At 36.7% G+C, this 60948-nt stretch overlaps 1 protein-coding gene across 1 annotated transcript; it reads left to right on the top strand.

Annotated features, from left to right (window-relative positions):
* The first annotated feature begins 14926 nt into the window (after positions 1 to 14926).
* LOC145680576 (uncharacterized) lies at positions 14927 to 39658 on the top strand. Its single transcript, XM_081751221.1, has 2 exons — positions 14927 to 15037; positions 32907 to 39658. Exon 2 carries the CDS (start codon positions 33111 to 33113, stop codon positions 33606 to 33608), a length of 498 nt encoding a protein of 165 aa, XP_081607347.1. The 5' UTR covers positions 14927 to 15037; positions 32907 to 33110; the 3' UTR covers positions 33609 to 39658.
* Positions 39659 to 60948: the final 21290 nt, after the last annotated feature.

Genomic DNA, 60948 nt, shown 5'->3' with positions numbered 1-60948 from the left:
TCAGTTGTTCAAGGGTTCATTATATCGTCGCTAGCCCTAGTGTCAAAAGTCAGTACTAACCGCCATTCTTCTGTCGAGGTGCTTAGTGATTTAGTTTCCGTGAAATTGACCTTTCTTTTCGAAATAAAACCTAGAAGGTATAATTCACAGCCCATATGAATGTACAGTTAGGTCAAGTGACCCAAAATTAATATATTCTGAAAGTTTCAACATTCTGCATAGTCTAGAAATCGAGATATTTAAATAAATAAACAATACGTAAATTTTTAACAGAAGTCGGGCGATATGATGCTAGTTCTTCGCTTTGAAAATATATTAGATGTTCATTTTTCTTCGTGGCTGCAGAAGTCAATTGTTGCTGCAGAAATTTCGTAAACATTAAACATTATCGCAGATAATTCTATTTTCAGTGAACATACGTAGGATTTTTTTTTTCTCGTTTTTAATAAAGCTACCAGGTATTACATAGTATTGTGTGTGGGATGAAAGAGTCTTGGGTTCGAGTGAGGTTGTCGTGCGGTGATCGGAGCGGGAAATGTTTGTAGTGATTATAGATTTTAAAGTATTATGATGAAATGTGTAAATAGGCTGGGCGTAGATAGAGGAAACAGGGTGTTTGTAGAATATAGCGTCGTGGCAAATGAATATTAATGTGAATATGAATATTAATAAGTATATGAATATTGTAGTAAATGAATATAGAATATAGGACACCCATATAGTTAAATATATAGTAGCCCAGTGAATACTTCGCCGCGTGTTGATATATAGATATTGAATAGATACGTGTAACTACAAACATCTCAGGTTCTGACCCCTGCACCATAATATCACGCGGACCGGAGGGCGATATATAGTCGGACTACGGTAATACTTTGTAGTTTATGTGTCATAATAGTAATCAACCATAGTAATACCATCTGATAGAATGGGTAGCATCATATAATCGCTGACTAGACATATTGAATAATAAATTATGAAAAGACAATAGTAGTTAGACAACAGGGCTGTAGTGAATCATATCTTCTGGTCGGTTTTAAAAATAGAATGTACCACTCCGTGAGATTTTTTTTTCTTCACGTTACCTACTCAGGCTAGCTTACAATGTTCATGGAGGCGACAGCTCTGACTGGGTACAGAATCAAAACAATTAGTTATTGAAATTTATTTTCGCGTACCCGGATGTCGACCCCTAGTCCCTTTAAGTATTTTCATTTCTTTTCTTAGTTTAATTAGACGAGGGAAATTAACGACGTCCCAGACTGTGGCATGTCTGCGCGGGGTAGCCATCGGTGATGTTTGGGTTATTGAAATCACCGATCCAAAATTCAGTTTATTTATTTTTTTTTTTTATTTTGGCAAATTCTAATTAGGGATATCTTAGCTATTACTCTAATTTCATTACTATTCTGGAATCTTCTAGTTTCCAAGAGGTCGGATGATTTTTTTTTCTTTTGAAATTCTAAATTAACGCCGTCTCTAACCTTCCGGAGGATTTTCGGGACCCTGCTGGTTTGGGCCGGATACGGGGATCGGATTTCAATCTTACAACCAAACTCTTGTGGGATTGGGATCTGATGGACACAGAACTTGCATCCTTGGCAGCAGGACGCCCCTTGAGTCTACGTATTTGAGTAGACCACCCTTTCTGGCATGTTAAGAATATTTTGGCTATGGATTTTGTTGAGAGCGAAATTCGACTTCTAACTTTGTAGCGTTAGTTATTTCTCACTTAAGTCTTTGGCGCCCCTATTCTTCGTCTTCCTTCTTCTCTATCTCTCTCTCTGTCTTCATTTCTTCAAGTTTTTTTAATTTTTTCAACCTTCCCCCCCCCCGATTTTGAACTTGTTGCTTACAATTTATTTAACTTACAACTCTGATCTGAAATTACCAGCTGAGACGTTGCAAGACACGATTCATAGATAAAGTAGATAATAATTGGGTCCTCCGTCACATTTTGACCTATCGCTGAAATGAACAAAGACTTAGTATTTGACGACACTTCGATTACGTTCTTTCACCGTCGTTCCTCTTAAGTTTCTTTTTAATCCATTGGTCACTTTCCTTTCTGTTTTGGTTTTCAATTACCTTGTAGTTAACCTGGGCCCAGAAATTGTATTTTGATTTACCTAGTTATATCTAGAAATGCTCTGTGTTACGTGCCTGCCTCACAAAGTTTTTTTTTCTCCTTCATGATTTAAACACGAATTGATTATATAAAAGTTAAAAATTTATAGACGCGCGGTATCAGATAAAATTTAATTTGTTTCCAAATGTAATGTTGGAAGTCATTTGTTTTCTTGGACAATGTTGCAACCTTGTAAAATTTTATTGTTGGGGATGATTAATTTAAATGTGTGCGCATTTATTATAAATATATATATATAGAGAGAGAAATAAATACTTCGAAATATATGTGTAATTAGTATGTGAATATGATGTTAAAGTAAAAGTATGATATTAAATGTATTATGAATATATGTAAGAGCGCTCGTGTCTGTCCCCCTAGACGTGTATTGGTTGCTATAGTTTACCAGAAGTCTTCCGACGAATTTAAGAATGTAGATTTTGTTAAGAATACCGCCGTGCACTTAAGTAATTTTCCTTTTCCTCTGAATCAATGTAAGTGATAACCTCTGTAATTATATAATGGCATGCATTGAAAAAATATCGGCAGGTCTAAACGTAACCCACATCATAACAAATATTATCCCTGGACAATTAACCTAAAACCATTGTGGAAAGTGCACCTTGAATCCTTCTCACCTACATGTGTATCCTGTGACTTGACCAGTTTTTTTTTTTATCCTCAATTTGAACCATCATACTCCGTACACCTGTGGAAGATCATTTTTTTTTAATCCGAACCATGTATAAACATATACGAAAGTGATCCTAATGAAAGGTCTCGTGAAGTGTCCCAGTGTTGGATAAATAACTTGAAATTATTCGATTAATAAATTTGGAAATAGACCGTCTAAGAGGAGAAACCTCCTCTAGTGAAAGTTATTTTCTCGAAATCCCTAGATGGGTATAGACGTAGCAGTGTGCGATTGCAGATATAAACTGTTACCAGTTACAAACCAAATATAGACGACGAATGGTTTTGTAAACCAATAGATATATATATATATATATACATATAGAGATATATATAAATGACCACAAACTAAGTTAAATGGAGCGAAACGTTTTGGACACTACGACTAGTGCGTGAGTTGTGATTTGGACGCTCGAAATTATTAATATTTTAATATCTCGACGTGAGGTAGAGACTCATATAAGTTCTAATACACCAAAAAGTTTTTTTTTTCTTTCCTCTTTGTCCAATTTTTTTTAAGTGAAATAAGTTTTTTTTTTCTTTTGCGTATGTCGCAAATCATCATTTTGCTTTAGCATGCCTAAGATATGATACATGTAACTATTTTTTTTTCCATTTGTCAATATGATTGAATATATAAAAAATTACTAAAATATAACACTATGTACTCTATTAATATATAACCAAGAACTTGTGCTTTTAATATTTTCTTCATAATTATTTGTTTTGTCCTTTTTTTTTCACTATGAATGTAATAAACTATTTGTACCTTTGTAGTTAGTTGGTTTCCTTTAAACATATATACACTGTCCTGAGTGAGTGAGCGTGTGAATGCATGATAGATTTAATATAAGTAATTTTAGTGATATCATTTGTCATATTAACATCTGTAATATATGTGTCATGTTTTAATATATGTGTTAAGGTAAATAACCTAGGTCATGAAGGACCGTCACTAATGGTTTAAATCGGCTCGAGGAGTGAAGCAAAAATAGCAGGATAAGCCTAAATACGACATCTTTCTTCCAGGAAGTTGAAATTCTTATTGATACGATACATAAATTTATATTGAGTTTATAAGTTTGATTTTTTTTTTTCTTTCCTTGGCTAATTCATATGTGTGGTCGATCCTAGAGGACAGAGTTCAGATGCTGGATAGTTATCAGTCACCGGTCGGAATAACTTTACAAAGAATTAAATTTCACTTTTCTCATTTCCAGGTCTAGGTCTGGGCAACCCCATGATCGTGGTGCCTGGAGCTAGGTCTGGGTGGTATGAGGGAACATGTGTCTATTCCGAAGCATTCCAAAATTGATTAGTTGTTAATAACATTTAGAATGATTCATCTTTCAACGACTTTCCCGACCTTTTACTATATTTCCGGAATTATCCAGTAATCTGTTTCTCATTAAAATACCCTATTTCTTTTCTTTCTTCTTTACCTACCTCCTTCTTTTACCCTTCTACTTTCTTCTCTTTCTTTCCTATTTCTGAATGAAAGAAAACGGAGTCATGATTGAGAGTAGTCGCTATTGGCACGGTCAATAAGTTGTTTCGATGAGTTTCTTCGGGAGTCCGATATGGAATAATTAACAATAACAAAAGGTTTATTGGAAGTTACTCTATTGGGAAATAATCTGGATTTCAATCAGTAAGTGATCTTTCGTAATCGTCCTCGTTAAAGAAAATTAATTTCAGCGACTCCTCTCCAACTCTACATTAGCTCTTTTATCTTCGTTAAATTTTTACGTCTTCTTTCAATTTTGGCTAACCGTGACAGGATCCGTTGCCCTAGAAACTGCAGTTTCTATGGCAACGGACAAAAGTTTTCTTTCATATTTGTATCTGATAGGTAAATTTTTCTTCTATACAATGCATTATTTACTTTTCAACTTGTGCCAATGCGTGACTAAAGAAGAATTTTGATGGCTATTGCCCACAGTAGCATTGAATAATAGCTTCTACCTCGTTGTCAGAAAGAAAGGGATGCTATTTTATCTTTGGGAAAAGATTAGAGTCGCAAGGTGCAAGTGGATCGAGACAGTACGGCAAGTGCCGTGAAACATTTATGAATTGCAGTCATTGCAACCCTTCTTGCAGTCGTGTGCTGGAAGGCGTTATCCTGCTGAAGAATAGGGTCCAAACACTTCCGGGCGCAGCACAACCTTGCGTGGAGCTTCTCCAATGTTTCGAGTTAGCGTTGAGAGTTTATTGTGGTTCCCTGTTCCAAGAAGCTAATGAGTAGGATCATTTTCAAATCCCAAGGTACCCATGACTTTCTCCACAGATTGTAAAACCTTGAACTTCCTAGTACTTAAAGTTATGCTATGACATTACTAAAACGATGGTCTTTTGTTCTTGGAATCAAAATAATGTGCCCACGATTCTTCCCCGAATGCACTAGAGGAAAATCCTTATCCTAAGGTTCGCACCAGGCCAACAAACTCTGGCACACTTGCTTCTTCTACACCTTGTACTGAAGCGTCAGCATTTGTGGAACCCCACGAGCACACACCTTGTCATACCACAGCACCTCGGTTACGAGAAAGTGCACTTTTTCTCGGAAAACGTTGCGTTCTGTGGCGACCTGTTACCTGTTACTATTTGATTCGACACTTACCGGGAATTATTTTATCGATACGATTTCGAAGCTGCTCATCTGATGCGGTGAGGAATCGTCCACTGAAAGGTTGATCAAGTATACTAGATGTAAATCGGATTTGCTTTTCAGCTTCCTAGTTTACCGTCTCACTACATTGACGTCAACAATAGGGTCCCCCTAAACAGCTGTCATTCGGCGATAATTTGGATGCGCTTGCGACCCTCAGCAGTCAGGAATTCAATGATGACTCGCTGTTTCAACCTCATTTCCATGTTGATGGCCATCTTCTTCAGTTAGCAGTACACTAGTGACACCTGGGAACAACATAGAGTAAACATGTGAAAAACATAGAGGACAGGTATAGCTATCAGATACAAAAAGAATTTTGAAAACCGGTCCATTGAAAGATATGTCTCATGTTTGTGATCGCATCAGGGAAAACGGCAGATCAGTTGGAAACAAATTTTTGAACATAAATAGCACCTGTCTCAAGGTAGGTTTTTATCATGTCATTTTGATTCGAGGCTGTATCATGAGGAAGATATGTGGGAGTCAAAATGTTTGCGGAAAATATACTATCTCACGAGTTCCTCAAGCTAGAAACTTGAAACTCTGCATATAAATTCCTCATTAAAAATATGTGCACAAATGGGTTCATTCATTCGCGGTAGTCTAAAAGGTATTGAACCATTTCTTACGAGATGATGTTAGTGAATGAAATCTTAGGATACGAGTAACAGCGGGTCAGGTGAAACGCTAGTCCACAGCTGACAGTTGAAGCTAGTACATATGCAAAACATGTTGGAATTCTTATAACCAGACGTAAGGTATTGCACCATGAAAATATGTGAACTTTCCGCAAAATGCCCAACGTTTTACAATTTAATTCCGATAAAGATGCAAATGCTGTACAGGCCCATGAAGAAATTTCGCGTGTTTATGGGAAAGATACGTTATCAAAAAGTTGTTTATGGGAAATATGTGCTAATTATAATATGATCAATGTAAATATTTCTTCATTTATTTCTTAAAAAAACTTATGTTTTTGTCATAACAAAACGTATGACAAGAAACAAATGAACTATTCTATAAAGGTAACCAAGAAAGTTTTGTCGTTATTTGTGGAGGTCTGTGTTCAATTGGACCTCACATCGTGAGTTCAATGCGAACTGAGATAAGACGAAGGTCAGTTGTTGGTGTGGGTATATCCAACAAACTACCTGCTTGTGGCAGTCCAGTAAAACCGTGAATTTGCGTAAGGACAGAGTGGACATGGGATTTTCACAGAGAGTCATAAGGGCGTGTATGCTTTACGAGTTCAAACTGGGGTCAAACGCCGCTGTGGCAAGGCGGAAGATACACCAGGCCTTTGGTGAGGATGCCCGACTACGCGGACAGTGCAGTGGTGGTTTAACAGTTTAAAGACGGTGACGAATCACCCGAATACACACCACTTGCCGGAAGACCAACACACGCACAAAATGAAGATCTTCAGGCAGTAATTGAGGCGAACAGTGACCAGACATGTGAGAAACTGGGACTACAATTCAGGGTGAGTGGAGAAACTATTCGGTAGCACCTTCGTCAACTTGGAAATCACTACAAGTTGGGTCGATGGGTCCTACATGATTTGACTCCGGGCTAGAAGGCAACGCGAGCAGACACCTGTGTTTCTTTGCTGTCTCGTCTGAGGAAGGAACCATTCCTGAACAGGGTTTGAAATGTGATGAGAAGTGGGTCCTGTATGAAGCTCCACGGCGTCGTTGTCATTGGTTAGCATCACATGAACCAGTTCCAAAACAGCTGAAACCCACACTGCACCGGAAGAAGGTCCTCCTGTGTGTTTGGTGGACTGCTCGTAGCATCCTTGCATCGGGAACTGTTACCAGCTGGTCAGAGCATCAATGCAACTGTGTAGTGTCGGCAGTGAGCCATGTTCAAGAAAAACTAAAAATTCTGGAGCCAGCACTTCTGAATCGCAAAGCGGTCCTCCTGTTACAGAAAAACGCTAAGCTCCACGTGGCTAGGATGAGCGGGACACTATTCTACGCCTTGGATGGGAAACACTATTGCATCCACCGTACTCTCCGGACATTGTACCGTACGATTATCGCCTATTCCATTCCTTGGACAATCACCTTAGAGGATTCCAGTTGAAATCCCTAGTAGAGGTGCAAAATGCACTTGATAACTTCTTCGCTTCACGGGGCACCACGTTCTACCCCGATGGAATCCATGGTCTTCCAGAACGTTGGTAGAAGATCGTCGATGCTGATGGGAGCTATTTTTGATCTTCCAGATACATCTTAGGTGACATATCAATATTCGAAGGTGGCGGGTGACAGAGCGACAGAACTTTCTTGGTTACCTTTATAATTAACACGATTTAATAAATGCAATAAAAATAAACTATAAGTGCTCTATTTAATGGAAAATATATTTTTCATGATCATTGAGACTTGTATTAATTACTCTTAAGTGGTTTTGGAATGTCTTTTTTTTTTTTTTTTTTTTTTTACGCTCCAAGGAAAACAGGATGACAGATATTATTGTGGAAGTGAATAAACCGCCGAGCTTAATTTTAATTATTGTGGGTTTTCTAAGGGAAACGTACTTCCGCTAAGACAAACCACATGATTTTTGTCATCACCGATAGAGGGAAATCGAAAAAAAAAGGTCAAAAAAGTAATGAAATCCGGAGAACGAATATTGTTCCTACCTCTATATGCCACACCAGTTATGCTCTGATACTTTAGTTCCTAACCAATCACCATTGAACATGTCAAAAGAAACACCGTAAACTCCGTCTAATTATACTATTCGACCCCCTTTGTTACCATTTACATCAAATAACATTGTGTGATTGTATGTTCCACTCAACACCTTGTTTTCTTCATATAAAATCATATCAGAGTGTCGCCAAGGCATCCTTTTGGAATCCTAAATTCTACGTTGCAGGAGGTAACTATGATTTTTATTATTTCAATCATTATCATTGCTAAGAGACTTAAAATTCAATTTCCCTAGAGATACCATTAACGACAGATCAAAATTTTAAATATTGAGTCAAGAATTCCTTCTTATTGCTTTCGAAACATGAACTATAATATTTCTCGATGCAAACTAGAACACACTCGCTTGAACAATGTACTGTATTTCATACTTAAATTTCATTTTGCAAAAACGATTTTTTTTATTCAAATATTTTTTAAAAATATTTAGGTCTACCTTCAAATTGTAATTCATAGAAACAATGACATGAAAAATGTAAGAATGAGTGTTCTATTTCAATATACTTGGATACAGTGGCGTAACTAGTTTTACTGTGCCCTGGATCGATCGATAATCGATTCACTCATTTCCGCCCCCAGCCCCACACATTTCAGCTGCTGCGTTATAAACAGTATATTGTTATGTATACTAACAGTATACAAAGTTATTTTTATTAAGAAACCTAAAATTCCAGATCCAGGATTTAGAAAGGGGGCACGGGGCTCGCGCGCCCCTCCATGTAGAGTAAAATATATAAATTAGTCCCAAATAAAGCGCTTGTTCAAAGGCTGTGTGTGTGTGGGAAGGGGGGGGAGTGTTAAAATTTATCTCGAAAGGAAGTTTCTGAGTGCGTTCTCCACTCATTGCAGATAATGTATGTGTTTCCAGTTCATGGTAAACCTGAATTCTCTCGTATTGAACAACATGGCTTTCCTCAATGCCGGCTTCAGAAGGGCGGAGATAAATACGCATTATGAAGCACTGTAGCTCTTATTTTTAGTTAGCGAACCAAATATCGAAAAATGTCTCAAGTTTATTTTTCAGACTTGCGCCCCTACCTCTCAAAAATTCCTGGACCCGCCCCCGGTATCGGCTGTTGCCAATTAACTGCTAATAGTCATAGCGTATCTTTTAAAATGTTTTCAAACGTTCTTTGCATAAGGAACAGTTTTCCGTACTCTTCTTTTTCGCCCTTGCGCCTTGGAGCAACTGCTCCACTCGCTCCATTGTAGTTACGCCACTGCTTGGATATTTTGAATAGCTGTATGTAGTGTTCCCTTATTGTTATCATTTTACTTTCTAAATTCATGTAATAAATCTTATATTTGTATCTCAAACTGCCTCTTAGTATAATTCTAACAGTCAGAGCTTCTTTTCTCTGAGGTAATTGACTCTTTAGATAAAAATATTCCGAGCTGGTTTCTTTTGAGAGAGGGCCTAGATTCGTGACGAAACTGTGATACGGGTTGCCTTGTATAATTCACTTTTGTAGAGAAAGATTTTGTTTCACTGCCGAGAATCGATCCCTAGTTCCTTGCGCTCGAGAGGATTATAATAGAATAGAGATTATACATATAGTTAATAAACTATTAACACATGATTAACAAACTATTCACCCAAACCCTTCAATTATTTCGTATGCCATTTCAAATTTATTTTTTCAATCTGGGTTTCTGTTAGGCTTTCGTTATAATCAGATACGACTGAGCATGCGTCAAATACTTGGAAATTATATCTGTTGCAATGCATAAACGAATTTTTCGCACAAGTCATATCTTCTTTTACGTCATAATAACTTAAGTAAAACAGGTTGAATCTGTGAAATGATAGGGTTTTGCAATGATCGTTAATAATAATAAAACAATAATAGAATTGCGATAGCATATACGAAATTATAAAATTTGACTAGGAAAATTAATTCTAATAATAATAATCTCTTCATAGGGCCTTAGTGGCTCGCCTTGACTAGGGATGCGCACGAGACGAGTCGAGACAGGATTTTCCTGGCAAAATTCGAGTCGAGACACGGCTCTTCCAATAGAGGAATATACATTTTTCGAGTCGGGAAATCACTTTTACAGCACATTTTCGAGACGAGACAGCCACAAATCTTGTCTCTTGCGCATCCCTAGCCTTGATTAGTATGAAAGGATTTTAATTGTCTTAGAGTTTTTGTGTAAACTCAAGAAACTAGCGTAGGTGAATAGTTAACGTATTGGATTTGTAAACAGGAGAATTGGGTTCGAAACCAGGAAGTCCAAACTTTTTAACATTCTTTAATTTTTCATTTCAATTCGTAGTCAGTTCGATAAGCAACATGGAGGAGGAAAGAGATGTTGGAATGACGAAAATGATGGGAAATTAAAGTAGGACTATGCATGGAGGGAAATATCTACAAACTTTTTTCAGTTGTTCCAGATTTAATATTTTCAGTTAATTTCAATCATTTTCTAACTCATGTATGATGAGTGTTTTTTCTTTCTTCTCACATAAGAATGTAGTGAAATAATACATTATGCACACAACGAATGTTAATGACATTGATATATGGCACTCATTGAACAATAGACCCTACTCTCCAAACAATAGAGATTAATCTTAAAGTGTAGATTTTTTCGTGCATCAGTTGCACAGCAGAAGCCTGTTTCACTGTTCCACAAGCTTACTAACTGCTAGAATAAATACGTGTAAGTTAGGTTGCATTTATCCAGCCGTTTGTGATACCAGCAAAAGTGCTAGACACGACCTAATGGAATTATAGCAGTCAGGGTTCAAATACTTTCGTGGTTGACTGAACGTGCTAAAATGCCACAAGCTGAAGTCATCGTGTATCCTTAATGGTCAAAGATAGCATTTTGCAATCGTAGCTCATCGGGCTCGCGCGGATATAGGCTTGCTATACTGCAAAAGGCTCGCGCTCACTGGTATGTTTTATCTTATCACTCATGACTCAACTAGAATCTTATTATCAATGAATATTGATGCTAAACTACAACAGAATTCAGAATTCTAATATTCTTTTGCTTCTAGTGAACCCATCTCACCACCAGCAGTAGAGTATCTGGTTTCTACCTATCGTTGTTCGGCCTCTACTAAGCTCAGTAGTTACAAGATGTTACATTCTAGACATAGAATAGTTTTCTCTGGTTGCTGGGTTTTATCCATCAACATTATCCCAAATTACTAACGCTATTGGTCGACGTTTCTTTATCTTTTGCTTTTAACCCCCCGATAAATAGCCTCTCGCCAAGCGGAAACTTACAATCCTGTCACTTTTGCATGTTCCTCGTAGAAAAATTACAATGGAACCTGGCATATATACGTAGATTGAGATATGTGACCAGGACCAAGTGCTTCGAAATTTGCGAGACAGTGCCCAAACAATGTCGTTTCTAATTTCAATGAATCCCACGTGGTCTCAGACTTACACTCGTTCGATCTTAGGCTCACTATCCTCAATGATACAGTACTGCGGTGGCTCAGTGGTGGAGCGTTCATCTTTGATACATGGAGTGCTTGGTTCGCCCCAAAGTGAGCTTTGTGGTGGACAAACACCATGTGCGTGGGTTTTTGGGGGTTCACCCGCTTCCTTACACTTTCTTCATTCTACCATTTCATTCATTTCTCATCGTCACCGTCCCCTTTAGCCTAGCCGGCATAACGATTTCATTTAATTTCTTAATGAGACTCACACTAGCTCGGTCTTGCACTCATTAACCTCATTGGCTCACGCTCACTACGGGATCGGGATCGCTATCCTCAACAGAGATTGCACTCTCTCAGGCTCGCACACTATTATCAAGCTCAAGACCGATTGAGACGGGCTCGCAGGCTTGGACATTCCTCATATGAATAAAAAAAATGCTGCACTTGCAACTAATGCTTCTACTTATTAAGATAAATAAAACTGAAGATATAACGAACTCTATGACCTATGGAACCCAGAAGTTCAATGCCGCATTCACGAAAGTTCCCCACTGACTTCTGTCTTTAGCCACCTGGGTCGAATTTCTAGTTTGTATTCCTATTTCTGTGAGATTCATCTTAAAATTGTCCTCCCATCTCGCCTGGATCTTCATAGTGGTGTTTTTCGATCGGGATTCCAGCTAACATTTTGAAAACATTCCTAAATTTTTCCATTTTGGCTACGTGACTTTCCAATCTGGACACCCTAGACTTAATGATTCTAACAATATTAGGTAAATGGCATAAATTATGTATTCTTTAGTTCTTCTTTACGAAGTTTCCACCATTCCCCATTTCCGTCCCTCTTGGGTTTAAACATACGTCTTAGGGTTTTATTTTGAAATACTTTCAGTCAACATTCTTTGCTCAAAATAAGCGACCATGTTTCGTTTCCACACAGTACATCATGCATAATTATATTTTAATATATTTTAAGCTTCAAATTCTTCGACACAATTCGTCAAAAAAAAAAAAAAAAGGTTTGGACTGAATAATAACATAAATTCTCAGCTTTAAGTCGACATTTAATTTCTCTGTAGATATGCCCTAACAGCAAAGGATGTGATACGCATGTGCCATTTAGGTGTCCCAGCTACTTTTTAGGTACCCGACATTTGGCACATATGATATTCATGTACTAAGTATGTACTTTAGCTACCTACAGTTTTAGGTACTTATTATACCTAATTGATATTTGCAACTCTGTACCACAAATATAGCATTTATATGCCGGCTCAGTTTCGCACTCTAACAGTCATTTGTTTTTATGTCGTCACTTGGGAGATATGTCTGTCATTCGTCCTTTAGGAACATACTATTTCAGATACTCTAACAGTATAAGATGTGATAAGCATGCTACATTTAGCTGTTCTAACTTCATCTCCCACATTTGATATATTTGTTGCTTCTTTTTCTAAGCGAGTGTGTACTAAAGCAACAAACGCATCAACTTTATTAGATGGCGACTGTCCCCGATCATTTGAAAGTGAATATGGAAGAACCATGAAATAAAGTAGACACTCGTCATTTTGTTATAAAATTACATGGTGAGTAGATTTTATCTGATCCCAAACGGTTATTGTTGAATATACGCGATTAAAAGAGCATTCTGATTAGCCAAATTCAAAAGACCTCAACCATTTATGCCTCTATTAGCGACATTGTCTTCATCGCCTCTGTTGCTAAGTCGGTAGGGCACGCGGCTAGTTATCCAAAGGTTGGTGATTCGCGCCCCCCTGGGGGTATATTTTTTTACTTGTTTAAAGTGTTTTTTAGACTTACCTTAATGTAAACACACTACGCATATAGGCGATTTAAGATATTTTGGGGGAGTAAGTTTGTGGTTCATTGACGCTTAGGCATGGGGAACATACCTAGAACATACTAGGCACGTTCCCCAGATACATGTCAGGCATGTGCCTAGGGGCGGACATGGACTGTGATTATCACTTGCTATCCATGTGATTTCTCTCTCAGAGGTACATAAGGCACATACTGGACACATTCCCATGTACCTGAAGGAACATGATAGGCATATGCCTGCTATGTGATTGTGCTGTTAGGGAGTTTTGGTCTGTTAATGTTGATCGTAGATATTTAAACGTCCACTTTGTCGAAACTATTACTTGATGTTTTAATTTGCAGTATTACAGTAGACCCTATTATTGATATCCATAATGTGCAGCATTACAGTCACGTCGAATTTCCATGTATTTAGTTCTTTTAATCAATTTTCTTCTAAACCCTTGTTCCTGTAGGTGTTTAATGGAATCTCTGCATTTCTTCCTATTGTTATCTTATCACAACCTTTCAGATTGACGTAATCAGAATAAGCCATAACATGGGAAGTGCCATTCAGCTCTAGGCCTCTGATACTATCTTTAATTTTCCTTATAGGGTATTTCAGAAGAAAATCCTATTGAAGTGTAGTTTAGTAATGGTAACCTCTCATCTCCTTGTTTCAGTCAATTCTCGAGGTGAAACAGCATGGGCAAATATTTGTCTACCTCTACTTAACTTTGGATTTCATTTAATCTCAGATTTATTAATCTAACTAGCTTTATCGGTATACGAAATTCGGTAAGAATGTCATATATTAAATATTTCCCTTGTAATCGAGTTGTAGAACTTTCTGAAATCAGTAAATAATACTAGATATACCGTTGTGTTATATTCCCATCTCTTTTCGAGTATTTGACAAATGGTAAATATATGTTCGATAGTTGATCGCATCTCGTTTAAATTTGTACCGGTTATCTCCAATAATTTCATTTTTGTATATGGTCAATCTTGCTAACAGAATGTTTAAGGTGACTTTATAGGATGTTGACTAAAACAGATGTCTTGATAATACAGGTATTGCAAACAGTATGTCGCTTTCTTTTGTGAATTAGAATACTAATTGACTCTTCCCAGACTTTTTGCAATTCCTTTTTGTTCAGATGAGGAGAGTGAGTATGCATATCTCGTTCCATAACTTTTTCTCTCTCCTTCAGCTAAAAGTAACTCTTCAGGAACTTCGTCCATACTCAGGTGTTTACGTTTCTTTAGTTTCTTTATAGCAATTTCTATTTGTGTTTAGTTAGGCTCTCTTCAACGAACATTATTTATCAGCAAATTGTCAAAGAAATCTTTCCGCCTACATATATTAAAGAAGAATAGTTGCAAGAATTGCTTATTAGCGAGACTCCTGGCAACGGTGTTGTGTGTTCGTTGTCAATGGGATTCGCATGCGCGCAAGAATCCGCCTTCGGTCGCTTGTTGTTCCCGGTCGAATCGTATCCTCCAAACCGTGCTCAGAAAGAAGCTGCCAGGAGTGGCTGTCACACTGGACAGAGCCTCCGCCACATCCAGCATACAGACATAAACAAAACAAGGTAAGTGACCACTATACATTATAAACATCATTCATACCCAACACAAATACCCATTCACTCCAATATTTACTAGTATTAGCTATTATGAATTGAATAAGGTATATTTAGGTAATTGTCTTGATATTGTTAGTTAAAATTTTAAGTTGGTATCCTTAGGGTATAAATAAATATCGCAATATATACCAGATTTATCTGTAAAGTGTTGTAAGTTGCCTGTAACGAATTTATCTGCTGCACATGCAACCATCTGAATATAGAAACATTTCTAAGCAATAAGAATGACACTCACAGTAATGGGAAACAGATTTTTTTTTTTTTTTTTAATGCGAATAGTTCCACATGCTAAAATTATTGTTTAATGTATCTACTGAAGTTTCTTACATCTATATATAAGTAAACGCATTTATATTGTGTAGTGGGACAAATACAATCTTTATAAAACCACGTTAATTCAGAAGTGAACTTCTTTACAAAATGTTTCATATTAATAATTATTTCTGAATAATTATATTTTTCGGGGGAAGGGGGGCGCAGTGGCTTAATGATAGAGCATTCACCTCTGGTGCATGGAATCCTTGGTTCGATCCCAGCTCACACCAAGTGAGGTTTATGGTGGACAAACACGTGTGTGTGGCTTTTCTCGGGATTCTCCTGTTTCCTCCTACTTTCTTAATTCCACTATTTCATTCATTTCTCATCATCAATGTCTCCTTTTGTCTAGCCGGCATAATCGTGGGACGTAAAACTTAAAGATTTCATTTCATTTCAATTATATTTTTTCCAATAAAACTGTAGTTTGTTTTACCAATGGGGCTTCCTTCAAGATACGCCACTGATTCTGAGTAATTAGAATCTGATTTAACAACTAAAATTTTTTTTCTGTCTTGATTAGAATATATTGTAATATATTTATTTTTAAATGTGTAAACACTTTCATTTGTATTTACAAAATTCCATCCCTTTAGCCTCGGTTCTTCTGTTTATTTCTGAAGGCAAGGAAAAAGAAAAATAAACGCGCCAGCGAAAATTGCAGGAGAAACTTGCCAACTTTTCATTAAGTTGTACCACATTTTCTTCTCTTCTCTTCTTTTTGTCTTTTTTTTAAATGGCGTCAACAAAGAAAATAATGTAGAAAATATTAGAATAATTAATCAATGTTTTAATATTGTTTTCTTTCCATTTTGGAAGAATTATTATTATTTTTTGGAAAAATCTCGTAAGAAATTGTTTAAAAAATCAAATTTGAAGTAAACAATCTGTAGATTGATTGTCATTGTCTTATACATGTGTTAAACATGTCTACTCACTTCTTGCAACTTTTTCCTAACTCACCTCTGACTCAGTGGCTAGCGAATGTGTCTTTTGAGCACAAGGTCTTGGGTTCGATTTCCTGTGGGAGAGCATCGAATGCACTATAATGCAAAGTGGTTCAAGTTCCAGCTTATACTGTAGGCCTTCTCCTAAGTAGCCTCGGTGCTGATAAATGACGTAAATGCGAGAATCGTCTGCTCTTAAGAGGAGGAAGATCAGGCTAACTGTAATATCTTGACACACACACAAAAAGGAACTGTTATACACTTGAATATGTCGTTCATACTAACTAAATTTACCGAAACGAAGCCTCAAAGGACTTAAGTGATCAGCCTGTAATTTTATGGATAATTATTATCCGTAAATATTCACAACCTATATATCAATATTCGAATACTATTATGATATGTAATTCTATCTCAAAATATTTATGCATTGGAGCTTCCACTACGTGCAAGGTGAAAATTAACTTGTTTGTGTGCGTGACGAAGAGATAGCGAATAGAACTTGCGGGACCAAATCTTTTATAAACCCAGTTAGTTGTGTACACGAACTCAGTTTGGAAATTCGCGTCGCATTATTCATCATGTACTTTTTTTTTTACTTCTTTTATGTCTTGTATGTTTTAAATAAATAAGCGTTACTTTCAACTTTATGGTTACTGATTGTCACATTTGGAAGTTAATGTACACAGCTTGTCATTAAAAATGCAACACTAAGATGGACACGAGACAGCAGCGTCCAGAAGGAGATCTGGTGGTACAAGTACCAAATTATTAAACTTACAATTCTGTGCGACGCATGACAACATGGCAGTAACGAAGAAGGACTGGCGATGGTCATTAGGCTGTGGATCCATTATGGGTTTTCAGAACAGTTGCAACACGACCAGGCATCGAGAAAATGAACCCTTGGATGTCCTCTTATGGGGTATGACAAGCCATCAGCCTTCAACACGTTGTTAAAGCTTACCCGACAGATATGGCGATGCAAAATGCAGGCATCGCCAAACCTATTACGACACTAGCACCAGATACGGATGTGACCATCATTGTGATGCAGACAGAAGCATAGTTCGTCTAAAAAGAGGTCATGGTATTCATTTTTCCATGAGCAATGTTCGTGACGCCATTGTAATCTGCCATACCTATGCTGTGGTATTCTCATACCCATTCTGTGAGATTATGGAAATCCATTGTATCTTGAATATCATACATAGGCTATATTTGTAACATATACGTATGTACGTTGGCATTTATCTCGGGACTGAGAAAAGAACAATCCCGTTAAAAACGGGGCGTCTGATCACCCTAATATAGCGACACTGACTAGGTTGACTGTGTACAATTAGGAATTGAAAGTTATACACAGACTTATATATTTGTGTATTATAAATAGGATAATAACAGTCGCCTTTAGCTTTGGTACAAAAAACATCGAAGAGAGAAACAGTTGTACTATAAATATTTTCAGTAATCACTGATAAGTAAGCAGTCATTGTATAGTTTTTAAATTACACAAAACAGCGATTTACGAAGAATATGGTTTATATTAAATTAATTACCTACAGATTGATCGTTTTTATTAATGATCGGTTCAACTGTTATCATTTTAGTATGAGAGAGAGAGAGAGAGAGAGCATAAGTCAAACTTTCTAAGGCACCTCTGTGATCTAAAGTGGATTTAATAATGTCTAAAACGCTGCTACCACGTGACATGTGACAGTGGTCTGACATACTGGCAACGTATGAAACGGATGGAATTGCGCACACAATTCTTACGGAATCCGGATATATTTGATTTATCCAGCTATATGTGTATAACTTTTTTTATCTATGTATGTGCACTGACTGAAGGCGAAAATATCATATTTTAATTCTCTCTTTTTTCACTCCTTCAGGTAGAGTTTCCTAAATTCGTGCAAGAGAATGCGAAATTCATCATGTACTAAATTTCCCTTCTTTTTTAACGATAAAAAAACTTCCCTTTCTTCCTCTTTCCCGAAAGGAATTTATACCCCAACCTTCGGAGTGAAGTTTAAGCATTCCTACAAACTGTGTTTCTACAAATCACCGTACGCCATATTTCTTGCTTTTCTGTGCAAGGTTCAGAGAAAATATGTAATAGTATTTAAATTTCTCCTTCTTCAACTCTTTCGGAGTGGACACCTCCGGTGCTTGGGGTTCCTAGTTCGATCCCAGCTCGCGCCGTGTGGACTTTGTGGTGGACAAACACTGTGCTCGTGGGTTTTCTCGGGGTTCTCCCGTTTCCTCCCACTTTCTTCATTCCACCATTTCATTCATTTCTCAGAATCACCGTCCCCTTTAGCCTGACCGGCATAATTGTGGGACGATATATATATATATATGCATTAGCTATGTATCATAAAGCCCCCTCCCCTATCTCAATTTTGCCCCTTTATGTCCACCGTTTCAGGAAAAGTTTCACTTCCTATCCAGCATCATCAATATTGAATATCTGCTTCTTCTTCCATGTCTTCGGAGCTGAATTTCTATAATCTATACTAATGAATGTGATATTCGTTTATTGCATATATTGAGAAGTCTTCTATGTTAAGTTTTGGTGTCCATATGTCCATCGATTCAGAAAAATATCCCTCTCGTTTCCCCTACTATACTGATTCATGTAAATAAATTACGTATTTGTAACCTATGAGAACCTTATCAATATATGAAGTGAAACATCCCAGTTTAAACGTCTTATGATGATGCCCTTTAGGCTAAGAGAAACGATGATCAAGGCAAGCGAATGATGATAGAATAAATTGTGAAATGAAAATGTTGAAGGAAACGGGAGTACTACGAGAAAAACCACGGACATAATGTTGTCCACCTCAAACTCACTTGACCGGCGATCGAACCAGGGACCCCAAGCACCAGAGGTAAGCGCTTTACCACTAAGCCCCCCAGTTTTATCAAGAAGCTTTCGTGTCTTTACGCTCAGCAATTAAAATGGTGCTTATAGTAATAGCGAAATGTGTTATGTAATCAATCACACATTTCGTTCCATCTTTAACGCTATTAATTAATTCCACCAAGTCAAAGTGTAATTGTAGGCTACATATAACCATTCTCGGATTTGAGTTAATACGTTGGTTTCATTGATGTTGGTAAAAAAGTAGTTCCTGAGCCGTTCACATTCAAATACATTTATTGTCACGTCTCATATAATCTCAATGTTGGAAAGGGACATTAAATTTAAAACCAACTGACCATATATCCAGCCTGAAATACGCGACAATTAATTGGAAAGGTTCAGAAACATTCTCCCGTTCGTTTTTTTTTTTTTTTTTTTTTTTTTTTTTTTGTAAACTTAAGTGTACTGTACAAACACTTAGGGTGCTTTAAATTCTTATAATAAAAGAGTTTAACGGGTATTTTCTAATAATACTATCCATGGTTTTGGATTGCATATTGTAACAAAAGCAACACTGACCGAAGCTTCAACACACACAGTGTATTTTAAACAGTGGCGCAAATCTGTCTTCAACATTGGATGGACTAAATCTAGAATATTGCTTCCACAACTGATTATTTATTTAAATGCATTTAAATATAAATAAATATTTATATGTAAATCAAGATCATTAACATATAGGCAAATTAGCAAAGAATTAGATATGCAAATAATATGTAAATATAAATTTGTATGTATTATATTCTTACTCGTTTAGCTCATTTTAACTCGTTTTGAAATCATTGTCTGATTAGACTGGAAAGCGAAAGCTATGAGAAATGTAAGCAGTCATGTGGAATATTTTTAGTGTTGCTCACGAGGTGAGACACTGTTCGCATCTCGCCTCGTCTCGATTAACAAGACGAAAATGGATTTTTATAACAAGACAGCCTTAAATGTCGTGAGCACTATAGCACGGCCAACAAGAGATGGTCTCTGGTGTTTCTTATCATATGCGATGGGACATTGCAGCCCCTACTTTGATACCAGTGTTACTAACCACGATTACTCTGTCTTATACCAATAATTAAATTGCCAATACAGTTGCACCGATAAAAACCTTGACACGCGAGTAGTGCAATGTCAGTGCGAGCTATCAGAGACGTTCTCTTACTGGACGCACTATAACATAGGTATATACTGTAGTTCTCACCACCACCAAGGCTGAGACCTGCAAGGTGAAAGTTTAGAGCCGAAGCAGAAGCCCAACCCGTGTAGGGATGTCAACTGGCTTAGCTCGGTTCAACTGAGCGAACAGCTTGAGCCGGCTTGGTTGAGATGAGGCACCGACTCAGCTCAGGTGAGCCATCGTCTCGAGCCGGCTCGGTTGGGGTGAGCCATCAACTCAGTTTAGGATAGGATAGGATTTTAGATTTCTGGGCTTTCGGCATCTAAGGCCATTTAGCCCTTCACGTTCTTGAGGGATGACGTCCGTCGGCGAGCACACAATCCGGGGAAAGGGAAGGAAGAAAGGATTGGAGAAGGAAGGAAGCGGCCGGGGACCTATAAGTTAGGTACCACCCTGGCATTTGCCTGGTGTGAATGAGGAAAACCCACGAAAAACGTCATTCAGGGTGGCTGGCCTGAAAAATCGTTTTACACTTTTTCGACCGAGTGGCCCCACCGGGAATCGAACCGAAGGCGAGAGCGTTAGCGATTACGCTACGCGGGGCCACATCAGCTCAGTTTGTTTCGGCTCGTGTCGCTTTGGGTAGGTGAGCTGTTGGCTCGACTCGATAGGGAATGAGATGTGAGCCGAGCCGTTGAAAACCCTAAATTCGGACCAAGCAGTTTTGAACATGTGTGGCCGGCGCCCTCTAACTTTTAACGATTTTTGGTTCGAACTCGGATACTTGCTCCTCTGGAACTCAAACTCGAACCTCGTGAACGATGTCCTTGCCTCCTAGACTTCATGACTACCGAGGTCAGCAGTCAACTAATTTTTAGTATTCAGATACAAACCACCTATCTTTCATGTTTATACACGGTATTGTTGTTATAATAATAATAATAATAATAATAATAATAATAATAATAATAATAATAATAATAATAATAATGTTATAGTAGTAGTAGTAGTATCATTGATCATAATTATGTTGTCTATGTAGGATACTTAAAGCAGGTACTTGGAACTACACACAATATTTGGCTCGATTTGGCTCGACTCGATTCGAAACTCGAGCAGTGTTTCTTTCAGAAGAAATGTTCCGGGGGGGCACACTTAGTAGTACGGGGGGTACTGCTTGCACTATTCTATTTATTATTATATTATAGACGTATTACTTTGGTCTCCTCCGGGGGGCACTCTCAGAAAACACTCACCCCCAAAAAACATGTCTGGAAGAAACATTGAACTCGAGTCAAATTCGAGTCGAGTTGGATGAAATTTTTAGAGCCGAGTTCTCGAGTCGAGCTCAAAGATGTCTATTTCGAGTCGAGTCGAGTTTCAATGAAAACTCGCTCGAACTCGCTCGTGCCCATCCCTACTGTGTAGTATTGAACGGGTATTATCGTGCTCCCGAAAAGACGATAAGTAATTGTAAAATACTTCCACCTAAAAAAAAAAAAAAAATGATAGAACTAGATTGTTTTTATAAAAGAAAAAGTATAGATGGAGTATAAGATCAAATATTTATGCTACATCAATTATGTTCCTGTTAAACAAGTATATTTTTATTGAAAAATGGACAAATATATGTTGAGTTAAAAAGTTTGTGAGGGGATCTGGATCGGTGGTCAACTTTACCGTGGGTGCACCCCTATATATGAGAAATATTTTAAAATTTACATGTTTCAGAAGCGTAAATCTATAGCTTCAACGACTGGATTGTGGGTAAAAGAAAAAATGCAAATGAGAACTGTGAGGGGAGATGATTGAGTCCTCAATCTTCCCTTGAGCAACACTTAGTGAAAAAGTGTGCCATTACCTGCTGGTAGTAAGTTAGAACTAGGGTTTTCAGTTACAAAATCCCTCCCTGCTGGATTAGTAGCTCTCTCTCTCTCTTGTATGTGACGGTTTTCCTTGTGGGAGTACCGGGTTCCTACTGGATCCCTTACCTCCTATCTGTGCTGTAGAAGCATGTGAATTAGTTGCATTGTATGTAATGTCTAAGGGCGACTGTCGCACCTTGATGACGTAGTTGTTGTTTTGCCTGAAGGAGTAACAAGATAGGCTAGTTTAAGAGCTTCAGAGTTGGTGATTGGTTGTCAGCTTGTCTTATCGGTGGTGTCTGGAGTGGCCCTTATAAGGGTGTGGTCCTGTATATCGGTTGTGGAACGGTTAGTCTTGAATTTCATCTAAGATTTCGCAGAAGATGATAAGTTTGCTGAATTTATCAGGAGCTGTCTTGAGTTGCTGATAACGTCTTTGGATGGCTGGAAGAAGTCTGTGAAGTTGCAGTTCGCGTATTACTTGTAGGAGATCGTGATAATTAACTGCAGGTTCTGGAGTAGGAGTTGGTATTGGAATTGGCTGCTTCTTTGATCGTGCACTAGTTGTATCAGCATAGGAAGGTTGTGGCTTCTTCTTGAGTGCAGGGTCCGGTAAAGAATCTGGTGAAAGAGGGGGAAAATCTTGAGGTGTGGGTAACTTCTCCTGGGTGGATCTTCGTGATAATATACGATGAATCGTTGGGCATTTTGAATAATTTCCTGGATGATTACCTCCGCAATTTGGACATTTCACTGCTTCATCTTGAAGTTTGCGCGTACATTCATAAGTGGGATGGCCTCCTGCACATTTAACACATCGGGGATTTGCAAAACATGAAGATTGTGTATGCCCAAGCCGCTGACAGCGATAACACTGTACATAGGGTCTTCCTTTGAACGGTTCAATCTTGATTCTGTAGAACTCAAGATATTCAAGGTTAAAGATACTTTTTATATTAGGCGTCCTTATTAAAGTGACTAGGAAGAGGGGAAAGAGTGCCCCACCTCGTCCTTTCATCTGTTGTACAGAAATCGATGGGTAACCGCGATTTTCTAAGTCCTGTTTGATATTTTTCACTGAAGTGTCGATAGGTAACTGTCTAATGACTACTTTCAATGTCTTTTCCTTTTTGACGGAGTCAAGTGCATATTGCAGTTGGTACTCTTTGCAGAACTCTATCAAAGATAGATAATCATCCTGATTGTTGCATTGTAATTTAATTCGATCTGGATAGACAGCACAGGAGGGGATCTCTTTACACACCGAGCTGGCCCCATGAGTCAACTTGTAGCACTTGTCTTTAGGGTAGTCGTAAATGGTTAATGCTTTAATAGTTCTTTGAATATTAGCAGTGGAGTTAGGTGCTGTGTTGTCTGACCTACTGATATTGTTGGAACTATCCTGGGAGGAAATTTCCATAGTCTCTATACTTGATGCCTCAGGGGGGTCAGCGGTTGCAAGTGGAGTATAACTATTATGGGTTGAAACTGTGGTAGTCGTCACTGGTCTTGATTTGATAGTACGCTTCGGTTTCTTGAAGATCCTTTCTTCGTGATGAGGGTTGAGGTGAGCCTGAGAAGGGCCAGTGTCGGCAGTAGTAGGATTCTGTAAGATTGAAGTAAGAAGATTTACATCTAGGTCTTGTCCAGTTAGCTTCTTGAAGTCAAAAGTAATCTTAAACAGAGCACTGTGAATATCAGTAAGATGTTGATAGGCGTCCTGCGGGAGGGCTGTTTGATGAGAGCCGCATGGGCCAGGGAGTAGTCGAAGAGAACGGCATCGCTCACAGTCTTGGAATGGAATAGTACCTGAGACGATCTTGTCTACTTCAAGAAGAAATGCTTTATTCTTCCTGATTATATCCTGATATTGGTCTTGTAAGTCTTCACTAGTCTTTGCTTTGTCCGACATTGGAGCACAGTTAACGCAGGTCTGTCTCCGTCAAACTCAGCTCTTGTTATGGATTAGTAGCTATCGCGCGCGTAGGGTTACATGCACAGGACCGACACTGCGTAGGGCCGACACGGCCTAGGATCGAAACGGCATAGGACCGAAACGGCGTACGACCGAAACGGCATAGGATCGACATGGCACAGGACCGAAACAGGTTTCTAAGCTGAATTGTCGGTCGTATACCGTGTCGGTCCTGTGGAGCATCCCCCGCGCGTATTTATTGTACGCGGTTCTGGATTTGATTTCCAATAAAAGAACTTTTGAAACTTTTGAAGGCATTACAGTGGTGTGGATTCCACTCTAAACTGTAGCTCAACGTCTCATGTAACCTTGATAGTGAAAGAGACGCCAAACTCCAAGCAACTAATCGGTTACAAATATTCACATATAAATAAATAATACCTGTACATGACTTGACTCGCTTTGGTTTGTTTTGTTGTATTTTATTAAGGTGGATCACCACCCGGAAGTCAGTATAATCATTAGTTCATTGCCTTAACCAATGCGTAACGAAATGGCAGATATTATAAGTATTACACTATAAAATAGAGTTATGCGTCAGCTACAACATAAGATACTATTTCCTGTGCTTATGTATCCTGTTACCTAAAAAAGTAACATATAAGAGGAAAACTTGATGAGTTTTAAATGAGTACGCAAAATGGCGCTTGCTGTTTGATTTTTGCTACTCCTGTGCTCAGTTTTATGATTTTTTTACTTACAAGCATAAACTATTTTACAAGTAGTTATCTCATTACGGAATATGGATATAATATGGCTGTTTTTCGTGTTATGTTTTACATTTTATCCAAATATTATTCTATGTTTATGGAAATAGTTTTAGCGACTGAATCTGATGCTTGCGCAGGACGCAATAATGCTTCGTTGCCAAACTTGCATGTGTACTGTTGCAGTCACAATAGTAGGGCAATTCCTTGTTAGAGTTTAAAGTCCAGGGGCAGAACCTGTGAATTGTGACACAATTATTATAATTAATAAAAGTGGAAAATGGGTAAACGGAAGGAATCATATAAAAAAAGAAGAATCCAACTCAAAGTAAATGCTCGAAGAGCCAAAGGAAGCGAAGAGAAAGGGAGAATAATTTGAAGCAACAGCTAAGCGCTTTTCAATTTTTAACTGTTTGTTGCCATGTAACTATTATACATACAAGTAATACAAAGATAGTTTATTTTGACGATTATTTTGAACGTTAAATATGAAAGTTAAATATGTATAATATGTGTTCTTTATTTATTTATTTATTTATTTTTTGCTGATACTTAATTTGCTTATGTAAAATATTATATCTTCTTGAAAATAATTTTTATATATGTTTTTGAACTTTCATATGTACACGAATAGTTGTCTGAACCCGTTAGTGGAAAATACTAATTAATTTCACTTACTAGGGAAGGTCGTGGGGTGTTACTCTGACTTCATTTTGATACTATGCTCAGTCGACTCCTTTTTACATATGAAACAATTAGGCAACCGGGGAAATCCTCAATCGCAAGCGTGTTCGAATTATGAGCGTTAAAAGTTCAAAATTGAATAGATTTCAAAAGAAAAGTTTGAAGTAACCATTTTTTGAGATACACGCTTCATTGTTCGTATTGGAGTGTTTTCTTGGGTGCTCGACAGAATGGTGAGGTTAAAACGTACGCATTTTGCAAGATAAGGGTACTTATTGCGGGAGGGTTGAAGGGTAATGGCGACTTACAACTTGCAAACTGCATCCTATTTGACACACCGAATCAATAGGCTAATAAAATTTATTTGCCACCAACTGTATTGTCATTCAAATGTCACTTTCCTGTGTGGCCAACTCAACATTGAACAATGACATTTGTCTCCGAAACACTTTTGTTTGAACGAGATTCCCAGCCCAGCTGGCCTCTGTGCATTGTGGAAAAAATGGAATATTTCAGTTTAACATCCGATGATTATACCCTTTAGACTAAGGAAGACGATGATTAAGGCAATTAAATGATGATGGAAGAATTGATGGAATGAGAAGAAGGGAAGAAACGGAAGTACCCCAAGAAAACCCATAGACTTGATGGTATCTATTGTGGAAGACGGTGTTTCAATATTTCATCGCTAGCCATTTTTTTTTTAATTTTTCAACGGATTATAATGGCGATTGTTTGAAAATAGTGGCCAAACTTCAGGCAATATTTTACGGCATTCCGCGAGAAATGTGACCAAAAAACAAGCAATCGGCAAGCGATGATGTATGCAAACAGCGGTTTTCTCGAGAATAAAAGCCATCTGGTTCACAGCTTTGAGTGCACATTCCCGCTAACCATTTGTCTTTCTTCTTTAAATTTTTCGGTCTATTTTGTCGTTGAATATCTTAGAGTTTGACTCTGGAGTTTGACCAATATTTTTCCCTAATCGACATTCCAATTCGCTGAAAACTAAGCACATGGCTAGCGATGATGTATTAGAACATAGTATTCTGCGATGCATAAGCATAGGCAGTCAAGGTTTGGACAACCGTTCAGGTTAGTTCCGCGGCAGGCCTCTCAGGCGCTGCGCGAGCTGTTTGGATCGCCATTTCCACACGATTAACTACAAATAAAATACCGGTGGTATAAACTAATATTCGTATTTACTGTCAATGCCAGCCTGTAGTGGACAATTTATTTAATTTAACTTCATTTTAGCAATAACCTGATTTTTGGTTTCCACATGATATTATATTGTAGTGCTTCCCAATGCAAAATTTTTGCTGAACAGCTGATTCGGACAAAACAACACATTGGTGACAGAACCTTTTGTGAAAATATTGGTCTCACTTCTAGCTACAGAAGGGGAAGAACACTACAATATAGATAATCACAAGTTTAATTATGAATACCACGACGTTCTTCATTGAATTTTGCGCGCCTGGCAAAGCGTTTCCAAGACAAATGTTATTATCCAATTTGAGCGTGGCTATATAGGAAATTGATATTTGAATGACAATACACCCGAATAGGGGTATCAAATACATTTTATTAGCCTATTGGCCCAGTATGCCAAATGGGAGGCAATTTGCAAGATGTAAGCCGCCATTACCGTTCACCCCCTTCCAAATAATTGCCCTTACCTTGCAAAATGCGTACGTTTTGATCTTATTACTGTGGTGGACACCCACGAAAACCACCTGATACCAAAACTGAAGCGTTTATCTCAAGAAATTGTACTTCAAACTTTCTGCAAAATCTGTTCAATATTGAAATTTTAACGCTCATAATTGGAACACGTTTGTGATCGAGGATTTCTCCGGTTGCCTAATTGTTTCATATGTAAAAAGGTGTCGACTGAGCATAATATCAATACGAAGTCAGCGTAACACCCCGCGACTTTCCCTAGTTAGTATTTTTAAAAAATCATAAAACCGTAAAGCTTGATTATTTTTTTCCCCTATAGTGAAAAGAAAGTATGTATAGCTTCAGTTCAGTGCTATTCGTAAAATACAGAAACCAATCACAATTTGTTGCTATAGCAATACTCAAACAAGCCTTTTCCTATTATTGAATTTTTGTCTTTTGAAAATAACGCAAGTAGTGTATGTCACATAATAAACATAACAAGGTCAAATCAGTTTTTTGCAACCTCTTTGCAGTAAGTTCAAGTCACGAACCACCTATTTAAGCGTCATAATGAACCGTCTGGATGTGACATTTACAACTAATGTACTTTTACCTTGTATTTCTGACCTTACAACGAGGATTAATTACTTATTAAATATTCGAAGTAAAATTAAATTAATGCCATAGGACAGAAAATAATTTAGAGGGCGCTCAAGTATCGTGGATTAAATTTAAGTTTAGTGTCCCGTGCAGCAGCGAGTTTATAAGAGACGAACCTACAGTTTAACATGGGATCCAAACCACATGAGCTCCCGCCGGGAATCGAACCCGGGTCTCACACACCACAGGCGCGTATGGTATCTACATAACCACAAGGGAACTCCTTTCTAGGAGAGAACATTACATGACATGACATTCTTGTAAAATATACGTACTTAATAATAAACTAGACTGCGACGAACTGCTTTCAAAATTTCAAATAGAAATTTTATTGTGTTCAAATAGAACTTCTTTTATTGTGTAAAAGCAAGGACGAATATGATGAGTAAGTGAGACTATTGATGAAGGCTGAGCGTGTCGCTATTTCCTTCCATCAATAGTCTCGAGTCAGCAGAGAGAAGAAATAAATCATGCATCAACTGACAAACATCTCAAGTTATCTTATGACAGGGGGACGGGAAAAGGATTTGACTTTCTTTTTTACTTTATTTATTCAGGATGTATCTGAAGAGGGTGTACAGTCTTCTCAAGCTCATCTTGGTTGCAGCAATCAGAATAAAACCATTAAAATTTTACTGGATTATTGGTGCTATCCCAGCTTACGGATACATCAATTTGTAAAATTTACAGAAGGAGTAACTAATGTATCCAGAGGAATATATAAATAACTTAAATATACGGATCTTACCCCTGACATCTCTAATAATTTTAGAAAACATAGTCCAAAGTGTACGCTTTTAAGCACATAATAGTCCATAAAGAGGCCATGATGGACTGAATTTGAATGTGACTATAGTGTGTTAAGTCATGATTCATAACGATAAAACGATCATCGAATAACATGAGGAACACAGTGTGTTCCAGCTATCCTCGCTTATGTGCATACCCACCGTTGCTGATGCGCCAGATCCATTCGGACGCATCCCCGCTCGGGTCCTCCAGCTTCCCCTTGCACTGATTCGATTACATAGAATTTCTGCTATTTCTGGTTTACCACTTTCGTTATACGGTACCTAATACAGTTTCCAGGGAAATGTTTCCAGCGATTGTACACATACAATATGGGGTTCTATATATCTGTGTTAGGAACAGCATACCGGAAATAATTGAACGAAAGTGACCAATTCCAGTACCGACCATTTTCTTTCGTCAAGTCGAGTTGATATATATGTTGCATGTGCACAGTTGTTGGAACTAGCCCACCCCCGAAAACTGTATTATACCCAATTAATGCAAGAAACGATCAGACTAGGGTGGGAAATCCTGCGGAATGGGAAGGAATTTCCCATATTCAACATTTTCGGGAAAATTGTAAAATCACCCATTATATTAATTTACTGGGGTGTGAATAAAGTGACATTATAAAGTGAATCAGAATAAAACCTATTAAACCGACACAAACTTTCCTAAATTAACCATTACTCCCAAGGGTACCATCTGCTATTTTTCATTATTATCACCTCTTCATATTTTTCTGTAGTATGTCACAATTTAGTATAGCTTATATTAGTGGTATTCCTTCCACAAGCTTAATAATTATGGGTATTCAAATATATAAATTCTCCACGTTTATTTATTTATTTATTTATTTTATTTATTTATTTTTTATTTTTTATTTATTTTTTTTTTACAATCCGCTTTCTTCCTCTCTCTCTCTCTCTCTCTCATAGACACGCACATACACTTCGACTGTGACGATTTCGCCCCCTAAAACAGACCATGTACCAACATTGAATAGGAGCACGGTGGAACTAGTAGTGTTCCCTTACGAAAAAAAAAAGTTAAACTAGTAATTACAAATATAAGATTTCACTACTACCACTACACTACGAGACAATATTTCGGTCAGACCCGGTAGCTCCTTAAAAATCTTAGTGTAAGAATTTTCCTCTTGGTAAGCTCTAATAATAACATTTGTGTAAAAGCATGTTAGTTGTAAAGCAGATTAGAAAAAAATGTTAAACGTAAAGAATAGAGATGTTAATTAAAAGCGATTTTAATCTATAGTGCACAGAAGACCAAACGTTCCGGTGCAACAAGTATTATTCTGGAAGAGTATTTCATTACGACAAGAACAAATCATATTTGTTCAGTACTTACACTCAAGTTACAGCTGATTAAATTGACTGAATATGTCATATATCATGCTGATTCATATGATTCACAACGGTAAATACGAACCCAATGAGATATGAAAACTACAGAATTATTTCTCTGACGTTGTGTGATCGTCTCCTTTAGCTTAAAGAGCATAACTGTGGGACGTTATAACTTTTTAAAAAAAATCATGTTGTATGGAGCAAAATTATAATTTAAATTCCCCAACAGAAAGCTGTATAGAACAAATGTGGGAACTCTGAAGGAGCGGTTTGAGTTTAGAAAGGGAAAGGGAGCTATTGGCTTATTAAGAACTATTTAGTGATAGGTTTATAGAAAAAGGGAAGAAGGTGTATGTTGTATTTATTGAATTGGAAAAGACTTTCGTTCAGGTGAAATGGGAATTGTTGATGGGTTCTAAAGAAAGGGAGGTTGAAATGGAAGTATCGAAGACTAATTAAGAAACGTATGTAAGAACCAAGAAGTAAGCGTTAAAATAGAAGAAAATACAAAGAGTGCAATTGAAAGGGAGTTTGGCAAAGAAGTTATCTCTCGTAAACACGTGTATAGATAATCTATGTAGAAGAGATACTGAAAAGGGCAATTGTAAGTAATGTACACTCATGTCTAAAATGATTGTCGCACATCTATAACTGTCTTCTTGTAAGAATATAATTTGATAATGATTTTGAAGGGTACTTTTAGTACTGATACTATGTGTATAATCGATAAATGTATATTTGTGATAAATTTCATAGGAAAAGAATTATAAATACGAAAATTAGAGTGAGTAAAACAAAATATTGTTAAATGGACAAGAAAATTTTTATTTTCGTTTTACTGTTCTTATTTACTGCTCTTTTGACATGAAATTTGCTACATACATGTTTTTGCCGATTATACACATACTAACATTATAAGAAATACTGGGCGAATTCGTTATTAAATTATATTCCTACAACAACATATTTATAACATGCAACAATAATTTTGGAGGTGAGTGTACCTTTGTGTTTTTATAGGAGCTAGAAGGATTGGGTGAATATGGTTTGCAGACGATATGTCATTTGTTGCAGAATCTGAAAAGAAAATTAATAAGATGTTAGAAAACTTGACAAAAAGCTGCAAATAATATGAGATGAAAGTAAACGTTAAAAAGACAAAATTAGTGGTAAGGAGAAAGAAGAATCAATATCAAATACGGAGAAAGAAGTAGGAGGAGAGAAAGTGTAACAAGTGACTAGTTTTCAGTACCTCGGAACAGTTATTAGCGAGGACATTATATGCAAATATAAAACAGAAAATAAATATAAGAATGACGAGATAATCTTTTAGGAAGAAGACATTTTGTGAGTTCTTGAATAAGGAGTTGAGAAAAAGACTCATAAAATGCTTCGTGTGGAGTATTGTACTGTATAGGGCAGAAGGATGAACACTACAGAAAAGTGATTAGAAATGTACGTGTAGAGAAGACTAGAGATATTTAGTCGAGTTGAATGGAAAACAAATGAGAAGGTGTTAGAAGTAGGGGAGGAAAAATAGACGTAATTGAAAAGAGGAAGAGAAGTTGGTTGGAACATTGACTGATACTGAGAAGGTATTGTATCGTTAAGGTATGGTGAAGTAAGAAACAGAGAGGATGCAATAGAAGTTGGACACAGTTGATGGACAGTATTAAAACAGAAAATGGGTACGTGAGGACAAAGAGGTTAGCTGCAGATTGTGGTGCATGGATAATTCTCAGTTTCCGGCAAGTGATCTGCCAATAATGACATAATATCTATGATGATAATGAACATTGCATCGTTGAACCATCAACTCAATAATGAAAAATTTGTAAAAATTCCTAGTTGATATTTCATAAGCTCATTTCTCTCATGTAGACCTATAGTTGTTCAGTCTTGTACTAATAACACTGGCATTTCACCTCTCTTTTAGAAGCCCTGCATGAAATTAATCACATGAACCTGTATCTTCTTTGGTCAAAACATTAAGTAATTTAAAGAGAAGTTGTTGGCCAACTTGTCTTGAACAAGACTGTACGTTTCTCATTATGATTTTCTCGTGATATCTAGCGGATAATAGAATTATAAACAGTGAAATGCTAAGTTAATTAACAGCTTGAATTATGGACGACTCCGAACATACATATTTCCACCAGTCAGCAAGCAAAGAAATTGACTTCTTCCAATATGCAAAAGCGATTCACTACGTACAGTTTGAGAACCTCTGTTGTAACCTCATTTATTTATTTGTTCGTAGTTAGCAGTTTCTCTTATCAGTTAGTCATGTTCTATACGCTCAGTGCCGGATTTAGGTTTGATGGGGCCCCAAGCTTTTCAAGATGAGGCCCTATTACAAGCGGAGCTGGGAAACAGCTCGATTACATGCGGGACTGGGTTACCAGGGCCCCATCCCATCACAAGCGAGGCTGAGAAACATGCTCCAATTACCAAGCCAAAGCTGGAAAACAGAGACCCCATTCATAACAAACTAGTACATAATACAAAACACCATTGTTGTATGTGCGTTTTATCGTTTGCTTTTTCATTATTTTGAAATTACATTACAGCTAGTTTTTTCTTAATTTTTTGCCTCCTCCCTCCAAGGAGTGAGGTCCTAAACTATACCTTGTTTAGCTTATACGTAAATCCGTCACTGTAATATGCTCTTGTGTTGGGTTTGTATTCTGAATTCGTGAGCACTATACCGGGATTGGATTTTTTAAACACTAATATACTGTTTAATTTAATGTAATTTTAAGATATTAATTTTCATTTGTTATTTTATTTTTCAGAGATTACTACTGATATGGAAACAAGAATCTATGTAGTGAAAATGAACAACGAATTCAGCCTTCTGTTATGAACAAAAATCTCCTTTGTTGGCATGCAAGTGTTTTATTTTTGATAAAGTAAAAAGTGTCTTTTTTGATACGGTAAGTGTACTAGGAACAAAAACTGTGAAGTTAGTATTTCAAAGCAATGACAATTAACGTAGAATGACCACATTAGTACCCTGTACTAATAGCGTACTTCGACTGGTGATCTCAGCCATCTTGCTTATAGCTTTGTGCACCATCTATGTTGTTCTTCGGGACCTTCAAGCTGTAGCCAATCGACGTTCTACTGGTGCTGCAGCAGGGAAACGAACTAGTGACTCGCCTGATGAGTCCAATCATCACCAAAGCCTCATGGACATGATTACGAATATCACAAGGACAGTGATAGCGATGGAGACTGAAGCCAAAAGGTTAGAAAACAAAATTCGAAAATTACGAAGTAGGACTCGTTTGTTATTACGACGTCAACATCATTTCCCAGTGTGGTCAGGATTTCACGAGTGTGTTTATTACCAGTGTCGACATCTACAGGTGCAAACACGAACTACACCAGAACTTAATAATTTTTCCTCCTCATCGTCGTTAGAAAATAAAACTACTCCTTCTTCCTCATCGCCAACGATGCAGTCACATAAAAGTACAACGAACACTTCTTAAAACGCAGAAACTCATTTACATGCTCATTTTGAAAAACAAACAAACTCGATAACGCTATTTATAATAGTTGGCGAAATTTATCTTGACCCAATTCCCGCCAAAGCACTTAGTTTGTATATAAAGCATGTCTGCTAGACCACAGTGTCCAGAACATCCAATCAGCTTGTGAGTCTTTTAACATATAGTGACGTCAATTTACAGCAGCCAACCAATCAAATTATGCTATTGTCGTTTGATGGAAAGTTTCCATGTTTCGTTGTCATGTATGTACTAGTGGTTTCAAATAATGGTCTCAAGTATCAGACAATGCGCATAATTTGTCAGAATTCCGTATGTAACTTTCTCACTGCCAAACCCTGTCGTTGGTGATACTAATAGTGTAAAAATCAGAATGTAATTTTCCGAGAACTAACAACGATAAACAAAACGCTTAATCGACTGCCAATATGTGCATTATCGAACATATAATATCATACAGTAGTAGCTTACTCAGTGAACAGCGCCTCGGTTACTTCAAACATAACCTTACACAATATAGTATCTAATATGGCACTTAACATTTTACCAATTTATAATCCAAAGCTCTTCTAGCTGATTCCGTAATCGTAATCCCAAATCAACAAAACTCTCATCTCATAGCCAATATTTATGATGGTATTTAAGGTTAACTAAGCCATTCATTCACTCGGTAGCTAGTTATTCTGTACTTCAACCATATTTAAAATCCCATCAGTTAGAAGAGACAGGATTTGAAACCTAATGAGAATACATTTATAGTGCTGTATTTCCATTAGTGAGGAAATTTATCTTGTTTATATTGGTAAAACTAGAAACTAAATTTTTAAATTATCTCTTCTCTCCGAAATATTTTTTTTCATCACTCATATTATTCTAAGAAAAAAAAACTTACTATTTTTCTAGTTTGTATTTTATATCATACGACTTGTAAATTGTGTCAAACGGGGTCAGATCTTGGTTTGCAAATAGGAGAAATATGGGTAATAATTTGGCACCAATCACCACAATTTCTGCTTTTTAAAATCAAAGTTTGCCACCAAAGAGCGAAGTTCACTAATTGACATTTTCACTTAAATCTCAGTTTATTTTAGGTGCCTAACAGTAATCAATCCATGCACCACTCGATAACCAACAAATTCCAAGGGTACAATATTTATGTATACTACAGCCCTTCCGGCTGGCATAGTGGTTACTGCGTGTGTGTTCAGTTCTTGGTGGGACCAGGTGCGCATCCAGAACTTTTGTTGGGAGAAATCCAAGCTTTAGGGAGGGAGGACCAATACCACAAGCCACTATATCTATGTAGTATTGAACAGGTATTATCCTGCATCCGAAAAGATAAAAAATATTTGTAAAATTCTTACATCTATATTTTCCAAAAAAAAAAAAAAAAAAAAAAGATAGAACTAGACTGTTCTTTTTAATAGGAGAAGGAGTATAGATGAAGTGTAAGATCGAATTATCATGCTATATCAATCATTTCCCTGTTAAACAAATATTGTTTTATTGGGAAAGTGTACGAATGTATTCGAGTTAGGAAGTTTTGGGCGGTCCGGACGCGGTGGACTACCTCCGTGAGTGCGCCACTGGAAGGGACAGCATTGAATTTTGAACGTATTACTGTGATTCACATTCCACCGTAAACTGTAGGTTCTGGGCTCAAATAGCCTCGATGCTGAAAAGTGACGCTAAACTTTGATAAATAAATCAACTACCGTATGGCTTTGCAAATTTATTTTAATGTACATGGGTTACTTAAATTAAAATGAATTATAAATTAAAAGTTATACACTTAACTAAATAAAGATACCTTTCTCACTTTCGAAATGTTGACGCGGAAATTCACCTTCCTCACTAGTAATGACATGACAACACCATATTACATGCATATCAATCTCTTTAAAGTGGTCAAATTAAATCTCGCTAACTATAAGCGAAGGTCTCTCTAGATTCTCTTTTTATATATTTCTCGCAGTACACGATATGTTACTTCCATACTTTTATTTTTCATCTATTTTAAAACTATATAATTGTGGTCCAAACTAAAGTGACTAATTAGTAGTAGATTGGTGTGATTGAAATGTCCTTTCACATCTCTTATCTGAAACGGCCAGAAGAACGAAAAATGCAATATAATAGTTAGTTACTGCAGTCTTAGAATAGTTAGTCACTGCACACGCTTAGTCAATTCTATGTTAAAAGAAGTTTGCAGTTTGCAATACGAAGTAATCAACCGTACGTTGCACCTTCGGCTCATCCCTACGAAGAAGTGATCGAAATACCGCAGGAGGGAATAGTCGGTGGGTGAGTGAGAATCTCAAATCGCAACTGTACAGTATTTACACCATCCTTTCAGCGAAATGTGGGAATTCATTGTAATCTAACATGAAACCATGTCTATTGACCATTGCTTAATGTTTCCGGATAAGTTTGCATTACATTTAGTGGATTTCAACGCTGTAACGATTTGCAGTGATTGTTTCACCAGGAATGAGAAAGGAATGATGGATTACACCTATCATAAACCATAATACTAGCAATAACATCTGCTAGTGGAGGAGCGGTTTTGGAAATCGCCATGGATGTTGATCACGATCCAACCACTGTTCTGATCATTTACGATTGTCTTAGTATATCCACTTTTAATCAGACGTGGCACTGGGCTGCAGAAAACTTTCCCGGTTACTGTGTACACTCAGAGTACTGCACACCTTCAGACTGCGTTCCAAATTGGTGGGTATTAACTCATGTGCAGGTCATGGGTGCAACTTTTCCAACTTACTGACCGTGTGGAGCTGTCGAGTGACACTGCTATTGCATATGTCTAACTAGTCTGCAGCTGCATGAATACCTTTCCGGAAGTCCACTTTCAAGCGGTTGTTCAAAACATGTTATTGGTCGCCCGCGAGACTCTTTCTTCGGTGTTGTCACTGACTCTATATTTCACAAAACAACGGCAGCTGTTACGTTCATTTACCACTCCTGACTCAAATACGCTGCTAATATTTCTTCCGTCCAGATGTGGAGAACGTTCCAGTTTGAACTTCTGGAGGTGAATCACTCTCAACTGTATATCCTCTATGGTGCATTTTCACGCCGTGTTCAACAACAAACTGGCTTCTGACTAACTGGGCACCTCAAGTGATTTCTTATCATATAGGAAATTTGTGAGGTCGTATGTGTAATTTTGGTCCATCCGTTGCTAGCGTTAGAGAGGGTAATTTCCTGCCCGTTATAAAATCTGGATATTTCAATCGCACCAACGCAATATATTAATTGGGCAATATTTGCAATAAATAGGTATAAAAATATTGATAAAAGATTACTGGAATGAATAATTTATCAAGGTTTAACATTAATGTACTGATATCTTTACTCTAAAACAAGTCACAAATTCAATGTTCCAGGTAATTTAAGATTTTTCTCAAGATTTTACAAGAAGAAAATCAATCGATAAGTTTCTGTTAATTGTGAAAACCTCATCGGCATTACGTACTATCTCGTTTCCTGAATTCAAGGTCAAGGGACCAAAAGCAAAGTAAATTCTTTTTGCAGTGTGTACAACAAGAATTCTTGCATTTTGTTTAAAAAATATAGAAGTCATAGACCGATATGAAAGATGGTTAGTGACTTTGAAGTCTGTAATGTGATCATGTATTATATGATGTACGAGTGACCAATAAGTGCTAACCCAATTTTTGATGTTATCTTTTGTTATGAAGCGCCGAATCTGTAGAGATCTCCAGATAAAGGTTTCTCAAAACTTTGCATCAATGTTTCCATGTGTATATATATAAAAAAGCAAAACATTTCGATGTTTTAATGTGGGTACATAAATAATGTTACCATTCAAAATACCTCATTTTTACAATATAATTTACTAGAACTTTCAAAACATTCTTCACTATTTTTTTTCTTTTTTTCGAAAATCAAAACCTAAAACGATCAATTGAGGCGTTCCGGCTAGTGAGGGGGAACTTAACAAAGACTTGTTTCCTGAAAATGCAGTCTGATTGATCAAATTAATTGTTCACTTATTTTGAAACTGTATTTTCTGAGAAAAGGAGAAACGACTTCCGCAAACTAACTACACATATAGGCACGAGAACTGGCTGGCACATAGCAGTTTGAAATTATTTCTCGAACACCTTAACTGTAACTTTTCGAGCTCCACGTAACTTTTGTTGGTTTCGCTCAATTATATATATTGGCCTCAATTATATATATTGGCCAATTATATTGGCCTCAATTATATCAATGTTTTGGGAGAAAACGAACTAAGTGTCATCCTCATAATTTTTAAGAAAACTGATTGTGAATATAAAGTTTGATGTAGCCAATACTAACGTAATTATCAGCTAAAGTAAAATTATCTCCCTTTCATGGGGAGATGCTGATATTTTATGAACATTTCGTTTCTGAAATAGCGCCCTAATCCATATCAGAAATCATCCATTGCATTTATCTGGATAGATTTTTTATTTTTATTTTGACGCTTAGTTCGTTTCTGCACTAAACGGTTCAGTTAATGATTGTTCACAATATCTTCAAATAATCATAATGATTTCCAAAAGATTTTAGATTTGAGAGATCCACATCAAATGCGTTTAACTTCAGATCCTTGAAGTGCAACAAATGACTCAGTAGTTTTATCTTATTTTATTAGGTTGTAGAGAAAAACTTTTAAAATTGTTCCTCCTGCAATTTAATTGCTTCCTTAACACTGTTGAATACATTTGCAAACTTTTTTTTTAATGCATTGATTTACATATGGAATTATTTTTCTGTTTTCTTGGAAATGGACTGAAATTTGAAAGGTTTCTTTTTCAAGTCCAAATTAATTTGCAAGTAAGGAGTATTACTGTATAAAGACTGGCGAAAGAAATAAGGGCAATCAAACCATTACAATTTCCTCGTATAAATCAATAAATCGTTGTAATGATTTTAAAAAATAATAATAAGGGCTACAACATTTCAACGCCCCCTTGACTAACCATGTATATACAGGATGTATCAAAAGTCCGGAGCCATAGGCCAACTCCTTTATGAGTAAGGATACGAAAATAAATGGAATGTCCAGAAAGTACTAGACGTCTTGGACTATTGCGGCAGTGGACGGGGCTAGAGTCGCCATGTTGGTGGCAGAACGTTGCCACACTCAGTACATATCCAGCTGTGGTAAGGTGAGGACTGTAACACTCTTATTGTGCTTCCTGTGACGTGTTACAATGTGCAATAGAAAATTCCGCCTCTTGTGAGGAGCGTTCTGTGATTAGGTTTTTGTTGGCAAAGAAACCGCAAGTCAATTGAAATCCATCGCTAACTGTCTGAAGTGTAAGGATATGGAATAATGAGTGAAGTTCGAGTGAGGCAATGGTGCATTGAGTTTAAAAATGGCCGTTCCAATGTTCATGATGAGGACTGCAGTGGTAGACCTACCCTCCCTTGTGTCTGATCACCCACTATACAGCCCGAATTTGGCGCCGAGCGACTACCATCTCTTCCCAGCGATGAAGACATGGATCGCTACGCAACGCTTTGATACTGACGCTGAACTGTATGCCGGTGTAAGCCATTGGTTGAAATCGCAGACGGTAGATTTCTACCGCGACAGTATTGAAAACCTTGTGCCGTGGTATGATAAGGGCCTTAATATTTACATGGCGATTATGTGGAAAAATAACTTAAGGATGTACCTTTCAAATGATATAATATACGGTTTGTTCATTCTGTTACTTTTTTATTTTTATTTCAAAACGTCTGTTACTTTCGTATGTAAAGAGGATAGCTGTTGGAAATAGAATACGTGGTTTTCAATCTAAAATGGTGGAATTTTAACAATCGCAGCAGCCGTTTGGACTCCACACTGATAAGGCATCAGAAAGAATAGCGTTTCCAGTTCAACGGGCTGTTCGAATGGAAAATGATGACACACAAAATTCACATGGTGAAAATACATATTGTTGTATAACAGAACATAGAACACTTCCAATCCGTTTTCCAACAATGCTGTATTATTGGTATGATGAGTGTTCAAGGGAACAGCATGCTGAATTAGCAATACGTTGCTTTTTCTCTTAACATCGGGCATCTTGATTAAGAAATGCCGTTATGAAGAAGAATGACAATTATTTTTACATCATTACAATGTGTAAATGTCCCAATATAAGAATGCCAAGTTTGTTCTACATAACGTGTCTTATGATTTGGTTGTTAAGACTGTTATTACAAGGAACATTGTGATGCGGATTTTGAGCTATTGGAGTGATAGCAGCGTTGAGTTGATTTTGAGTTTAACTAACGTTCCTTTTAACAGCGAGGCTATATGAAGCGGGACCTACTGATTAACGTGGAATCCGAAGCACATAAGCTCCCGCCGGGTCTCCCACGCCAAGGGCACATACGCTAACCACTTAACCATGAAGGAGCTCGAGTGACAGTAGCGTACTTCTGTTCAACATGAGAATGAGAATGTCGTGACACCTAATAAGGAACGACGCCTCAATATGGTTATCACTTTTTTCATGCACTTAAACGGAATTGATGTGAAACGCAACAGATTTCAACGAGATGAGACTACCTCCCACGAGACGATCGTCTTGCTGCGTGAAAAATTCCCCAAGCAAATTTTCCTTTGAAGTGATGACCAGAACTATCCAGCTGGGTCATGTGACCTTACTGCTTGCTATTACTTCCTGTTGGGTCTTTTGAAATCTCGAAAGTTCTACACAAACTAATTCCGAACAGAACGAGAACTCAAGGAGGAAATTGAACATGTTATCAGTTGCATCAATGTACAAGTATCTGCAAAAGTAATTATAAATTTAATCGAGCGAGTGAAGTCTAACAGAGCACGTCGTGGACGACATATGCCGGATGTCATGTTTCATTCTTAAAACGGAAAATTTATTTGTTGTAATGATGTAAAACTATATATATGCATATTACTTATGCATATATATATTATTATGCATATTATGCACAATACTTTATTATGCATATTAAATCCGTCGCTGTTATTGGAACACCCAATAGTATTTGAGAAAAACCACACACATTTGATTTTCAGTGCAAGACAACATTGTAGTTGCGAATTCATTCCCTTAGCATTCATTGACTCAACCACTAAACCAAATTTGTTCTTCTTCTAAATCTATAAATAATTCAAGAAATGCATTATTCTCTCTGAAAGCTCATGTGCTTCTCATCCCACGTTAAGGTGGATCACCACCCGGAAATCAGTATATATTTTAGCTCGTACCCTTAACTACTGCGCAATGAAACGTTATATATTATAAACATTATACTACAAGATACATGTTATGTTTCAGCTACAACACAAGATATTGGTTCATTTGGTTGTGTATTGTAATATCGAAAAAGGTAAAAAAAAAAAGAAAGAAAGAAAGAAAGGAAGGAAAGAAAGAAAAAGAAAGAAAGAAAGAAAGAAAAAAAAAGAAAAAAATATTTGATTCGTTTTACAATGACCATACAAGATGGCACTTACTGTTAGATCTTACTAGAAGTGCTCAGTTTTATGAAATGTTTATTTGTATGTGTAAAGTATTTTAAAGTAACGATCTAATTATGAAACAGATATATTGTTTAACCGTTTTTCGTGTTATGTTTCACATTTTATTTGAAAATTATTCTATATTTAAGGAAATAGATTTTGAGAAGGAACTTGCGCAGAACGCCATAATGCGTCGTTGCCAAATTTGTACGTTTACTGTGGTAATCACAATAAGAAAATTCCTGGATTCTAGCGTTGCAGTTCGAGAAGTGGAACTTAGCTGTGAATTGCGGTAAGGATCGAGAACTAATATCTCCAGTACGTATCCAAGCATAATTCTATGATTACTTCCTTTATTATCTGGCATCAGTAAACACTTGACACTATCTGGCAACGCCGCACTATTCAAGCAGTGTTTAACATAGCACCGAGAACATCTAGTGATCCACCTTAAGTTGTAGGTCTACGATTCATATAGCCTCGCTGCTGAAAGGAACGCTCAACTCAAATCAAATTAAAAAAAAAAAAATGTATTGAAATGAACAAATATCTGCGTTAAGGTCAAGGGCAATATTTAGCAAATGAAACTTAATGCTACAAATATAATAATAACAAAATGATATTGTGTGTATTGTTAATTCACTTTGTTATTGCACTCAAACCTCACATTGGCATCAATACTTCGGCCACTAGTAAAAGCTTGTCAAAGCTCATAAATGAATTATCCTTTTCTACTGGACCTGACACAATTTCATCCCTTTCCTCCCCTTGTAAACAACTTGATTGACAAAATAAATCAGAGGAAATAACTGAGTAGCGTTGAATAGCATTGTCTTCATCTGTTTCTTCATTGATCCGTCAGGTAAGCTACCGCATAGCGTGTCTATAAGGAAAACGTGCGTGACAAATGAGCGTTTTTAACATAATTATCATTTACCTACGTGTGACCATGTATACCATTAACTTTCAGAAAAGCAAATCCTTCATATTAAAATATTAAAGATTTTTTTATGTGTATATATATTAAAAGATACTTTCGTGGACTTTTCTAGTTAAATTATACCTGAGTAATTCGTAAAGAAAACTGTAAAGACATATTTTGCAATAATCCAAGGCCCTTCTTATCATACTTCTCTATATTTTTTCTGTAGTTGAATAATATTCAAAGATTTTCCTTGTTTATGTCAAGCAAAGAGGAAAACGAAGCAACTCAGCAAGACTGCACAAATAAGAATACCAACTTGGTGCAGTCAAGATTGAACATAGCAATAGGACGAACTAATAAGGTTCCAAGTTCAAAGTATGAAAAATCTGAGAAACCAATTTTTCGATGCCTACCGTGAAATTAGAAACAACGTGGGTTAGTTGAAAATTACTTTCTTTAATTTGCTGTATCTGTGTATTAAGGTAACCCGTCTGGTCTTTAAGAAGGTTTATAAAGTTCTTTAACTTAAGTACTTCGTATAGTGAAAAGCCACTAAATGCCAAATTTGTAAGTCCCATTAGAAGACTGAATATCATTCTTTTATGTCTATGAGAGCATTCTTGCCTAAAATCACATGGAATTATAGTATTAATTTTAGAAATAAATTGTGCCTCCTTTTCATGTAATAAATTAATTAAACGTTCATATCCAGAACATGATTCATTTTTTAGTCATACAGCAGAAAAGTCTAAATGTAGACGATAGGGTAGAATTCGGTGTCATTATAATTGATGATCGGTTTATATCTAACAACTGTAAGTCCCAGCTGGCTGAATATGAGTTCATTGCCACAGGTTGTAGAACTTAGAAGTATGCAGATGTAAATCGCTGAGCTGGCTATTTGATCCATCTTACGGAGAGAAAAGAAAATATAATATATTTAGTCGAAAATGGTTGAAGTGAGCAAACAGCTAATAAAAAGAAGTTATAGAATCTTGAAAAGGAATGGAGTAAAGAAAATACATAGAAAAATTCATCTACGGCCTCAAATATTTAAGAAAAATACGGGAGTCAAAATTAAAAAGATTAATAGAAAAAATTATTTGTGAATATAAAAGAATCGCTCAGGATCGAAAAAGGAGAGAAATAGTTGTGTGGATTAACAAGAAGGTCGTAGCCGGAAAAAGAAACATCCTATTGAGCATTTATTAGGTGAGTACCTTTAGTTGTTTTTTTTTTTTTCTAATCTTAGGTTCCATTCAAATTTTATAGTTTTATTTCCTCAGTTTGGTCGTCGTAAAATGGTTTAAAACAGTCCGCCGCAATTTCCTGAACCCTGTGCTTGAATTTAGGTGGTAATTCGACTCGATATAAATTTGAATTAACGTTCTCCAAACTTCGTGCTGGTCCTTCGTAAGTGTTCATGTAAACCAATTTTTCTTGTGGGGTAATATACTAAAACAATGTCCCCTGGATTATAAGTTGTCTGTCTATGGCGTCTGTCATAAAACTGCTTTTGTCTGTTATATGCCTGTTCCAGGTTATTTTGTACTTTCTTACTGATGGTTGCTAATTTATCTGTCAACTTGTTGTTTTGATTGGAGTGTACATTCTGCCGGGATCCTATGTTGGTATCCGAATAATAAGAAGCTTGCTGAATATTTGGTCCCTCCTTGTACGTAAGTATTGATGCCAAAAATAACGTGCGGAAGCCATCTTTCCCAATCCGTATGGTGTTCTTGTACAAAAAGTTTGAGACAATTTTGTATAATTTTGTTGGTTTGCTCTATCAACCCTATCGAAGCATGATTATATGCGGGTGAGTACTTAAGGTGAAATCGTACTTCTGCGCTAAATGTTGCGAACGAGCCGCTCCATGTATTGGATGTTGGTCACAATACAGTGTTGTAAATGCTCCGAATTTGAGAATATCATATTCCAAAAATTTCTCTATATTTTCCGCGTTTATTGCCTCCACTGTTTTCACATAACGTGTAGCTAATTCGGTGGCTACTAATATGTATTTATTTCTTCCTTCTCTACTTGGGAAGGGCCCCAGTTCGTCATATACCCATGTTGTTGCTCTATCTCCCACCAGGTGATGTAATAGTTCGGCCTGTTTCTTTTGTGGTAGCTCCTTTAGGCGTTGGCAGTCCTGACACGTATGTATTTTGTGAGCAAGATAGTTTTTCAGATGCGGCATATAAAATTTCTTTATGGCGGCTTTATACGATTTTGAGAAATCGAAATGTGGGCCAGTTGCTTGGCGGTAGAAGGTTGTGAACCACCACTTGGCTAACAATTTGGATATACATAGAAGATATAATAAACCAAAATCAAGATGGTTTTGCTTCCTATATAATATGCCGTTTTTAAGACAAAAAATATTGCTGACTTAACTTTAGAGATCTTAGCCGGTTCTTCCCTTCTAAAACAGAAATGATATCCTTCTAATTGTCGTCCTTACGTTGTTCTCTTGCGATGTTTGGGAGAAGGTTGTTATGTTCTACCTCTAGAGTATTAACTTGAAAGCTGTGTGATCTAAAGGCATGATAATCTTCGCCTTTTCGTCGCTATTTTCTTCTTTTTCTTTTTCCTTCTTGATATCTTGCGTTTGTTCGAACCTACTGATTATATCTGCTGGTTGTTTGGACCCTGGTAAATTCTGTATATCGAAATCATAATCGGCTAAGAATAGTTTGTATCTGGTATATTTTCCGACCTTATCAGGTTGTGTGTTCATCGTCGCCATCCACTTTGCGTCTACGTATAGATTGAATCTTCTATTTAGCAAAAACAGCGGAATTTACGCAAAGTATATATGAGGGCGTATAATTATTTTTGCCATATGCTAGCTTTCTGTTCACTTTTCATCAATCTTCGAGAACAGTAAGCAACCAGTGTCAGTTTTAAGGTCATAGCAAGCGAGTATTCGAGCTATTTGCATTTGACTGCTATCGCTATAGACGCGGATTTCTAGCGAGTCGTCAAAATGAGCGAGTGGTGGGGCGTTTAATATGTCTTCTTTCAATTGTTCAAAGAGAACATCATGCTTCTCTGTCCATTCAAATTTAGATTTAGAGGTTACTAATTGCTGGAAAGGCTCAATTTTTATCGTAAAATCTTCAATATGCGCTCCAAGATATGAACATAGTCCGATAAAACTTTTGAGAATCCGCTTTGTAGTCGGTCTCTTGAAATTTTGTATTTTCTTGGCTATCTTTGGAGACATTTTAATGGACTCTCCACTAATGAGGTGTCCTAATACCTTAAGCTCATGATAACCTATGTGTGTCTTCTACGGTGATGCCCGAAAATCGTGTTTTCTAAGCTTCTGAAATAGTAATTCTAAATCCTGGAAGTGCTGTAGAAAGCTATATGCGATGCTGACAAGATCATCCATAAAACTTGTAATCCTATCAGGTAGTCCCTCCAAAATCATCCTCGTGGCGTCACTTAGACTTTGAGAGCTCGTCTTGTGGCACATTGTGCACCTCAAAAGTTCGTATGATTTTCTGTTATGATTTAGCTCAAAGGTCATATATTTTCGGCTCTTAGGATGCAGCAAAATTTGGAAGTATGAACTGAAAAGATCAATGGTGTTATAAAGGTTTCCCTTTTATAGAGTTTACAACGTTCTCTGTTGATTGAAATGACACCGATAAATACTTGGTATAACTGTTACACTTCTGCAGATTAAGAACTATCCAGAATTCATGCGTGTTAGGTTTCCTGAGCACCAGAAGTGGAGAGCAATATTCACTATTGTCTATGGGCCTAATTATTTTTGCCTTGATAAGCTCTTGAATCTATTTGTCTACCTGGTTTCTGATATGTAATGGAATAGGTGGGAAACGGTCGTGAAATACAGTAGACTTAGAAATCCTAATTTTATGAACATATCCCCTAAAATATCCCATGTCGTCAGAGGCATACGTAAAAACATCCCTATACTTGAACAATAGTTCATAAATTGCTTGTTTTTGCTTTTTGTCTAGGTTGGGGTTGACGTCAAAGAACTCTTTATTGAAAAGTTTCTCTGCGTATTTTAAGCGTTCTTCAGTTTCTTCTTTTGTCTTAAACTGGTACGCTTTTTCTAGAAAATTTGGTTCTTCTAAGTCGTTAAAAGAAATTTCGTACCCTTCCTCAAGAGCCGCCACTGGGGTATTCCTTTTTATAGTGACGCTATTACTATTAGGATTTGATATTAAAATTTTCATTTTGTTTGTTTCTATCTTCTGATAGAGAGCATTTAACCTATGTTTCTCGCGTATTCCAGGAAGCAATTATATATATACAAGAATTCCGCATCAGCTATTTCTTTCCTGTTACTTGAATGAACATATGCGAGCGTGAAGGTAAAGTTATTTACTTAGTCACGTACAAACAGTTTTGGTCTGTCTGTGATATTATCTGAGTAGTAAAAGCTGACAGTGTATTTTCTTTGCTCTCAGCTGTTAGCTGCGGCTTCCGTGGACGTTTAAAGAAAGAAATTATATTCTTGTTTAAGTCGATGCTGGAAAGCGAACGTTGGAGAAAGTCAATTCCTATAATTATTGGCATTGTCCTGTCGATTACTCGAAAGTAATGAATAAATGTTGTTTGACCTATTTTAAATTTTATCAGTGCTATTTGATTTGAACAAATATCGTTACCCGAAATTCCTTTTACTATCGTCTGAAATGGAATTAAACTTGTTTCAGGGGGCAAAAAGTCGGAAGGCCAGACAAATATTGTGCTCCCATATCAATTATTGCATTTTGAGGACCTGATTTAGCTTTACTTTTTAACATGACCTGTTATTTTCCAAGGTTACTAGAAGGAAAGGTTGAGCTATAAGCACAGACGCTTCGCTCCTCGTTTTGCGTGACGTCACCAGCGAGGAGCAGCAAGTAGGTAGAGATGTGTACGAAGCAGCCAGAATGTCTTTTTTCTTTCTTTATGCATAACATTTTCGCTGTCACAACATTCTCCTACACACAAACTACAAATAAATAAATAAATAAGCCAGCAATAAATAGAACATCTTCTTAACGCAATTTATATTATGGAAAATTAATGATGTACCAGTGTTGCATGATCATTTATTTATTTTTTGATGAGATAGAAAATTGTTGAATTATAATTACATTTTAAAAGTATTTATATCGGAAAGGTTGCTGTGAATGTATTTAAGCAAAGTTCCAGATAAATATTTTTTTTTTTTTTTTTTTTGCAAGGGCAATTTCTGAAATTTCCGGTGCCTGGAGTTAAAGTAATTGCGGAACCAATGATAAGGTGAGTTCCACACCCGGTATAAATAGATCTTTGTGATTAGTGATAAGAATATCTCAATAAATACTTAATTAAAACCATGGATAATAATAATAATAATAATAAGAAGAAGAAGAAGAAGAAGAAGTAGAAGAAGAATATTAATAATATTAATAATAGATCGTCGATGCATTCAGTTGCGGAAGCCCTTTGATGCCTAGCAATTTATTTTGTTCAATATACGGCACTCAGGCTTAAAGTTTAAAATTGCCAATTCATATCTTCTCCACATGATTATTAAAACGGAACCCATCCGTGTTAAACGTCATGTCGATTATCCATCACATATTATATTCAATGTAACCATTGTTGACGCTATGATTGCACCTCGTGACATTAATAGTACACAGTCCGGAAAATTGTATTTGGTTTATATCTAAATATTTGAACGCTACCTAGTGTTACGATTCTGGTGCTTGGGGTCACGGGTTCGATCCCAGCCCCCGCCAAGTGAACTTTGTGGTGGACAAACACCGTGTGCGTGGGTTTTCTCGGGGTTCTCCCGTTTCCTCCCACTTTCTTCATTCCACCATTTCATTCATTACTCATCATCACCGTCTCCATTAGCCTAACCGGCATAATTTACGTCTTGGGACGTAAAACTCAAGAATTTCATTTCATTTCAAGGATTTTAGTGTTACGAATCGAGACGAGACGAGAAATTAGGTTTTCTCGTGTAGTAGAATCGATTTCTTTTCGTCTCGCCTCGAAGTTTCTCTAGCCTCTTGAATAAATTTGTGTACAAAATTTGTCCTGACTTCCTAGTCACGAGAGATCCACGAACGATGAGATATAACAACAGGTAAACCATATTTATTATTGGAGTATATTGTGTAGTGACTGTGTATCTTTGAATGCTCTTTATTGTGTTCTTACAAGCACTTTATCAATTCATAGTTTTTTTTTTTTTTTTTTTAACGATGAAACATGCAACACTAAACCGGTGTTTAAGGTTCAATACTTGGGTGAACTTGTGTTGCCAATGAGACTCGTGAAGTTTCTCATTTTGCCTCGAAAACGAGACGAGAACTCCCATATTTTTAAATTTAAACGAATTTAAAAGATTCTTCTCGTCTCGAATTGCAGACGAGACGAGACATTTCTCACCTCGATCTCCTCTCATGGACAACACTAATTTCAACAATGAATTAGAAATAGTTAACCTGCTAGTTTTCCTCAACGGTCAAAGTCTTTCATTCTGTGGTGCAAGGCGTGGGGCAATCGCCCCATCTGTTCTACCCACACGACGTCCCGGAGTTTTACTCTAACTCAAATAAACATCTAGAGGACCAATAAGCAGAAAAAATATCGAAAAATAATTTTAAATTATATACTTCATGCATACATAGAAATTTATAGAAATGAATAAGGAAAATAAACTTACTTTATTTTACTTTGAAATCGGGAAATCGGCTCCCCCTAGAAAATTTTCTTCGGGTGCCTATGATCCTGACTGAGGACCTTTGTCTTGTCTTTACTATTTTGGCATGGAGGGACTAAAATCAGTTAAGTATGAATAGTGCAAATCAAAGGCGTATACATGCATAAAGAAATGGATTGATTGTACAATTGCTAATAATTTAGAACAAGTTTTAACTCTAAAAGAAATCGATGAAATATAAGTGTCACTGTTAATACGAGGGCTATCCAGAAAGTAGATTACGTTTTGGAATAAAAAATCAACAAAGTATGGGAAACAAATTTTATTATATACAGATGAAAGCCACACACAAATACTACTTTTCGACATAGTCACCATTCAAATTAAGGCATTTATCGTAGCGATGTACGAGCTTGGAAATTCCTTCGTCGAAAAATTCGGCCGCCTGCGACTTCAACCACTTCGTTACCTCTTCTTGCAGCTGTTCGTCGTCATCAAAACGCTGCATAGCCAGCCACTTCTTCATTGCTGGGAATAGGTGGAAGTCGCTCGGTGCCAGGTCGGGACTGTACGGCGGATGAGGAAACAACTCCCACTGAAAAGATTCAAGAACTTCACGCGTGACATTTGCCGTGTGGGGCCGGGCGTTGTCGTGAATCAACAAGATCTTAGAGCTCAACATTCCTCTGCGCTTGTTTTGAATTGCTCTTCTGAGGTTTTGCAGAGTTTGGCAATACCTTTGAGCGTTTATTGTAGTGCCTCTTTCCAGGAAGTCCACCAAAATCACACCTTTTCTGTCCCAAAAAACAGTCGCCATCATCTTCCTTGCCGACATTGTTTGCATGCATTTCTTGGGTTTTTGGGGAGAACCTGTGTGCCCCCACTGCATTGATTGCAATTTCGTTTCACAGTTCACGTGTTTCACCCATGTTTCGTCACCAGTAACGATGCGATCGAGTAAAGAGTCACCATCCTTATTGTAGGCGTCCAAAAAGTGCAACGCTGCAGCCATTCGCTGATTTTTGTGGTCCTCTGTCAAGATTTTTGGAATCCATCTTGCACAAAACTTGTGGTAACCAAGCTTTTCGCTGATGATTTCGTGCAACAAACTTCGCGAAATTTGTGGAAAACTCAAAGAAAGTTCCGTTATTGTGAACTTTCGATTTTCACGGACTTTAACATCGACTTTTTCGACAAGTTCGGCAGTCACTTTGCTGGGTCTCCCACTTCGATCTTCGTCGTGAACATTGGTTCGGCCATTTTTAAATCTTATGACCCACTGTCGCACTCCACCTTCAGTGATAATGTTGTCCCCATACACTTCACACAGCTGCCGATAGATTTCTATCGGTTTACAGTTTTTTGCTGTCAGAAACCTTATTACTGCACGCACCTCGCAGCTCGCGGGATTTTCAATTAACGCAGACATTTCAAACCGTCACAGTATCTTAACGGAGCACAGCACGAACCTCTCACTAGCACGGCTAGATGCCGACTGAGCTGCGCAACGCTCTGACCCCAAGATGGCCGCGCTAGCCCCGCCCCTAGCGGACACAGACGAAAACGTAATCTACTTTCTGGATAGCCCTCGTATTAAACAAACTGAAAATAGTTTGAAAAATGTATCGGTAAATATCGGTGTTTATTTGCCAATGCCGATACCGACACTCCGAAAAGTGGCTGATATTACCGATACCGATATATCGGTACATCCCTAATTCTATAATGTGGAACACTTGGAGATGAAAGACAAATACACGTAAAAATACATATGTACACACGAACTCAAGTTCACACTATCTTGCAATATTGCATGTCAGTACAGCCAAGCCCACGTAAAGAAATCTTCCGAGATATAGACCTTTTCTCTATTAAATAATATTCGTCCACGTACACCACTAGAAAAGAAAGCAACATAATTCAACATAGCAAAAACCCAAAATAAATAAAGAATTGTTTGTGGTCTTACTAGCAAATCTTCGCGCGCCAAGCAGACGACAAGCTCTAAGTTCCTCGCTAGTGACGTCACTGTGAAGAGAGCGTGGAAGTAGAGGTTCGGGACATAGGTTAAGAGCACCCCCTGGTTATTTTCATCCTATAGGGCAATATTTTCCCTTTTTCTGTAAATTGTTCTGATTGCTCTTCTATCACAGGAATTTCGTAATTTATGCTGTTGTGCTTGCTAATTTCTCTTTGGTCTTCATGTTCCGGATCATGATAGCTGTCGGCCCCCTTGCTAAGGAGCAGCCTTACACGTTTTTGGACGCTTATAACAAACGGATGCACCGTGTCCCCGCTACCGGGATATCGCGCATACCAAAATTTGATCTTCCGTGGGTGTAGCCTGCTGACTGTTCTGGGCTTGCCCCCGTTTTTTCTTTCCGTTATTATTGTTATTTCTCTTTCTGTTTTCGTGATTTCTGTTCTTCGTTTGGTTTCTATAACTTGTCTGCGCTATCACCAGTGATAATTCTGCCATTTTATTGGCCAAGGTAGATAGGTCATTTTGTGGAGGATTATACTCGTGGTGTGGAACGGTTTTTGCTTCTTGAGCCGTGTTCTAATATTCTTGAGCATTAGGTTGAGTAGTCGTCATAGAAGGACTAAACTGCTGTTGATATGTAGGTACTACTATGAGCAAAATAAATGACGCGTCTCTTTATTTTGAAGTTTTTTGAAAATATCTCCGTTTTCTTTATATGTTCGAAATTTCGGAAGGTTTCCCCAGCAGGACAGGTTAATAACAAACCCGTTTTAAATATTTGTGTTAGATATTAGCTTAAAATAAAGAAATTAGAAGCAAAAAACATTAAATCGACAGAAATCTCGAGAATTACCAACTCTGCTAAAGTGGGAAATTTTCAAGAACGCGAGGGAATTCTGCAGTTCAACACAAAGCAGCGACATCTATGTCATTGAGAGAAGCGTGAATTAGATCTACAAACGAAAATTTTAACGAAATATTTCTAGTATGTCTTATTATATGCATTATCAGCGAACTCCAAATATATGAATCTATGCTAAGTATTCACGTATAGATAGTGCAAATAGTGGAAATTACCTATGGAAAAAGACGAATTGTTAGCCCAATCGTAATGAAAAATCGTCTTTACTGTAGAACAGGTTCAGCTTACGTAACAAAGCAAATAGCTCAGTTAGATAAAGCAACGAGTTTGTATACCGAAGGTAGACGGTCCGAATCCCGTGGGAGTACTGTTGTCATTTTTATCACTAAGGTTATTTTATTTATTTTTTATTTGGGAAAGAATCAAAATGTAACATATGTGTAAAACTCATGACGATACCAAAAAAAAAAAAAGTTTGGATATTTTGATAACAGATTTCCCTATTAAATGTTTAATTTTCTCTATAAATATTTGTCTTAAATTGAAATTGTTTTGAATTTACTACATAATGAAATTTGCCCGAAGGAGGAGAACTCAAGTAATTGATATTCTATGTAAAAGCAACCTATTGTAGAATGATGATGGTTCTTACCTTCAGCACATAATCTTAACGTTAGAGAGTCAGAGAGAGAAAAATCCTGTTTTTCCTCCCCTATGACCACTCATCTTAAAGCTCTATCTATAATGATTCGTGTCACATAATTTCGGCTCTCCAAAGACATTCATATTATTATTATTATTATTATTATTATTATTATTATTATTATTATTATTATTATTATTATTATTATTATTATTATTATTATTCCTGAATATGAGCCAGAGCCCACTCTGAAAAATTGCATCTGGCGTTCTGAGTGAAAGTTCTATGGGATTATTAGAAAAATATATTCCCGTTTCCACGCTGATGGTAGAATTTCTTAAACAGTTATTGAATTACGTTCGAAAGGTAGGCGTAAATAGCGCCCCCGCAACAATGTGGCGTGGGGACCGCACAAGCTGCATGGCCAAAAAATATACAGAAAGTACGCCGGGGCGGAGCAGGCCAAATTTTCACACGGGCAAAGTGACTTTTTGGCGCCCTTCCCCTAGTAGTAGCCTATATTTTACATTTTATCATAGTGTTTTTAATAGTTTAAACCAGGAGCGTCATTTCAGATTTTGCTTTGGGGGGGGGGCAAGACCTCTTGATATAAGTAAAATTTCGCGTTTTTCACTGATTTACTACTATTCTAATGATAAAATCTATATACATCTCAAACTCAGGGGGGGCAAATGCCCCTCCCTGCCCTCCCTAAATGACGCCCCTGTTTTAAACCCATTTTCAAAAAGAAATCCATTACCTAGGAAAACTTCACAAAGAATATGGCCCGCTATAAACAATACCAACTCCACCCCCTCTGGTCTAGTGGCTAGCACGCCTGCCCTCTGTGGTACCGGGTCCAATTCCCGGTGGATTACTGTTGAACGATAAAAGTGGTTCGGATTCCACTATAATTAGTATCCACATCTCCCTTGCCCATTAAGGCATAACCGTGGAACGCTAAACTCAAGCAAACAAACAAACAATACTTAATTCCCGGCACTCTTTATTCTACATGCCATCTCTCAATTTTTCGATACAGCCCCCTTAGTACTATGAAACTCTCTTCTTCCATAGTGAAATGTAAAAAGATCATATAATTGCCACTACTTTACAAGAATATAAACCAAAAACGTCAGTAGAAAGCACATTGTAAAATTTACTTTTTGAGGCTCGTTTTGGTGCCCCTCTTTCTCTGGCACCCCGGGCAGTCGCCCGGCCCTTAGTCCGCCCTTGAAAGTACGGACGCATAACTAAGGACTGCGGAGGAGAGGTTAACCTTGATGTTATGCCACTGGTTTGACGTGTTTGAAATGTTCAGTAAGTGATCGCTTATGAAATAATTTCGACGGTTACTGATGTTTAAAGTTTAGCTAAGACAAAGCTACCTAACCAAATACATTTGATATCGCGATGTCACAATTTGATTTTTCCTCACATAAAAAGATAAAAACAATAGTAATAAAAACCCTCACTCGTACTGGGCTCCTAACTAACTAACAACCTAATTCGTACAGACTAGTTGCTCTGACCAACTGAGTGTCGATTTCTTACGTGAGAGAAGTCTGTTATATTAAGAGGCATGCTTTTCATTATCAAAACTGTTCGAAGTAATACGAACATGGCTTAAGAACAGAGACGGAACTGAATTACCACTCGATTGACCTTGAGGGCAAATCACCAAAGCGTAGCTATAAACGTAAGTTCCAGCATGCATTTCTCTGGAGTTGTGTTCAGTATTCCTATCTGCCAGTCATGCTTGTTCGTAGGAGTAATATGTTACAAACCTAACCTTTCGATAGGGCACAATGACAGAGAATCAGAGGAAAGAAACTCTTGCCATTGTGAACGTGGCATACCACACTGTGCAATAAAACTGACGCGTCTCCTTGAAGTGATATTTCATCGAAAATAACTCGTTTTCCTTTATATAGTCTATCCGAAGTTTTTGAGGGTTTCAAAATGAGGAAATGTTACTGACAAACAAGAACGCATTTATGGGTGGGTCTAGGGGGTCCGGACCCCCTCTGAAACCCCAACTTTTCTGTAAATTTAGCCTAATTTTGGGGATTATCTTTTAAAATTTTATTATAATTTATCCTAATATTGAAGTCGGACCCCTCCCGAAATAAATTACTGCATACGTGTCTCTGACAATTTTCAATATATTCGTTAAATAATAAAGTAAAATAACTAAATTAGGAGCAAAAAGCTTTAACACGGGCTAACTTTTGTCTACTGCCAATATTGCTAGAAGGGATATTAATAGCAAAAACTGCTAGTCAATGCTAAACCTTGGAACGTCATCCCGAACAACAAGTCTATTATTGAGAACTACATATGAAACATGTTATTAAAACTTATCCAGCTTTTATCTGGCATGAAATTATTATATACACCAAAATTCACTCTCCTAAAATGTGTATCTAAACAATGTACGAAGCAATGAAAATTTTTTATCGAAATATTTGGGCAGGAAACTCTAACAGCCAGCCATTTTATTTAAATCGTAATAAACCCTGTAACCGTACGTTAACGTGAGGACAAAGCTTGGTCCATTGGTAAATTGTTTGAAGAATAAAAACTCAATGTTCGTAGGTTCGAATCTATCCAGTCACCACAACATTTTATTCTTATGTGTAACGATGAAATAAGAAAAAAATGTATAACCGTTAAGACAAAACTTCAACCAAGTCTGAAGAGAACAATACTAAAATAGTAACACAATGACGTCAACCAAAAATTATTTCATGCAGCGTTTGGACGAAATTACAGCTGTTAACAATTGCAGAAATAAAAACAGGCTGATAGCTGTAATGCAATCTAGACTTCTGAATGCATTTACTTCCTGAAAACTTCCGTCTCGTCATTGGTATGCCGTTAATCATTGTAAAACCTTTCAATTGGAAGTGAAATGACACAAACTAAAACAGTTTTAAATCAATAAATAATGTCTATGTGTAAAAGTAGGTGTCTTTTATCTGTAGTTCTGAGTTCCTTTTACTTTGAAGTGACAAATGAGAGAAGAAAGTATGGTGTTCGAAAAAAAAATCAAATTTGAGATTTCAACAAATTTATACGTATTATAGCCCCTAACACCGAAAAAGTTATTTTTCGATACATGTCTATCTGTTCGTCCGTCCGTTCGCTACACTTTTCTGTGCACTCGCCTAGAGGCCATACCGTTCAACTTATCTGCACCAAATTTTAGTTTAAGATTTTCATAGTATTTCCTATAGTTTTTTTTTATTTCTCTCCTACTCCCAAAACAAAGGTAGTTTCCTGTACGATGAAAATAGAAAAAAGATATTTTCTCATAACTGGCTCTAACGATCTTGTTTTCTTTCTTTTTTTATAAATCAATATTTAATTAGCAACCCTATTTTGTGGTATAAGGCATTTATCTGAGAAAAATCTACAAGGGGTAGTTTATACTAAGGGGGTGAGTTTTTTCTCAGTGATTTTCTCAAAATGGACTCAAATGTTTTCGTTCATATTTCATAAATAAAGATTTCATTAAAAACTTATCAATATGGCATAACTCGTTTGTCCTAAAAAAAATGCGAGGGGTAGTTTATTCTTGGTGGAGTGTTGTCTGGGCGATTTTCTCAAAAACGACTCAAAAGAGTTTATTCATATTTCAAAAATAAATATTTCGTTAATAACCGAACAATATGGCAAAACTCGTTTGTCCTGAAAAAATATGCGAGGGGTAGTTTACTCTTGGGGGTGTTTTTCCTCCACGGTTTTCTCAAAAATGAGTCAAGCAATTTTGTTCGTACTCAGAAATAAATATTTCATTAAAAACCTAGTAATATGGAATAACTCGCTTACCCTGAAAGAATCCTCAAGAGATAGTTTATTCGGGGAGTTATTTTTCCCTCACGATTTTCTCAAAAATTACTCGGACAATTTTATTGATGATTCATAAATAAGTATTTCATTAATAACCCTATATTTTAGTATAAGTCATTTCTATGAAAAACAATTACAACGGATAATTTATTTTTGGGGTCAAGGTTATTTCCCCGACAATTTTCTCGAACGACAGGCGATTTTGTTCAAATTTCGCAAATAAATATTTCATTAATAACCAAAAGTATATCTTAACTCATTGTTCGAAACAATTCACAAGAGGTAGGTTACTCTTCACGTGTTCTTTTTGAACGACTTTCCCAAAGTGACTCATTTGATTTTTTTCATATTTCATAAACAATGATTGCATTAATTGGTCTATTATATGTCTAATGAAAATGTGCTCAAAGTGTGAGTTAGTTTTGTAGTGTGGATTTTCTTCAATCGAAGTTTTTTATTCGATAATCTGACATTCGATGTATTTGAATAATACGATAATTTTATTCGTATTATCCAAATACACACTTCAGTAACAACTGCGGCCTAACAGTGTTAAGAAATTGAATTGAAAAAGTTTAGTGCGGTGGCCCTGTAATTGAATATTTTTTGAGAAACTCCCTAGCTTTTTGTGGTAAACTTAGGCTTTTCTTTTTCGAGCGACAAAAGAGAGAAGAAAATATAGTGATTATGAAAATAATATCAAATTCAGATTTCAACGGATTTACATGTTTCATGGCGTCTACATACCGAAAATGTGACTTTTCGACACCCGTCCTTCCGGTCCGTCCGTTCGGCACACTTTTATATGCACTCGCCTAGAGGCCATACCGTTCAACTTATCTACACCAAATTTTAAACGTAGGGTTTACTTAGTATTCTTACAGGAGCTTTTCCATTTTTTCCTACCACCTAAAATAAGTGTGGTTTACAAACAGCCGAAAATCGAAAAACGCTATTTTCTCAAAAATGGTTTTAACAATTTTGTTTATTTTTCATTAATCAATATTTAATTAACAACCCTATATTGCAGTATCAGATATTTCTCTTAGAAAAATTTACAAGGGGTAGTTTATTCTTGGAGGTGACTTTTTCTCGACGATTTTCTCAGAAAAGACCCTGGCGAATTTTGTACACACTTCATAAATAAATATTTGACCTTACAACATGGTATAAGTCAATTGACCTGAAAAATATATGAGTAGTAGTTTATTCTTGGGCTTGAATTTATTCTCAGTGAGTTTCTCAAACACGACCAGTTGGCAACCCTGTATCTCGACAACGAAGCTGAATTCGAAAACTGCAAGAGGACCATTTGTCTCCTTTTGATGTCACGAATCACCTCCCGAAGTTTGTGGACATCTTTCAGGTTCACCCTTAATGAAGCTTCTTTTCGAAAAGTTAACTATTAACTTTAGGCATTGTTTATCTTTTTTTAAATCACAAATGTTATTAATTTTAAGGCAGAGAACTACTTCTGAGAGAATAGATCTTGAAAGATAATATTAAAACTTAGACTTTTGTTTTCGAGACATTCCAGACAAGACGAGACATTTTACAAGCTATCTCGTATCCAAAACATTTGCCTCGTATTATCTTGGATGTCACAAAGCGCGTCTTGTCTCTTTCTCGAGACATGTCTTATCTCGTGCGCATTCGTTAACACTTGGAAAGGATTATCTTTCTACTCAAAGCATTGTTTTTATAATGGTTTCATATTTATGATAATTGCTGTCCACATAAATTACAGTCCTTTCAGTTGAATTAATTTTTATTATTATTATTATTGAAATTGCAATATCTAGTTTAACGTTGGTCGATTATGCACCTACGCTAAGGGAGAATGATGGTGAATGAAATGGTGAAATGAAGAAAGTGGGAGGAAAATGGAAAATCTCAAGAAAACACATACCCATGCACACGGTATTTGTCCACCTCAAATTTCACTTGGCGCGAAGTGGAATCGAGCCACGGACCCCATGCACCAAAGGTGAATGCTCTATTATTATTATTATTATTATTATTATTATTATTATTATTAATAATAATAATAATAATAATAATAATAATAATAATAATAATAATAATAATAATAATAATAATAATTGTAGCGAGCTCAACGGGTTTCAACCGTTCGACTTAACCAACGTTTGGGTGCCTATTCGTTCGTCGGCTCCATGAGAACTTCTCATAAAAGACATTTCATTTTAATGAAACTAGTAAGTGCCTTCTTTTAGCTCTGCGAAGTAACTATTGCTTGGAATATGAATCTGCAAAACATACGAGGTAAAATTAACCAAATGGTGCAAGTTTCCACTTATATATACAAAACAATTTTGCAATATCAACTACGTGAATCTTGTCCCATAAAGAAGCCGAAACCCCTACACCGAAGAGCCCTCCGAGATTTGATCATTGTCCACACGGACTGAAATTGTCATTTGAAGCCAAGGCTTTAATATGAAGCCAATAATTTCTTTAAAATAGACGGAAAATTCGGAAGTTATAAGCATTTTCATATTTTTGCCTTTTCTTATAAGGGAGCCGTAGCCCCCTATACTGAAGAGCCCCCCCCCCCCGGAGATTTGATCATTGTCCACTCGGACTGAATTTGTCATTTCAAACCAACACTTTAATACGAAGCAAAATATTTCTTTAAAATAGACGAAAAATTCGAAAGTTATAAACATGTTAATAATTTTGCCTTTTCTCATAAGGGGGCCGTATTAGCCTACACTGAAGAGCCCCACGAGATTTGATGATTGACCACTTGGACTGAAATTCTCATTTGAAACCATAACTTTTAATATGAAGCCAAAAATTAAACTTTTACATCAATTTAAACTGACTGGGTTCCGGTTCCCCCCACTATTGTTTAGTTTAGTTAAGTGGTAATTTGTGACAGCTTCACATCATCAAAAGAATGTTTCACTTCAACTCCCCTCCCCCAGGAGTTCGTGCTGGATCCACCACTGGAATCAATAGACACTCTTCCTATTCTTTTTGTCACCCTTGATTGTGTAGGGGCTCCCTCGTACAAATAAAGAAGCGGTAACATTACAATCAAGGGGCGCTATATATTAAGTATTTTTTTAGTTACCTACCCCTAACCGCACAGGGCCATCTTTCGTAGAATAAAAAATATTACGTGATATTCCAATCATGAAAGGGGAGAGGATGCTGTAAATATATTTCTTATTCATTTTGTCTGTCCTGCTTATCAAAAATTACTTTCTGTTGGAAGGGTACTGAAATGAGAGGGGCAAAATAAAAAGTCGTACCCCCTCCTACATGGTTGCTCAAATAAGTACTAAAGAAATCATTTTAAACTAAGATATTTAAGATTTAAACTAGGAAACTAAGATATCCTTACATTATGTAAGGATGGCATATTCAGGATTATTATTATTATTATTATTATTATTATTATTATTATTATTATTATTATTATTATTATTATTATTATTATTTGAATGTTTTTGGAGCACCGAAATTTTGTGAGACGAACAGTGATATGTAGAGGTTTAAGATGGGTGGTCATAGAGGAGGAAAAACCAGGATTTTTCTCTGTCTGACTCTCTAACGTAAAGATTATGTGTTGAAGGTAAGAAGCATCATCATTCTACAATAGGTTGCTTTTACGTAGAATATCAATTACTTGAGTTCTCCTCCTTCGGTCTACTTACCTTATGTAGTAAATTCAAAACAATTTCAATTCAATACAAATACATTGTAAAACTTTTCCGTAATTAAACATCTAGGGAAAATTAAACATTTAATAGGGACATCTGTTATCAAAATATCCAAACACGTAGATAGAAGAGTATCTAGTGAGAAATATTGTGAAACTTTATAAAATTCTCCAAATTAGAATTAACATTTACTGGGAAACATTCGTTATGCGCCAGCGAGCATATGGTGAGCAGTGAGCACAGGGGAAATAATTACGAAACTGTTTGCAAACAAAATTAGGGACGCTAATGCAAGTGCGACAACGGCATTTTTTTCTTTTTTTTGGTATCGTCATGAGTTTTACACATACGTTACAATTTAATTCTTTCCCACATAAAAAAATAAATAAAATAACCGTAGTGTAGAGATAAAAATGACAACGGCACTTCCGTGGGATTGAACCCGCTACCTTCAGCACACAGACTCATTGCTTTAACTAGCTGAGCTATTTGTTTTTTTACGTGAACTGAGCCTGTTCCGGTAAAGACGATATTTCATTACGATCGTCATACCAATTCGTCCTTTTCCATAGATAATTTCCACTATTTGCTCTATCTTTATGTTAATACTTAGCATATATTCATATATTTGGAGTTTGCAGATAATGCATATAATAAGACATACTAGAAATATTCGTTAAAAGTTTAGTTTGTAGATTTAATCCACATTTCTCTCAATGACATAGATGTCGCTGCTTCGTGTTGAAATGCAGAATTCCCTCGTGTTCTTGAAAATTTCCCACTTTAGCAGAGTTGGTAATTCTCGAGATTTCTGTCGATTTAATGTTTTTTGCTTCTAATTTCTTTATTTTAAGCTAATATCTAACACAAATATTAAAAACGGGTTTGTTATTAACCTGTCCTGCTGGGGAAACCTTCCGAAATTTCGAACATATAAAGAAAACGGAGATATTTTCAAAAAACTTCAAAATAAAGAGACGCGTCATTTATTTTGCTCATGGTAGTACATAACTGTGCATTGATTGTGTGACAGGTTGCGTTTGTACAGGATAGGTATGGTGATATAGCTGTTGCACAGGATACATTGTCTTTGTTTCGGTTGGCAATCCATAGAATATATTCTGCGGGTTAGGTATGGAATTTTAGGATAGCATGTG

This window comes from Thermobia domestica, chromosome 3, assembly GCF_964235325.1.
Source record: "Thermobia domestica chromosome 3, izTheDome1.hap1.1, whole genome shotgun sequence".
Classification (NCBI taxonomy): Eukaryota; Metazoa; Arthropoda; class Insecta; order Zygentoma; family Lepismatidae; genus Thermobia; species Thermobia domestica.
The sequence above is the reverse complement of the archived record's forward strand: the minus strand, read 5'-3'. Positions and strand labels throughout refer to the sequence as shown.

Coding starts and splice junctions, on each gene's coding strand:
- LOC145680576 (XM_081751221.1), top strand. CDS start 33,111: ATGACCACATTAGTACCCTGTACTAATAGCGTACTTCGACTGGTGATC.